Genomic DNA, 72089 nt, shown 5'->3' with positions numbered 1-72089 from the left:
GACGAAACAGCTTTACCCACTCTAAAAGATTTTAAGACCTTGATGAAAAGTCCAGCACCATCATCATCATTACCACCACCACCACTACCACCCCCAAGGGTTACCAGAGATGCTACCCCACAAAGACCTGAGGAAGAAGAGATGCGCGAAGTGTTTCAAACACCGTCAGCAGCTCCCATTTCGAGTAAGATTGCAGGATCCTTGTTGACCCCGTCCCCCACACCCCAACGAGAAGAAATGAAAGCTTGGGTTAAAAAGATGATGTCCACACCTTCTTCGACAGAAGTGAAAAAGAAAGAAGGGAAACCAGAAGTGAAAAAAGAAAAGAAAACCAAAGTCATTCCATTGCCACCTCCACCTCCACCACCACTACCTTCGACTTCTACTCCCGTAGCCCATCGGACACGTAAATCCGTTTCCAAACCACCCTTTCGTCCCACCCAAAGTAGCATCACCGAAGAGTGGGTGACTTATTAACACACAAAATAAAAAATGGAAAAAGTCTTAGCCAGCATTTACTACGATCCCTCGCATCCTGCAGGTTACGCAGGAGTTCAAAAATTGTATCGTGCTGCCAAAACGCGGCTGAAAAGTCTCCGTTTACCTCAAGTGCAACGATGGTTACAAGAACAAGCTACCTACACTTTACACAAACCCATTCGACGCAAGTTTGCCAGAAGTCGCACCCGAGTGGAAGGCATCGATCATCAATGGCAAGCCGATTTAGCCGATGTCTCTCATTTGGCCAGCTACAATCGTGGTTACAAATATTTGTTTTGTGTCATCGACGTCTTTTCCAAATTTGCCTGGGTCGTGCCCTTGACATCCAAATCCAGCAGCGAGTTAGTGCGAGCCCTGCAACGGGTGTTGAAACAAAGCGGTCGTCACCCTCTTCAATGGCAAACGGACAAAGGCACCGAATTTCTGAACCAAGCTTTCCAAAAAGAATTAAAGAAACGTGACATTCATTTTTTTACCACCGAGAATCCCGAAACCAAAGCCAGCATCGTGGAACGTTTTCAACGCACTTTGAAAGAACGCATGTGGAAATATTTTACGCATCACCACACTCTGAAGTACATCGACATCTTACCGCACCTAGTGCAAGCGTACAACCAATCTTACCATCGAAGCATCGGACGTGCCCCGCAAAACGTGACTCCCGAGAACGAAGTGCTGGTGTTTGAGCGCCTGTTCGGTACGTCCCCGACGAGGGCTGTCCCCAAGAAAAGTGGAGAGTTGACCGTAGGAGATTGGGTGCGCATTGGCAAAACCAAACGCACTTTCGACAAAGGTTACTTACCTAACTGGACGACCGAATTGTTTCGCGTCACTGGACGAGTACATGGCCGTCATCCTGCCGTCTATAAATTGGAAGACATGAACGGAGAAGTACTCAAAGGAACGTTTTATTTGCCCGAGTTACAACGTGTCACCAAAAAAGAAGACGACGTGTACGACATCGAAAGCATTCTCGAACGCAGAACCCGTAAAGTGGGCAAACGACGTGTCAAAGAAGTCAAAGTACGTTGGAAAGGATATCCACCCAGTTTCGATTCTTGGATCGACGCTTCGCAAGTCATCGACTATAAAAAGAAGAAGTGACCATCATGCCCTTTCACACAGCAGCAGACGCAGCTACGTCGACCACTCCTTCTTCCCCTAGTTCTTCTGTGCAAGATTTACAAAAACAACCCTTGTGGGTGTGGTGTGGAGAACGTGTGCCTAAAACGCAAATCGTCTTTTTCTGCCAAATCTTCGTGGTGTATTGTGTCATCGGGGCAGCCATTGCCAATTTGAGTTTGCAACAAGGAGACAAACAATTGTGGACCATTTTATTGAGCAGTTGCATCGGTTACCTGCTTCCCAATCCCTCCCTGAAATTCTCCTCGAACGGGAACGTTGTGTCCAGTGCCAGTGCCAGTGCCAGTCACCACTCCAACAACCACAACCAGAACCCCATTTTGGGCGGAGACACACCTCTGACATCCACTAATATTCCCTCGGACAGCCACAGAACTCTGGAATTATGAGTCACCAAAACCAATTTTACTTAACCTTACCCAGTGACAGTTCCATGGAGGTGTTTCCCAACAACACGTTGTGCTGTTACACGGCCAAATTACCTCAAGCCATCCCCTTAGATCACGAAGCCCATTGGGAAGTGGCTTTGGTAGAAATGATTCACCCAACCCAAGTCCTCAATGTCATTGCCCAGCAAAATTGGTTTAAGGTGGAAGTTCATGACAAACAATTGCAAGAGGAGTTGGATAAGATTGGCACATCTACCAATAAAACCTATGATGACAAAACTAAAACGACCACCTACAACTTGTTCATTCCCCCAGGCTATTATTTCAGTGGTCATCATTTGGTCAGCGCCATAACCTCTAGGTTTAATGGCGTGTTCCATAAAGCTTTGAGTAATGTCCAAAAAAGTGTCACCCTGGAATACCACAAAATAGCTCGTCGCTTTCTGATGAAATTTTCTGAGGGGTCCAAAAAATTCATCTCTTTCTTATTTTGTCCTGAATTGTTTGACATATTGGGCGGTGACACGGAGATGAGAATGGTCATGATGAAGAAAAACGAATTGCCAGTCATTTCCGACAACGATATTTTTGCGAGGTATTTTCGTTTCCCGGTAGAACTGAACCAAGGACTGAATTTGATCTTTGTGTATTCCGATGTGGTGGAATACAACGTGGTGGGACACACCTCCGTGCCGTTACTGCGTGTCATTCCTTTCAAAGTGGATTCTGCCACAAACGCTGACGAGGAAGGTGGAAACACTTACCACGTACACCGCGAATTTGTCCATCCTCACTATTTACCCGTCAGCAAGTCGTATTTGGACACGGTCAACATTACTATAAAAGGAGATTTGGGACAAAATATTCCATTCACCAAAGGAAAAGTCACGGTGAAACTCCATTTTCGAAAACGGTTCTCTCACGACTCGTAAGCAAGTCATGTATCCAGTGTACCAAGGGGTGGCTCGACAGCGAGGACACGGTTTAGGAGACATGTTAAAATCGGCCTTTCGTTCGGTGGCCCCAGTGTTGAAACCGATGGTGACACGCGGATTGCACGCCTTGAAAGATGCGGCACTGACACAAGGCAAAGAATTTCTCCAAAATGTCATCATCGACAAACAAAACCCTAAAGAAGCCTTCATGAGGGCAGGCAAAAATGTCTTGCTGCAAACGGGCAAAGACATTTTGGGTCGACGAGACACACCTATAAATGCCCTGCACGCTACCGAGTCAGGCATTCAGCAAGGACAAGGCAGAAAGAGACGACGAAGAAGAAAACACCCTTTCACCAGACTTCAAGCGAGAAAGGCCAAGAAAAGAAAAACCGTTCGAGACTTAGACGTTTTCGATTATTGAGGAAGAACAAAAAATGATGCACCGAGAGTCTTGTGCTTGTTCCAAGACGGAACTGGATATGTTTGCCATGCCCCCCACCATGATGACGATGCAAGAATCCCAGTGGGTGGAATTTCATCCCGTCTCCTCATTGACGGAATCAGCTCCCATCGAGTTCGAAATCAAAGGACAACCCGAAGATTACATCGATCTGAATAGCAGTTACCTGTATTTGAAAGTCAAAGTGATCAAAACTGACAACACCAATCCTGGAGCCAATGATAGGGTAGCGCCTGTCAACAATTTCATGCATTCCTTGTTCAGCGAAGTGGACTTGTACTTGAATAACAAACTGGTCAGTAGCAGCATGGATACTTACCCGTATCGCGCCTACCTGGAAAATCTCTTGACGTACGGAAAAGAAGCCAAGAACACTCATCTGGATGCTTGCGTGGTATGGAAACCTGACACGGCCGGTGCAAACACGTTTACCGACACAGCCCTGACAGAAGATGACAATCTTCACAATGTGGGGTTTAACACACGTAGAACTAAAATTCTGCAAGGGCGAAGTTTAGAACTGATGGATAGTTTGCATTTGGACATGTGGTTACAAGAAAAGTATTTGCTGAACGGAGTGGATATCCGTCTGAGACTGAATCGTAGCAGTGCCGCTTTCCATTTGATGGCCCATAACAATGAATACAAAACTGTTATCCAAGAAGCCAAGCTCTACGTGCGTCGCGTAGAAGTGTTACCTAAAGTGGGAAACGATATCAGTCAAACGTTAAGCAGAACAACCGCCAAGTATCCCATACGACGCGTAGAAGTAAAAACCTTCACCATTCCTGCTGGACAGCGATCCATGATCGAAGATCATCTGTTCCAAGGACAGTTACCCAAGCGTTTGATTGTTGGTATCGTCAAGAATACAGCCTTCAACGGAGTCCACAACGAAAATCCTTTTGAGTTTAAGCATTACAATGTGTCCAAGATCGAAGTCAGTCGCGATGGCAAGACCTTGTGTACCCGACCTTTCGAGCCTAACTTTGCCCAGAAGAATTACTTGAGATCGTACTTGTCCCTGTACGAAGCCACCGGCCAGTTAGGAACCAACACCAGTCACGGCATTGAGTACGACGATTATGACGGAGGCTATGCTTTGTGGGCTTTCGATTTCACTCCAGACCAAGGCAGCGACGAGGGACATTTCCACCCTATAAAATCTGGCCAGATTCGTGTGGAAATTCAGTTTGCGAGTCCACTGGAAGCAGGGAACACAGTGAACGTCATCCTGTATGCCGAATTTGATAATACGATAGAAATCAACAGTTTAAGAGAAGTCATCCTAGATTACTAGAAGCCATGGAAGACTGTTATCCCTCTTTACCTAGTGGAGAAACTTTGGAGATGGAATGTAAGGAGACCGTGGAAAAAGAAGAAGTGATCATGATGAAATCGAGATGGCCAGAACAAGAAGCCCATTTAGTCTCCTGTTTTGCCAAACACTTGGTCGACAAAATGACGGAATTGATCAAGAAAAATTGTTATGGATGTCAAAACGATCATCCCAGTCAAATTCAACACGATAAATGCCTGATGTTAAGTCAAGAAGAAAAATTGGACGAGTATCTGGACGAAGCTTGGAGTCTCATCTCGAACAAAGACGTGTTGCACCAGTGGTATAAAGACTTGCGTGAACATTCTTGTCCACCATTAACCACTCAAGAGATCCATCGTATCGAAGCTCTCCTGAATCAGAGTGAGGAAACAGAACGAATAACCGTTTATTCGTCAGACATTTTCAAGCAAAAAGTCAGGATCGAATTGACGACTTATTATTACCTGTGAAGAAGAAAACAAACACAAAGCAATGGATACCTGGGAACTTTATTACCTTTTGAACCACAGTTCGTATACGTCTTCTTGGAATCCCGTCGTCTGTGCTAAAGATGAACTCCCTCATCGCAAACCTAAAGACCATCAAGCTTACGTGATCAACACGGACGAAAGTCATCTCCCAGGAACCCACTGGGTAGCCGTCTACTTTCCTCAAGAAGGATGTGTGGAATATTTCGATTCGTACGGATTGCCCCCTTTGGAAGACGATATCATTGACTTTATGAGAAGAAATGCTCAAACCACCCGATTCAATAACGTGAAATTACAAGGCACAGATTCCTTGGTGTGTGGACAGTACTGTGTGTATTTTCTGCATCATCGCAGCCTGGGCTATTCCTTAGAACATTTAGTGACTCATTTCGATCCTCGTTCTTCTGCTAGAAATGATGTGAAAGTAGATCGATGGTTTTGTGACCATTATGCTTATCTTTTGTCTCAAGCTAGGAAACGTAGTGTCCATCAATGGCCTAATGATTTCCAACAGTGGAAATCACAATTTCATTCACAACGTTGTCAGCCTTGTTTAAAGTAGATTGTATTGGAAGAAAAAAATGTTTGTGATTTGAAAAAAAATTGTTTGATGTTATAGTGTTATATTATTGTTAAAAATGTTGTTGTTTAGTGTTAAGTGATTTTTGAATAAAAATGTTGTGTTTAGAAAAAAATGCCTTTGTCTTTTGTTTAGCTATAAGAATGTTGGATTGATGCTCTTTCATTTCTTACTATCCCTCTCATGAACGTTGCGGCTCGAAAACCGTGTGGGGGATGTTTTCCTTCACGTCCGCGCTTTAACTTTAAGAACCGGGTTGTTCCCAGTCTAGTCATCCATTGTCGACTCATCCTCCTACGAAGATGTGCTCCAAACTAGCTAAGCTCAACGAAGCCTACGTGAATTTGCATAGGGTCAGACACAGTCTGATACCGAAGCCAGAAGAAATAGAGAATGTGAGAATGTTAAAAATCACTGAAGACCTGATAGAAGAGCTCTTCAGAGAAGAAATGAACAGGGAGAAAGAAGAATGGACAGAGAAGTACAGACTTCAGAGACAGCAGCAACAGCAGCAACAGCAACAACAGCAGCAGCAGCAACCTGAAGCTGACAGAGGCTTTGTCGATTGTCGTATCGACACCAAAGAATTCTTCTTCTCGTTCCGAAGAAGCAGACCTATCGCCAGAAAGTCTATCCTCAGAGGACATCGCATTCTTAGAAACTAAAAAAGAATGCCATAGCAAAAAAACAAAAAACAGCCCTTTTCAGGGCTACCCAATACTCTAGAAAAGAAATAACGATCGATTTGCCAATGTGTGTAGGTAGAGTAGTGTGAAAATAAACACTAACTCTTTCTTAAAAAATGTGAGGGTATGAGTTTGTGTGTTTGTGTTTGTAAGTGATAAAATAGGTTGGTGTGGATAGTAGATTAAAATGATGTTTGTTTTTTTGACTGTTAGAGGTATATATTTTAGGTTAGATTGGATTGCTTTGCGTATGTGGATAGTCAATTGAAGTGATTAATAAAAATTTTACAATAGTGATGGGTAGCATAAAAAGTGAGTGAGTGTTTCTTTTAGGTCCGCGCGTTGTTGTTGTTTATAGGTCATGATCTAGGTAAGATGAATTTTATGTTTTTAGGGGGATGTTTTCCTTCACGTACGCGCTTTCAGTATAAATTGAAACTCGTTAGGCAGTCCAGCTACCCTTGTTGATTGATCAACACAGCCAGAAGAATGACTAGCAGAATAGTGAAACTGTTAGAACTCCAGATGCACCTGGAATATGCCAGGCGGATAGTAAACGAACTATCAGCAGAGGCTATAGTAGAAGAAGCAAGAGTAAAGAAGGAAGAGGAGGAGAAGAGAAGAGAGAGGGAAGAAGAGGAAAAGAAAAGAAAAGAGAGGATGTCGTTCAATATTCCCGAGACAGAGGATTGGGGTGTTGAAGCGAATCATCCTCCCTCTGCACTCCCCAAAAGAAAGGTGAAAGAAGACTGGGGAAGAAGATGCGTGTGCGGCGCAAGGCCAGGAAGGTGCAACCATTAGATAGGTGCATCAGGAGTTCAAAAAACAGCCCTTTTCAGGGCTACCCAATACTCTAGAAAAGAAATAACTATTAATTTGCCAATGTGTGTGTAGGTAGAGTAGTGTGAAAATAAACACTAACTCTTAATTAATAGTGGAAGTGTATGTGTTTGTGTGTTAGTATGAGCTCAGGTATGTTTGTGTGAATAGTAGATTATGGGTTTCTTAGCAAATGTGGAGAGTATAGTTAGGGTTATATTATATGAAATGAGAAAGTAGGGGATGTTTTCCTTCACGTCCGCGCGATGTTTGGGTCATGATCTAGGTAAGATCCATTTTATGTTTTTAGGGGGATGTTTTCCTTCACGTACGCGCTTTTCGTATAAGAACCCACAGTATTCGTCGTTCAAACCATTCTGCAAAGAATAAAAAGAAGATGGCGTCAAACCAAATGGACAAATTACAAACCTTGCAAGACGTTTTAGACAACTTAGGAATAATGGAACAGATGCTATTAAGACTGGTTGAAGACCATTATTCCTATAGTCCCCATCGTGTGAAGATGGAAATTAATAATTTAAGGAAAGCAAAGGACAAGATTAGTGGTGTCATGAAAGAGATCAAGGAGGAGAAGGAGGATGAAGAGGAAAAGATAAGAATAAGAACATGGAACGAAAAAATTGAAAAAGAAGAGGAAAATGAGAAGAGGAAGAAAGAAGAGGAGGAAGAGAAGAAATAAGAGAAGGAGAAAAAAAAGAAGAGAAAGAGTGTTGGAGATAAAATAAGAAGTTGGTGGAGGAAAAGAAGAAATTAGAAGAAGAAGAAAACCCAAAGGCCCTTTTCAGGGCCAGCCATATTTCTCGAAAAGAGATAGCCTTTCTATTGCCTACCCCTTTTTAAAAAAAATTTTTTTAAAAAAAAAAAAAATCCCATGTTAAATTCCCCTTGTCCGTAGAGTGGCCCACGATTTATTGCCATGTTAAATTCCCCTTGTCCGTAGAGTGGCCCACGATTTTTCGCCATGTTAAATTTCCATTGTCCGTAGAGTGGCCCAGGGGTGTTTTTAATGCTAATTCCCATTGTCCGTAGGGTGGCCCTATTCACTACTTACATGGCGGCCAGTACAACTGGTGGAGGAAGAACGCTGGAAAACACAGAGAGAACCACCGACCCACGAGAAGCTACTGGCAGGCTTTCCCATGTACCCACGCTAGCCTCGCAGGCAGAGGTGAGATGGCAGTGATCCGTAACGGTGAGCGGTTTAGACCACTCGGCCACTCGGGGCCCCCATATTTAGAAGTAAAACTATTGTCATCTCGAAATCGGTCAGAAAAATATGGTGCGTCATGGACATTTGGATATCCAGAAACGCCTTCAAAGCGCAAAATATGCAATGTTTTGGCCAAGAACGACTTAAGAGATTGTCGATTATATAGCAAACTGTGCACTTTGCCTAAAACAGATGTTTTCAAACACAAAATAACCACTTATTCCTCACGCGAAGTGGTCGAAAGACTACAGCAGCATGTCTCCGCTGAGCTTTGGCAGCATGTTTCCGCTGAACTTTGGCAGCATGTTTCCGATGAGCTTTGGCAGCATGTTTCCGCTGAGCTTTTAATGTTATATAATAAGGATTGTCTGTTCTGTAGATGCATAAATTGAATCTTTGAGACGGACATCCTACCAGACACAAAGAGTAGCATAAATATAAGGAAATATAAGGAACATTTTTTCTCGAATGGGCATCCCGGATAGGTTAAAAAGTGACATTGGCCCTAAAAATTAGCTCACAGGTTATGAAAACCTTTACAAAAGAATGGAATTTTGAACATAAAACTTCCAACCCCCTTCCACAGTCGAACGATTTTGGTTGAAAAGTATGTACAGACTGCGAAAATAATGCCCCAGAAGGCACAGGAAAGTGGGAAGAACCCTTATCTTCCCATACTTGAATACAAGAACACCCCTTTAAAGTGTGGATATTACCCGTCACAATTATTGATGGGTGGAAGAAAAAAAAATATTTTACCACTCACAACCAAACAACTTCTGCCCCATGCAGTAAATGTCAACGAAGTCCGCAGAAGTACGAGACAGAGAAGTAACATACAGATAAGTAACAGACAAAACGCTTATTTGGATAGGTCATCAAAACCTTTACAGCCCCTAATGGTAAACGTGTATGATAGGTTTCAGAATGGGAGAACGTGGCAACCGGTAGAAGTAACAGGAGTTCATGGTGACCGTTCATATGAAATTTTTACTCAAGAAGACCGAAGTTACCGCCGAAATATACATTTTTTTTTTAGCCAAACAAACACAAATTCACAGAAATAACCGATTTTGCTTAAAACATCATCTCAGAAAATACAAATTCCACTCCAAATTCATTAGAAAATCCCCAAGAGTCTGAGAAAAATTGCATACAACATAAAAACCCAATAAATCTCCGTACAACAAAAATGAAACTGAATATACTTCGCCCATTAATAAACATACCATTTCTCATGCACGGTCAAAGTGTTCTTATCATATATGGTCAGGCAGGAAAGTAAACCCCAGTAGGTTATTTATATATATATATATATATATATATATATATATATATATATATATATATATATATATATATATATATATATATATATATATATATATAGAGAGAGAGAGAGAGAGAGAGAGAGAGAGAGAGAGAGAGTAATAGCTTCAGTTATGTGTAACATAAACAGATTTTAAATTTAATGACAAATTTATTTCGCTTTCTTATAATCAATTATGTACTGTTAACCACGTAACATTGTCCTTTATTTTCAAAACAAAGGAGACATAACAGTGTCAGAATTACTTTATTGAAATAAGCTATGACGAATGCCTTGAGGAAAGGAATAGAAAGGTAGATGATTTTAGGATAACATTAATGTGACTGACAGTACAATTCGAACTATGAAGATGATGCACAATTTATCAACCTCTGATTTAATTGCTCCAAAGGGGCTCGTATCGTTGCTTACAATTTACCTGTCATAGATGCAATACACAATAACTACAAAGGAGGACGCTTCTCTCTTTTCTCGCGCGACCTATTTAAGAATAATCGCAGATATTTCAAGCTACATTTCGCGAAGAGCAATAAATTTGGTACAGATATTTAGGTCAGGCATTTGACTTTGTCTGCGTATCCGAAGTTTGGCTTGCTATCATACCTTTAAGGAATGCCAATCATTTTCCCACGCTACTGCTCGACATGGCCATGATCGCACCCGCTTAATATGTAAGTGAAATCCCGCTGAATGGAATAATGTCCTCTCATTGGTTAAAAGAAAATGATGTCATGCATTTATTTATAACTTATTTGCAGTTGGCCAATGAGAAGGCAGTATTCCATTCAGCGCGATGTTCTTGTGTAGCGTAGTGCATGTATGACATAAATTGTAAGCAACGATACAAGCTGCTGTGAATTGATTTTAAAATTAGATCAGTTTCAGTTTCTCAGTGAGGAGCATTCGGCTGCAATAGATCAAGTTCAAACAGATAATAAGGTCTATACAGATAAAGAGTTGGCTAATACGATTGACTGGTAATACGAGACATTGACGAATATAGTTGGCTAATACGATTGATTGGTAATACGAGACATTGACAAATATAACTTAAACATTCGAGATGAACCTGTATGTGGAATTCAAGTTTATTTTGGATTACTGATAATCAGTTTCTTGCATACAATGAAAATATAAGTAAAGAAGTATAAACAGACAAGGATGTGAAAAGATAAAGAAGTAAACCGTCATTTAGAAGAAAATAAACTCTATATTTAACAGTTAAACCAGGGAATGTGTTACAAATAAACACTATTTATTATTGTTAAATTAGCTGCAGTTTAATACTCGAGGATGCATCTTTTTGTTTTGGATTACGTTATGAAATTTTAGATGGTATAAAATGTTGCTATCATAAAATGCAAAAGAAATCATAATAACTGGGGGCGTAATTGCTAGTCGTTTAGCATTCCAATGAAGAAGTTTTCTCTTTAACCGTTTTTAATTTTTTTAAAAATTAAATCCCAGTGGAGCTGATACAGAAATAAAAGGACATGAGATTACACTTATAGAATTGAAGAGAAATTATTATGTTCTATGAAACCAGAACACACACACTTGACCATATAAATGAAAAATGTAAAAAAAATCAAAGTCATAAATTGTTTTTTTAATGTTAAATATGTATTAAGTTCAATGTGTGATTTTAACCACGGTTCATGATAGAATATAACTGTTCATGTATCTTAGTTTTATTCCTAACTGAATATACAACTTCAATCCTTCGTTTTTTTTTAAACATGCAAAATGACTTAGCTGACTTTCTTTTGCCCATTTTATGCTATATTAATTATTTGGAATAGAGATAAATCATCCTGACCAGGAATTAGCTTTTCTTGTAACACAATGATTATCTGTAAAAGAGGCATGGAAATATGTTTGTACATTTAAGTCTACCTCTTGCATTGCTCCAAATGCAGTTTCATCGTTATAATCTAATCTAATATATATATATATATATATATATATATATATATATATATATATATATATATATATATATATATATATATATATATATATATATATATATATATATATATATATATATATATATATATATATATATATATAATGTGACCTTCATTATGCAGTAGTCGCGAGGATTGCCAAGAGAATTTAGTTTCAAATGTTTCATAAACATCTTTTATATATTTGTGATACTCTGTGCTAATTCCTAATCCAGTTAGTTTTGGATACAATTTCTCTTTTGATAGCTAATTCAGTTTAGTTAAATCTTGCAATGAATCTACAAAGAATCTATATATTAACACAAATCAGCATCGTTCCTCAAAAATCTGACTTTCATTTTCCAGAATTATTTTATTGTTTATGTGAATTTTTCAACCTTTAGATGTTTGGCAAGTTGTTCTGTTCTTTTATTTTAACTGTTAATTTAATTACCATTGAAATGTTTTCGAAGTTGCTCTTCTGACTGTCCCATAAACAGATACCTATAAAAAAAATCTGATTTTTGTTTTTTGTTTTTCTTTTTACAAAACCCCTTCGGGGCTCAACCCTGTCTACTATAAAATCCTTACTAAATGTCATATCTGTTTCATTCTTATTTGGTATTTTTTATATTTCTTGATCTGGATATTTTTATTCTAAGGTTATAATAATGAGATGAGAATCGTATCCAGACAAATAAGGAATTAATAGTGGATAATATTTTGGATCTCTATAATTTAATTTACACAATATACATGCTGAATCTACCAATTTAGTGTTCATGATCTCTAATATAGCTGGCTTGCTGAATCTACCAATTTAGTGTTCATGATCTCTAATGTAGCTGGCTTGCTGAATCTACCAATTTAGTGTTCATGATCTCTAATGTATCTGGCTTGCTGAATCTACCAATTTAGTGTTCATGATCTCTAATGTATCTGGCTTGCTGAATCTACCAATTTAGTGTTCATGATCTCTAATGTAGCTGGTTTGCTGAATCTAACAATTTAGTGTTCATGATCTCTAATGTAGCTGGCTTGCTGAATCTACCAATTTAGTGTTCATGATCTCTAATGTAGCTGGCTTTGTCTGATAATATGTTCTTTTCAAAGATATGACATATTGGCAGAATTGCATTACTTTAAGAATATTTAATACTGAACATGTTTCCACCTGTGCTTATTGCTTTTAATTCTTGATAAACAGTTTTTGTAATTGATTCTAAATATTCATAAAATAAATTTAAACAATCATCTACGATGCCAGCTACTGGTTCGCGTTCATTGGGAGCTGATTTAAGATAAAAGCAAAATTCTGCTGGTTAGGGTTTGCTGTTTTATTGTCTATGGTTAAAATAAGAGCAAAAGGGACCTTAAGTTGATTTCGGAAGATTCACGTTTAGCAATTTAACCCTTTTCAGACATTGTCTTCATTGTTTTATATGTTTGGTTTCATACTTGTCTGTGTTCCTGTAATGTTAGTTCAGTATATACAAACTGAATCACTTCTTACAAAAGTGTTTTTCGTCTGTTTAATCTCTGTTGATATAATACTAATTTTAATAATCCTTTATTCAACAATAATCATAATGGAGATACTTATCTTTGTCTATTTCAAGTAGGATTAAGAGATATAATATCTCTCTTTCTATCATAGCACCTGGTCTTAAACCTTTTTCTGCTCGCTCATAATCATTAATGGATATATTAAATTCATATTCAAACGATTTTGCTTTTGCTTTTGCGTTCATTTATTGGACAGGTATTAAGCCAATTATATTTATCAAGGCCTACGTGGATTATTATGGGTTTATAATTGGTTGTTCTGCATATAACAAATACCCATGTGTTTTCATTATAATGTAAATAAAGCCATGCTTTTAAAAACTTTATTTTAATCCAGCCTAGTAAATCTGTGTAACTGTCCTGCTATTGGTCCAAATTTATCAACATGTAAAGTTAATTAATATATCTTATATATAAAAAAACTATGTGTATATATATATATATATATATATATATATATATATATATATATATATATATATATATATATATATATATATATATATATATATATATATATATATATATATTTCCTGATCAAAATGTTCTATATGTTAGGTATACGAGACAATTTGATCTCTATTTCATTTTCGCTCGTTATATTCTTAGCTATGATACCAATCTAAATAACAAGATGGCGCACTCTATAGTCATCTATTTCCTTTCTTATGAGTTGAACGGATGATTCAAACTTAAGATTTACTCAACCGAAATCTCTATTATTTTCCATGAATTTGGTAAAACTTCAAAAACAAATAAAACTTCTATTAATTTGGTTTCATCTTCAAGTCTATATTCAGATAATATTGGGTTTGTGTGTGTTGATTTTATTGGTATTTGTTTTTGATTATTTTTAAAAAAGAGTCTTGAGCTTCATTACGTCAATTTTGTTTTATAGTTTCCCTCAAATATATTTGCATTTTTCTCGTAGTTTGAAAATAATTTAAAGGAGATATAAGTTCCTTCTGTCAGATTTTAGTATTTTTGTATCAAGCATTATAAGCCATTTATTATAGTACTATTTTAGTTAATTGAAAACTTCGGTGAAAAAGAATTTTTAGGGCTTCTACAATCATAAAATTGGTGGTACTTTCTTATGACTGAAGATTGAGCCATTTTGTCCATATTTAAAAGTAATTCTTGTTCGTTGAACTATCCGATTTTTAAAAATCATTTCCTCACTATAATACCACCGAGATTTCATTATATTTGCCCTATCTTTGCATTGTACTACTTAGTATTTCGACTGTCCATTTCATCAATAGACTTAATTTGATAACACACAAAACATGCAATTGGTTCCATTTATTTAACCTAAGTTATTTACATATCAATAATATGATGACTTATATGACTATACTCTGCCTCCCAAATATTGAAAGATTTGTCGTATCCTTTCCATTTTATCAGCGCGTTTTTGCCATTCATTTTTTCTCAGAGCTGATTACATAATCTTGTTTGTCATATAGATATAACTCCTCAAAGTAAACTATTCCCTCAAGATTCCCTCTCTGTCAATATTGTCAATACCCTCCATGCTATGGAATTACCGTCGTAAATGTTGTCAGTAATGCATACTTCAACTTCATAGACTACATTATACTAGTTGGACTTTACCTACGGATTATTACCATTTAAGTTGTCGGGATTGAGCAGTTTGCTGTTATAGCTTTCTACACCCAGTTTAACATGTATATTAGTTAGAAGCCATGGTGATTAGTATATATCTTGATCTCTGCTGTAATTATTTTACTTTTCTTCCCAGTCTTTTTTTGTTGTTGAAAATGACAACTGGTCGTTGACAACCCTTTATCGGGGAATCTGAATGGCTTGCAAGCAGATCGGGTTGAGGATGGTAACAATAAGACAGGAAAGTTCCCTGATAGAGTTTACATACTGTTTAACGAAGCCACGGTAATTTCACGCCTGTTGCAATGGTCATTTAATGTATAAGATCACAAAATTAAGTCAAATACGCATGTACTAATTTCAGTTGCAATTTTTATTTTATCAAGCTAGAATACGAGTTTCTAAGCTCCTAATATCCAATTTGGTCATTTTAATGTTGGTCAAAATATCAGTTCTGTCGGATATGTATGATAATAGAGTTTTTTTTAAAAAAAGTTCCATAGGCCGTGCATGTATACATCAGGGACACAGAAATCCTTGCAACAGCCCGACATGTCCAGTAATATAATGGTTTCAAAACACCATTGTATCAACCTGTCTTTGATTTGTTTATTCATTAAGCTGCCAAATAAACACCGTAACAAAATAAAATTCATGGGTTACTAGGGCCAGTTTTCTTATCGGAAAATCAACAAACATATTGCAAACTAAGCTTAATTCATAGGTGATCAGATATAGTTTACACTCTTGTTTCTTTATCAGACAATAAACATGGGACAAAGCTTGTTTGGTTATTTTGGTTTACCATTTACATAAACACACTATAACACAAAACACAAGACAAAAGGGGTGTGAAAGTTTATCTCCTGGACTTGTTTAAAAAAATAATCTAATTGAACGATTGACACAGGTTCTGTACCAGTCCTTCATACTACATGGTTTGTGTTGTGGTGTGTCAGCACAAGATATCTTTATAACAAAATACGTGAAAACTTGACCTGAAATAATAAAGAAAGACATGAACAACAAAAGTTTTTATTATCAGCCTCCATGATATATTTGGCGACATGATCCAATAAAATCTCTGATTTTAACAGAAATGGTTGTTATGTATTTTCAAAGTAGTCTGTCAGAGCTTTGTCAATTAAAAATTAACTTTTAAAAACCTTCGAGTGGAATAAAATATTGTTCTTGAATGAAATTATGTAACATGGTTTTCTTAAACTGTTTCGCTGCATTATTTCACAAGCTGTTGAAGTTTTAAAAAAGGGTACACCTTTTTCTCAAATGTGTACGTTTTATCATACAACACTGTTAATATTTTTCCATTTATTTAGTATTAAACTATTAATTTTTAGCTTTTAACTTTTTTCAGGCACAGTCAGACATAAATTAGATCTTTTGCAATCAAAATTAAAATTATTAATTAGATCACTAAACCTTTTCATTTCCAAAGGAAATGTCTCTTTTTGAAATCATAATATTTGGTATATAACTTTTAATCCATGCAATAAAATATTTTTCACATCTCTTCAATCACGGAACAGTCATAAAATATGTGTTCAATATTCTGTGCTTGAATTGAAACTGTAAGGCAATTACGTTTTTTTTAAATATCTTTTGTGCAATTCTTTGCTAATGTTAGAGATCGTTTTACAAGTTTGATCACTTACATGGCACCTTCATGGTCTTGCCCGTTTCTCATGTTTTCTATGAGGATTTTTTCTTGTTCTACTCTTTACCAGATCTTTATATACTGTTATGTATATTTAATTGAATTGTTTATTTGTTAGTTTTAAATATGTTTCTTATTCCATTACGTGCTATTGTAATGTAATATTTTCAGGACTTGAATTTTTTCTTCAGAATTAAGTTCAGTTCTGTTTGACTGGATTAATTTTTTAAAATATTTATTTCATTTGTGTAAATACCTAATAGAAACATTGTATCTATTTGCTGACCTTGAAATCAATGACAGTTTTGGTAAACAACTTTTTTTTATTATTTTGATTCTTTCTCAGAATAAGAATCATTTATTTGAGCCAAGGTCATACCTGTATTACTTGACGCGAGTTACGTGTTTATTCGTAAACAAACTTCTATTTTTTCCAGAAAGATGAACTCTTGACCCCATCCGAGAATCTGTTTTGCGTTTTAGGTAGTCTTATAACTGATGTTTTGACAAGAATTCTGTCAGTCGTGCTTTAACACTTGAGGCGCCAAGTTGTTGCATGTTGTGTCCAGTTTGGGGTTGAATTTTTATTTTCTTCAAATTACTGAATTCAAGTGATTATTTCCCTGGAAATATAAAGGTGCCCTAAATGCTTCACTTTTTTCTGTTACTTATTTTAAGAGTATATATTCATAACAATACAGATTTTAAATTCTTATATGTTTAAATTTTGTCTGAATTTACACCCATAGGAGTGTTTCCTTTTTCATATAATTATTTATCTCTTTTCCAGTGACCAGTTATTTTTGAAATAATTGACATATTTTCAATGCAATTATTATTGTGGACCTTTTGATGTAATACATCAAAATTTAATAATGATCCTGGATTATCAAAGAGATTTTTGACACATTATCCTGTTTAATCACTATTTTGTATAGGCATAAAAGTTTTTAATATCAACAAAATTTTGAATATTCTGAGACAAATATTTTTCCACTGATGTGGGCTTCTTTTGCCATCATGTTAAGGCATAGACAACATCTTGCCAAACTTTATTACTAATACATTTATTAACATGTTAATTTTGTCCCTCCCAATTTTAGGATCATGATGCCACCAAATTTTCCCAGAACTTGCTTTGTAACCATATTCAGCCAAAGTATTTCTTCATTTGCAACAAGGTGTTAAATCCATGTGATCTTTATGTATTGATTAAAAGCGTGAATATGAACCATGCCTGGACCACTCACTGTAGATGGGGCTATTTCTCGTTTTCAACCCTTTTGGTTTTATCACTCAAATAATTTTTTAAAGTATTTTATTTGATTTATCTTCTATACATAATGGAGGATTGAGCAACACTTAGAATAAATGAACAAATTTTGGCAAAACCAATGATTTGATTAAAGTTCTTTTAATAAAAATGGAAACGATTTCTCCTAATCCAACAACCCTGCAGATTTTTTGTAACTTCTTTAAATTTCTTTGCATAATTTAAGTCTGGCATATTGTTTAGGATTAAATAGAAATTGATTCATAAAAATCGAAAGGAAAAAGTAGAGCAAATAATTTCAATGTCTGGACAAATTTTTTTCTTCTGAAAATTTGTTCCTTCCAAACCAGATAGCCTTAGATTTTTATACATTACAATGTTAAACAGAGACTGATGCAACATCCTAAAGTATTTTGAAAGTAGATCTAAACAGACTGCCCAGAGACATTCAATTGAAAAAAGGCATCATCCTCATACTGGCCAAGTTTAAATTCACTGTCATACTTGTAACATTTTTTGTTTTGTTGAGATAAATGGAAAGAAGTTATATTCCTAAAATAAATGGGAATGGGGCTAATTGGTCTCATTGATGGCATCATCTCTCTTAATGAAAGATTTGTGTTGTTGTTGTTCTAGGGTTTAACGCCATTTTTCAGTACAAGATAGGCCATATATGGCGGCCAGTATAACTGGTGGAGGAAGAACCCTGGAAAACCCAGGAAAGAACCACCGACCCACGAGAAGCTACTGACAGGCTTTCCCACGTACCCACGCTAGCCGAGTCTTGGACTCGAACATACGCAGACAGAGGTGAGATGGCAGTGATCCGGAACGGTGAGCACTTTAGACCACTCGGCCACTCGGGGCCCCTCTTAATGAAAGACAGATGACCATTGTTAATGACACTTTTTGAACTTGCTGCAAAATACTCTGAACCACTGAAAATAGAATCACCAAAGTTAGAAGATTTCAGAACATTTTCCAAAGAGTCCTATTTGACAGAGTCAAATGTTCTTTCAAAACCAATTAATAAGAGAAGGACATGTTTCAGTCATGTTCCTGTAAAATTCTAGTGTTTTTGGGAATAATGTCCATCCAAATACATTTCTGATTATCACTTGTAACAGAAGGAAGTACCTTCTTAACTCTGCTTGCTACAGAAGCTGGTAGTACTTTATAGTACACAATAAGCAATGAAACTGGTCTCAAATTACTCATAAATCTTCTATAGTTATCTTCTTTTGGAATGCATGCAACAATTTCCATGGGCTGAAATTCAGACAGTTTTGTTCTCATATCCAAAATTTAGAGAACAATAAAAGATTCACCTAAATCTTTCCAAAAGAATTGATAAAATTTGACTGGTTTCATTTTTCATGTTTTTAATGGTTTCACTGATTCATTATTTCGTTTAGATCTGTTAACCTCTCCCCACCATCCAAAATTAATTCCTTCACTATTTTTGAAGGTGTAGTTTCTTCTTTTCCAGGTTAAGAAAGTATTTTGAAATCTTTTCACCAAATTAATACCATCATGGTTTTCATATTAACATTGCTCCTTCTATGTGTCTTATCCTTATTTCCTCTAATTCAGTTTATTTATTGATTTGTGCCATAATCCCGATATCATTTCTGGTTCAGTTCTTTTTGTGTTGTTTGTTTTAGTTTGAATTTTGCCTGTGAATATTCAACTGTGTCAGTTCTAATTTTAATTTCAAGAATTTAAAAAAAAGTGCTAATCATTAAATTTGGGTTTGCTTGTAGTAAATAAATTTTATCACCCTTATTATACTATTTTTCAACATTATTTACAATAATTGTTTTCACTGTATTCCTTTTCTTTTAGAAGTTTTGCACTGAATTTCCAACAACCATGACCTCTGGGAAGTGTCATTAATAATAAGGTTAATGTTACAGTAGACTGGTCTATATTTTAGTTAAGGTTACAGTAGACTGGTCTATATTTTATCCTGAAACAACAGATGAATCTGTGAAATATGAAAACATCAGGAAATAATGTAATCTGCTTTCTTTTATAGGTATGGGCTGTCTCCAGGTAAATAATCTAGCATCTCGATCAAGTACAATCCACAGATATAAATTGACTTCATTCCTAATATCCTGGACTAATGTTTGGGCCATGGAAGTTCTTTCCTGAATAATATTATAGGTATCGAGTTCTATGTCCTGAACAACAAGCCACAAATGATAATAGATGAATTATCAAAACTAGCAATATCTTGTCATAGATTCTTAATCAACTTGGGTTTATTATGATCATATTAATTGATGATGTTTATTCTATTTCCAATAGCCAATGTATTTCGTACAATGTATATCTACCATTACCATCACAATTTATGCTTTGGATAAAAAATTCAATGTTATTTCTAAAGCAACAAGACCACTATTTTTCAACTGCAAAGAAGCAGTCATACTGGATGTTCAGAGTAGCACAACTTTCATTTAGTATGAAGCTGACTTCATAAGATTTTTTTCCTAAAAACCTCATATCAATATGACCATCCATTTAATATCAATAGTAATAAAAACATGTTCAAGATGGATGTCATAGATGTCAGCTAAGTACCAATTCAATTTAGTTACTATAAGAAGTGTTTTGGTGAAAACCCCTGTGTTGATATGATCATCCATTCATAAAAAAAGTAGCAATAACATGATTTAGAAGATGTCAGCAATAGTGGTCATACTGACTGTTAGACTGGTATAATTTACATTTAAGATCAACAAAACACTGCAAATCTTTAGTGAAAATGCTATACCAATATGATTATCCATACAGGAGGAATGCCATTGTGGCCATATTTGGGGACAGATCAGAATCATTTTCATTTAAGACCAACTAGACATTATAAGAAGTCTTTTAGTGAAAACTTCATTGTCATTATGACCATCCATTCTCAAGATATAGTGAATAAAATGATTTTCAAGATGGCTTCTGTGGTGGCCATATAAAAAGTCAGAATGGCAGGCACCATTTTCATTTAGGATCAACTAGACATCATAAGAAAGTTTTAGTGAAGACCCCATGTTGATATGCCTATCCATCCAGGAATAGCTAGAAATATATTTTCAAGATGACAACCACAGATTCCATATTCGAGGTCAGAATGGTGCCATTTTCATTTAGGATCAACTAGATATCATAAGAAGTCTCTTACTGAAAACAAATGACACGATTTTCAAGTTGGCTGCACCTATTTCATTTAAAACCAACTAGACCTCATAAGTTTTCAGTGAAAACTCAAATGTTGATATGGCCATCTGTTTGGGAAGAGTAGCAATAATAATAAACAAATGGCTGTTATGGTGGCCATATGAGATTTTCAAGTGGCACCATTTTCATTTATGACCGAGTAGACCTTGGGATGAATGTGTGCATCAAGTTTCATGGTAATCTCAGCAGTTTAGGAGAAGTAGCAATAGTGATAATGGATGACAGATAACTGGCCATCCTATAAGTTCTTTTGATTTAAGACCAATACAGTTAACAAGAATCCCTTGAATGGATTGATGCATTTCTATCGGTGAGCTTTTTTTAATTTAAGGAATACAAGATAAGACCACTGTTTTCTTTGTAACTGCTGAATGTTGAAACCATCCCTGATATTCCTGAGCTATAAGATTTTGAAATTAGCTGCTGTGGTAACCATATCATGTAGGATCAGTACCATTTTCCTTTGGGACAAACTAGACATCATTAGATGACTTTGGTGAGAACTCCATGCCAGTATGATAATTCACTGGATATGCTAAGTCTTTCGGTGAAAACCCTGTGTTGATATAGCAATCAATTCTGGAGAAGTGATAACAAGATTTTCAAGATAACCATTATGCTGGCCATGATAACTAGATTTTCACGATAACCATAATGCTGTCCATGATAACAAGAATTTCAAGATGGCCATCATGGGGTCCATGATAACAAGAATTTCAAGATGGCAATCATGGAGGCCATGATAACAAAAATTTCAAGATGGCAATCATGGAGGCCATGATAACAAGAATTTCAAGATGGCAATCATGGTGGCCAGGATAACAAGAATTTCAAGATGGCAATCATGGTTGGCACACTGACTTTCAGATCAGCATCATTTTCATTCAGGACCATAAAACATCTTCTGGTGAAAATCCCAAGTATTTGACTTTCCATTAAGTAGCAATAACAAGATCTTTCAGATTGCTGCATGGTGGCCATATCTAAAGTCAGATCAGAGTAATTTTCATTCAGGCCAAAAAATAGATATCACAATTAGTCTTTCAGTAAAACCCAATGTCCATATGGCTTTCCCTTCAGGAGAAGTAGCGATAACACGATTTTCAAGAAGGCTGCCAAGTCTTTTAGTGAAAACCCAATGTTAGTCTGATCATTCATTCATCAGGAAAACAAGATTTATGGTGGACATATTGGTTGTTCGAGCAGAACCATTTTCATGTAGGACAGGCTAGGTATTTATAATATGTCTTCTGATGAAAGCACAGAGACAATATGACTTTCTGTTCATGAGAAGTGATAACAAGAGTTTCAAGATGGTTGCCATTGTGGCTACCTTGGACATCAGATTGGCACAATTTTCTTTTAGGATCAACTAAACATGATAAGGAGTTTTCTAGTGAAAACCTCATGTTGATGTGATCATCCATTCAAGAGGAGCATTGATAAAAAGATGGTCAATGTGGACTAAGGGATAAATGCATCTTTTAAATTTCATCCAGGCAGTTTCTGATGAGTAGCAATAAGAAACATGTGCTAATGGATGGATGACAGACAAATGGATGACAGGTGATGGAAGGATGATGAATAGGTCATGTCTATAACCGAAAATCTAAAAATGAAAATATATTTTAATGTGATAATCTGCTCTAAGAAAAATTGTTTATGCTCTGGCCTATTTGTTTTTTTTTAAATTTCATTATGAAGTAAAGTCTGATATAAATAAATACCTGACATATTTCCCAGATGGTATTGGGGGTGGGTTTGAAACTCAAAAAGTGTGTTTTGAGGTCCCAAGGGTGATCGGCATGCATTGCTAAAAAAGTAATGTCAAATTGAGAATAAGCTATCTTTTCATATAAACCTAAAGAAAATGTTTGGAAATTCAAATCTGATTAATAAATTTTTTTTTTCGAAGCATTTAATACATTACAAAGAAAACAATATTTGGCGGACATAGCAAAGTCTGATATAAAATATATGTAATATCACAGTGGCCTACTTGCATGCAAAACCTTACATTCAGTCCAAACCTCCATAGCTTTTACCACAAAGAGTAAAAGCACACTGCACTGAACCATATATACATGCTTATAAGTCCAAATGCAAACAAGATAGACCCTTATCTGCCTTCACATTTTACACCAGTAGATCAGGAACTATCTTGTTCGTTCTAGTGACTACCTACAATTGCACAGACCCAGGTCTGCTGATAAATTATGCTACAGCAGATCTGGGTCTGTGCAGTTTGCATTTGGATTTTTAAGGGAGTGTATATGGTATATAAATGACATAAATAAAACCAAACTAAGCTGATGAGCGAAATTATGCACTTTCTTTCATACATAATACTAATACCATGTTCAATATATATACCTGACATATTCCCAGATGGTATTGGGGGTGGGTTTGAGACTCAAAAAGTGTGTTTTGAGGTCCCAAGGGTGATCAGCATGCATTACTAAAAAGTAATGTCAAATTGAGAATAAGCTATCTTTTCATATAAGCCTAAAGAAAATGTTTGGAAATTCAAATCTGATTAATAAAAAATTGTTTTTTTTCCGAAGCATTTAATACATTACAAAGAAAACAATATTTGGCGGGCATAGCATTATCAAATATCAACAAAATACACATATTTAAACACAAAATCACTACCACATTGACATTAAATAAAGGCATACATTAAGTTTCTGTCTTTAAAATCCACTGGATGGCAAAATGTTTGCTGCATTTGATGATCTTTGCAGATCTCAGGTGTTGAAAGTAATGCAAGTGTCATTAGTATTCATCTCCGCATTTGCTAGAGACTGGATGGTACTGTTGTCCAAACTTCCCTGTTGGCTTCTCGGAGTGAATCCTGGTCAGAACCGTATCTGATGCAGACTGACCATGAGATAGCCATGTCTCAACACAAAAATGAATATATATCACATTTGGGACTAACCATTTCATTGGGGGAAGTTGGCAAACATAATAATTTTTCAAGTTTAATGGGGCAGTAATAAAGCCTCTGTCCAATTTGCATGTTAAGGCTTTATCAATATAAATCAACTGTGCAAACTCAAGCAAACGCTTAGTATTGTCTTTCAATCTATTTTGTAGCTAAAATCATCCTGAAAAGCATGGGTCAGTTAATAGTATTTTAACAAGATTAAGATAATGAATTGAGAACAGAGAGAACTAATCTGTATGTTCAGTTCACCTTGTCAAACATGCTACATGCAGATGGTACTCCTATTTTGATGGATGTCACATAATTCAGAATGACAAATATTGATATGTTTGCAGTATGTGCAATGATTTAAATGCCCCCCCCCCCCCCCCCCCGCTACTGTGCTTGACAAAGTAAAAACACTGTCAACCTGTAGTTTTGAAATTATATTTGCTGGGCTTTGCTTGCTTTGTTGATAGCAGATTGGTTCTGGATTCATACTCTTCAAAAATGAATCACACTTGGACACTATTCCAATAAATGAAGTAATGGTGTTTTGTATTTTATATCTGGAGTAAAAATCAGACTTCAAAGAAATATTGCTGTTGATCATAAACTTTATTTAACTTAGCTTCAACATTCTCATTCAATGCAGTGATGTGTAATAACATCATTTCTTCAGCATGTCTCTTTGATGTACTTTTATTTCAGATCAACTGGGTTGTTCTATTTTGTGTACTTTACCTGTGCAAAATAGTGAAATGGACTCTCCCACAGTAGAATTTGACCTGACCTATCACCCTAGCTATTATCAGATAAGTAAACCCTGAAAGGTGGTTGTTTATCTTAGACTGCTGTAAGTTTTAATTACTCTATTATCAGCTGCATGCCCCAAAGACAGGTTTGGCTCAGTTCAGAGCAGGAATGTTCATACATACTGATTACATAATTACGGCATGATGGTCAAGAAATGTTTTTTTGTTGTTGTTTTCTTTAGTTGTTGTTGAAAAAACTTTGCAGCAAAGATTTCTAATTGTAATTTTTTTTAAATCTGACTTACTGGGCGTCTGGGGGTTCAAAATCACTTTTTTCATGTGAAGACATGTTATGGCAGGTATGAAGATTTTAATTCTGGAGTCAAAATAAAAAATATATGCATCATAATGTAACTTTAAAAAAATGTAAATACACCTTAGGGCTGTGCCAGTATTATGTGGGTAACAGAACAGTCCTGATTACTCCAACCCCACCCATATACATGTATACTGAATGAACTGTCATTGCTCCCATTTTGCTTCCCATCTTTAATTCTGGAAAAAATTATAGCAATTAATAAACAACAATGACTATACAGCAATTCTCAACAATAACATATTTCATATGGTACATATTCCTGGGTATAACAAACACCCTGGATCCACGTGCAATCCACACCCTGGATCCACATGCAATCCACACCCTGGATCCACATGCAATCCACACCATGGATCCACATGCAATCCACACCCTGGATCAACAAGGTCAATACGTATTTTATCGAAGGGAAACAAGTTGCTGTCAAAAACTGTCAATATGGGCATGGTGCCATTTTTTTACAGCAAGAGACCCCATTATTTAGCATTCTTTATAATTCTCAAGCAAGGGACATAAATTTGATTCTTTGCCATGATTCTTGATACTATCTGGTTCTTATTTCTCATGGGGACAGACTTCAGTAAATATTCTAAAATGACAATACTCTTCTGGTTGTGTTATAAATGTTAGAATGGTATAAACTAAATTTCTAACATGAAACAAGAAATGCATAAATTGTTCTAAACATTTGGTGACACACCATATGTGGGTTATTTCTGCAACGTAAATTTAGCGATCTTGTCCAAAAATAAGTACTTTTAGTTACATTTTAGTGATTACAAATAAATGAATGTTTTTACTTTAGTGTGGTCAACCAGCACTATTTCTATTCCTAGTCAAAACTATCTTTTAAGCACATGCTAAACATCTCAAATAAAGTCAACAAATCAAAATGGATTATCACCATTCAAGGAGAAAAAAATGAGTAAGAATGAATTGGGCAGTTGTAACATTTAATGGATATTCCAGTCTGTTCCACTGGAGACAATAATAACCCAGTCAATTAATCTGAGCCAGTGGTTTGGAGTAGAAACAAGAATATGACCTGCATTTACTTTTGTAATACAATGTAACATAATGGTAAAGAATCTGTTACATACATCTATTTTAGCCACTGTTTACCAGTATTGGTAAAGCACACAAAATGAGTACAAGAATACAAAATTAGTTTTTTTCTGGCATTACTGACTAATAACTTTGAGCTTTCTGAATTATATGATTTCATTTTTCCAATCTAAATGCTAGTTACAAAGGTTCAGGCAACATTGAAATTACTGTAACAGTAACTGCATTCACAAATGCCAGTTGAGGTGAATGGACATAGTCCTAAATACTGTCATAGTAGTAGACTGGTTGTGGAGCCTTGAATGCTTTATTCACAACGTTGATGATGAAGATTAATGATTTGTACTTGATTAATAATAACTGTATAAAGCAACAAAGATAGGTGCCCCTAGATAGGAACATAAATTTGCTTCTTACACTAATCTATACTCATTGCCAAATCAGTTTTATACCAAGAACAGAGACAAACAAAGCCACTTAACAGAAAATAAAGGACTGTTTCATCATATTTACAAATTTGAATGACAAAAATGTTGGCCATACTTAATTTAGCCGAAAATAAATTTTGATGGGATTTATTTTTCTGATATCAGGGATTGGTAAGTCACTCAAGTTTGTCCTTGTTTACAAGCTTTATTTATGCCAATGAAAGCCAGAGAAACAGAAATCCACTTGCAAACACAGAAATCCCCACCTCAAGGAAAAAATAAAAACTTTTCATTACTCAGTTTTGTGACAATGATTTAATGCTAGAGTGTATACTGATAATGTAAATTCTTTAACAAGAAATTCCAAGGAATAATATAACTTGCGCGTGTCCCTGCTTTATACAGGCATGTTTTCTTTTTGCATGTCTCACTGATTGATACAGATGTTTTCTTTTCACCTTAAAATGACAATGACATTACCCTAAGGTTAGAAGTTGGGTAGGTGTGCATCAATATGAAATGGTAAGAGCTTCCAAATTGTACAGTCCAAGTTAGATTGAGTTTCCTCCATCTTGAAAATTGTTTTTAACTGTACGGTTATTACTATCCATTCCCATGACAGTGTGATGCACATAAATAATGTGTTAAACAAAACCAATTTTCCAGCATCTTTCTTATGATGGGTATTTACCAAGGCTTACCTCCATTTAGAAATAAAAAAATTAAATATCTTTTTGTCCCAATATCCTTCTTCAAATCCAAACAGCACTCATTCCAATCCAGCATTAATATTTTGCCAAATCACCTTTTTTTTAATCAGCAACTCAAGCCATCTTCAGAGTTTTCAGACATCTGCATATCTCATGCCTGCCCTCCACCACCCCCACTCCCAAATGAAGTCAAATTTGGCAACTTGTATCACGGTCATAGAGTCTATTTAAAGCACTTCTACACATGTTGCCACAATCTCACTGATTTCAGCAACATAACCCCAAATAAAATTATCCTCACCCTCCAATTATTGTTAATTAAAAATCCTATTCCACAATTAATACAAGTTTCATTCTCTGTAACACGTCATCAATTGTACTAGACCCCTCTTGTGTCTTGACCTCATTATAACACATATCAGACTTCCCTTTCACCTTTAGCATTTATCTTGTCAAGCAAATTCATCTTTACTTTCTTCATGCGTTTACTCAGATGTCTCTTTACATCTATACGTGTCTTAAAAGGATGGTAATATACGAGTCTTGAAGTATCCATGATGCAATCTCAATGTGAAACAAGAAATGGTTGTAGAAGTGTCATATATGGACTGAGAAACCATCAGTTGGAAAATAATTTTTAGTATTAGTAATGAACAGGTATTGCTAACTACTGAAACTTACTTTGAGTTAGTTGAAAAAGAGTATTTTATATAAGGAGGTTGAATACCTCATCATCAATTTCCTTCTTTTATCGTTTTGATTAGATTTAAAATCATGCAATTATGTTTATAGCACAGATTCTAATTGGACACCTGGGAGCTATGAATTATGACTGATAAAAGGGTTCAAGAGGCAGCTGATTTGATATTCAAAATGATTTGCTATGTCAATGCTCGCAAAAATTATGCCCCAGTTATAGAAGAATATTAATTTACAGGGAACTAAGTTACACTGAAAGTCAACTCAAATTGGAAAATTTCACAATACCTTATAGCATTCCCAATGAGTATTCTGAAAATACTTTTAGGTTACTTTTAAATTCCTGTTTTTAGTAATAGGAGTCTGTACGAGAAGTAAGTAGTTGGTGTCTGAAGAAGTAATAAAGCAGAACCAGTCACAGAAGTAATAAAGCAGAACCAGTCACAGATTCTATTTGTTACTGTTGTTGTCTATTTCTAATAATTGTTTTCTGTAATAATAATTCTTTGATGTCTCTTTGAGATCATTGTTGGTTCATGCATGTTCATTATTGCTTGCAATTCTGTCATTCAAACTTGTTCTTTTGGATTCATTTTCAGTTAGTTTTCATTCATTTTCAGTCGTTTCAATTCATTTTCAGTTAATCTTAATTTATATTTGGTGATTGGACAAATCCTACTGCAGTCATATCTTTCAACCCTGTCACTCACCTAACCTTGATCTAATTTTTTAGTCAAGAAAATGTAAAGCACATTAAGATGGTACAAGACTTGCATGCGAGACACCCATAAATATTCAAAAAGAAACTTATTTGGTCTGCATATCTTTAATGTGTTTCCAACGATTTAAAAGTTGTTCAAATTACCCTGCAATTGCATCCATATTTATCAGTAATCCTCATGATCAAGTAATGTGAAGATGATGTCACAAGAGGAAAAGGGTCTGCATGTCTATAACCTTGCTGATGATAAAGCCATGCGTTGCTGTCGTACAAGTGGTAGCTATGTATCAATTTTCCCTAATATAGGCTTTATAAACATCTTGAGTTATTCCTAGTTTGTCTCCCATTTATAATCATCATGAATTATCCTTCATTTGTCTCTGTGATGATTATGGATAAGTACTGATGACTCTGTGTGACAGTTTACTGAATTCTCACGACAGGTTTGACCATCACATAGAATGGGAATACATTGTAGTCATTTATTTTATATCTATAATCATAAAAAATGTAAGATTTAAAAAGCACAAATATATTTATTCATTAAAAAGCTATATAAACATATTAACCATGTATCAGATACACCATGACTAGTGCAGTGAATTGAAATAAATAAACTCTATTTTGCCACCCTGCAGTATAATGCAAACATTTTCACAGAGGATTTGATTTCACATTTTGCACATTTAAATGTGATGGCAATATTTCTGCAATTCAACAAGGACTTGTGTGTCAGTGTCCATATCAAGAAATAGGTGTATTAATAATATTGGATTTGATTTTAGAGTGAGAGAATTGAATTTTTTTAATGTTATAAATTTTACTGCATAAGATAATTTTATAGCTGACAGTGACTCTTATTCAAAAATATTTTACTAACCTGCTTGACAGCTACCACAACTACAAAACTGATGTATTATTCCATATTTAATGGACAATAGCATTCCTGAAGGAACAGCCTATTATATATTCTGGCACATACTATTGGCATAGAACAGAGAATAGCTAGAGATTTGAATGACACAGAATAAACAAGACACTGAGATACAATGATAACATACAACAACAGGGATTTTTCAGGTTGAAGAATGAAAGGGACCAAGGTATTTATTTGTATAAAAAAAAAATGTAGGTCTATTTGAAATATTTTCAAGAGTCAATATCAATGTCACAAAGTCTATATCATTTTGAAACTGTAGAAAAAACAATTTCTCACTGGGCACATGAAAACAATGAATTTTATATGCAGCAGTTACCAAGGTTACATATTCAACACGGTTTAAATGATAATGACTTTAATAATCATCACAATTATTAATATCTGTAACACAAATGGTCAAATGTGAATACAACTTAATATGCACAAATTCAAAACCTAAAACGTGTTCCTTTGGCAAAACCTATATCAACATAGCTTTATCCAGCCTATTGGAGAAAACACAGCAGATGCACAATGTACCACTACAAAAACACAAAAAATACCCAATGTACCTGAAAAAGCTTGAGAGCTTACTGGGACAATGACTGTAGAATAGACAACAGTAAGACTATCATTTCAAATAACTTAAGTTAAATTTAAATTTAATCATATGCTAATTATTAATGTTAAACGGAGATAAGTAACAGATATTGTAACAAATCTTTCAGAAAGTATCACAAAGAGTAACTATGGGAAACTAAAGAGAACTTGCAAAAGTTCAACTGGTCACAACAGCAACAGATCTTTTAAATGCATCTGCCTCAATCAGCAGTGATTCTGAACACTTCAGATCCTTTCCACTGGGTGGCAACTCCTCAAACTCGAAGACCAGAATTTGGCCCACCCAGTGTCTCGTAGCGAATTTCCTGTGATCTGCACAGCAAGATACATGAGCAAATCATTCCGAGGAGCTGAAAGAGAAAAGGAGCCATGTCCGATTTGACAACTCAAGAATAAATTTATATTTCTGCTCAGTGATAAAAAAAAGTCTTGCTTTCAATAGGAATAAAGTTTAAACTTGATTTATGTTTGGCAAACACTTATGTCTCCACTGCAGACAAAACTGTTTAAGTTTGAATAAAGGCTCTAATATGCATAAAAGTCATTCTGTTATCTTGAAAATATAAACAGATCAACTTGATGATAAACTGAAACAGGCCTATCATTTCCATTTTCCCCTGGCCACATAGTTTTTGCATAATCATTCTAACAGTCTTTGCACTGAAACAATTCCAAGTCTAAAAAGTCTATAACGAAAGTTTAAAAAATAATGGAAAAAATATAAAAAAATCATTCAGATATAGTGAAAATAAAATCATGCCAACAAATTTCATTTCCATATATCAAGTGGTTTTTGCATATTTATGCAACACGGTTTGCAAGAGAAATTCTAAGTAAAACAAAAACAACAAAACAACTATCCTTATAAAAATCGATACAATCAATCAATCAATAAAAATCAATTCTTGGCAAGAAGTGTTTCTATAATAATTTTTACTCAGTCCAATACATTGTAAGTATATCCACTACCTCATATATCCAGCCCTCAGTAACTGATGATCACATCTTTTTACTTGCTTTAACAATATAAGCAGAAGAAACTTGACCGCTTGCTGAGACAAAATTGGAAGAAAGTATTCAATGTAACATAAGCACAATTTTCATTTGGGACCAACTAAACATTATAAGTCTCTGGCTGAAAACCCCTTGTCAATATAATCAATTTACTGGGGTGTGTGTTTGTAGTCAAATGGTCTAAAGCGCTCACCGTTATGGATCATTGCTATCTCACCTCTGTCTGCGTGGGTTCGAGTCTTGGGTTCAGCCAATGTGGATATGTGAGAAAGCTTGCCAGTAGCTTCTCATGGGTTGGTGTTTTTTTCCAGGAATTTCCCTCCACCATTTATACTAGCCACCATGTATAGCCTATCTTGTGCTGAAAATATTGTTAAACCCTACAACAACAACAATTCATTCAGAAGAAATATAAATAACAGGATTTACAAAGTGGATAAAAATCCCATGTCAGCAAGATCATCCATTCAGGAGGAGTAAAAATAACAAGATTTACAAGATGGCCATCACTGCAGCAGTGTAAACATTATAATCGCAACATATTCTGTTCTATTGAAAACATGAAAAGAGTCAATCGACCATCACATTGAAACCTGTGAGTACTTCTGTGATAACCTAATAACATGCTGGCTTTGTTTTGATCAACAACTTGGGGAAGTGTTTGTTGCTTTAAAAAAATCAATTAAAAGAGACCTGTGTTGTTTTATCACTTTGAATATGTCTTTTGTATCAAATCAAGCAAGGGAGGTACAAAGAAAAAATTCAAAGGCATGCTTGTTGTTGTTGTTGTGGGGTTTAACGCCATTTTTCAGCGCACGATAGGCTATACATGGCGGCCAGTATTAATGGTGGAGGAAGAACCTTGGTAAACCCCGGAAAGAACCACCGACCCACAAGAAGCTACTGGCAAGCTTTCTCACGTACCCACATTGGTTGAATCCGAGACTCGAACCAGTGCAGACAGAGGTGAGATGGCAGTCATCCGTAACGGAGAGTGCTTTAGACCACTCGGCCATTTGGGGCCCCTCAAAGGCATGCGTATCTGAGCATAAGTTCTTGTGGTCACTACCATTATCAAAATTCATTTTTATTTGACCAATTGAAAATGGTTTCACATTTTTATATGGTGGCTGGAGACCCAAAATGTGGACTATGTAAAGATCATACAGTTGAGAAATCTGCAGTATTTCGCTTGGCAGCAGAGAAACCAAGGAGTAACACACAAAAAATTAACTGTTTTTGTTCAAAATGTAAAGTTACATTTGTCAAGCATGTCACAAACAGCAGGTATTATCGTGTTCAAATTTATGTTGTTTTAAATTTGTAGATCCATTAAATTTATGTTGGTAATGATTAACCATTGTGATTTTTTTCATTCAACAGCACTTTCATTCGGATCCTATGAGATATCATAAGAAGTCTTCTGGTGAAAATCCAATGTCAATATGACCATACATTTTAATAGGATGTAGCAGCAATAAGCATATTTTCAAGATGGCCATCATGTTGACCAAAAAGGATGTGAGATGGGCATCATTTTCATTTAGGTACAAGCTAGACAGCTTTAAAAAAAAATATCTTCATGTGAAATCCCTGTGCCAATATGACTTTCTGTTTAGGAGTAGGAATTTTTTTTCAAGATGGCTGTCAAGTTGGTCTAACTGAATGTCAGATTGGAACCATTTTCATTTAGGATAAAAAAATCTAGAAGTATTCTTTTCGTGAAAATCCCATGTTGATATGACCATCTATCCAGGAGTTGTCATAACAAGATTTTCAAGATGGCTGCAATGTGGAAGACACAATGGAGATCGCACGGGTACCATTTTAATATAGGACAAACTAGACATTTTAATGTCTTGTGAGGAAAGCTACATGTCACTATGACTTTCCAGTTAGAAATAGTAGCAATCAGATTTTCAAGATGGTTGCCATGGCAGCCATTTTGGATATCAGACTGGTACCAATTTAGTTCAGGACCACCTAGACATCATAATTAGTCTTTTAGTGAAAACCCCAATGCTGACAGGGCCATCTATTCAGGAGAACTGTAAAATGACCACTGTGGCCATCATATTGGATCTCTAAGCACCATTTTCATTGAGGATAAACAGGATATTGGGATCGGTGTGTGTATCAAGTTTCAAGCTAATCTTCCAAGCAATTTAAGATTTGTAGGAATAAACTTGTGTCAATGGATGGATGATTGATGATGGACTACGCAGCTATCCCATTAGCTCTGCTGGTCTGACCTTCTTTCAATGCTACCGTATTCTTTTTCCTCATATTAGCACTTTTTCACACCGCCACTGTATTCTAAGGGAAGTGCTTTTTGATGCACTGAAGTGCATTTTGATATGCTGTAGTGCAACCTTATGGGAAAATCCCCAATTTGAAACTCAGCAAGGAGGAAAATGACCATGTCAAATCATGTGGTTGCTATTTAGTGATACTTTACTATTTAAAGTAACTGGGTCAGATTCTCCCTTATCCAAAATGAAGGAATGGACTTCATCCAGCACTTGAATTTGGATGATGGGATGATTTAGTGGTTCAGTCATAGACAACAAATTGGTAAATTTAAAGGTTGAGAAAGCTATGGTTGGTCACAGTGTCACTGACTTAACAGTGAATCAACTCTCTCAGAATTTCAAAGCATACAAGGTAAGGTAAATAAATCCCACTATCACCTCCACCCTTGGAGTATCTGGAAGATACTAATGTGTCCATGATTCTCACAGGGTTTGAGACTCAAATCAAATGGAATATCTGAACTGGTACATGGTGTCCCTGTATGGGAGCCTCTGGAATTTCTGTGAAAACCAGTGCATGAGAATATGAAAGTACACATTTTGAAAGTCTAGGCTGACTGCAAAATCTTTCCTGAACAATACTAAAAACTGTTTCTATTCTGACCATGGGTGCTCAAATGTACTGGTTGCGACAGTTTAGACCTTGCAAGCGGACCTAGGTACTCAGAACAGTCTGGTGTTAAATCCCAGTTAGTTTGTGTTTTGAAAACTTCCTACCATTTACATGAAAGAGTTTACTTCTTGCTGGAGTATGTCTGGCTTGTTAAGGTCTCTGGAGATGTCTGTAGCAAAATAAGCCCCTGACTACTGTGGAGTGTGCTGAAAATGGTCTGGAGGTCCTTAGAAGATATTTTGATGGCCACTGGGTTGTGAGACAGAGTCTCTCAAAATCCATGGTTAAGTCTTGAAGCATTTCCCTTCCAAAGTGATGTTGGAAAAGGGCAGCATGAGCATGTTATAATTTTCTGAGGAAAGGCTGTTGGAGAGAGAAGTTGAGTTGAAACCTGTCCTGGAGGTCCTTAGAAGATATTTTGATGGCCACTGGGTTGTGAGACAGAGTCTCTCAAAATCCATGGTTAAGTCTTGAAGCATTTCCCTTCCAAAGTGATGTTGGAAAAGGGCAGCATGTGCATGTTATAATTTTCTGAGGAAAGGCTGTTGGAGAGAGAAGTTGAGTTGAAACCTGTCCTTTTCTCTCTATGTTTTATCATTGGTTTCTCTCAAGCAATGGACCCACACAGAGGAAATGGTTTGGAGGAGGGTGTCTTTCCCACTTCTCTGGTCTGTCTCAGGAAATATGGGCTGGGCCATACTAACCATGGGTCCTGGATATTGTGGGAGACTGGTCAACCAAATCCAGTACCAGTTACGCTGGGTGTCCATGACAGAACCAGGGCTGGAACTGGTGTGACCAGGTGTTTGACACTTTCTTCATCTAAAATCCAGGACATTAAGACTGACCATCATACCTGATCCTATTGGTATGACATAGGTCAAGACTACACTGGAGCTGGAGTGGACATGGTCTAGGGTCAGCTGATACCTGGTACCTGCTATCAAGGGAATGATTACAACAGCCAATATTATGGTCTGCATGTGGTTATGGAATGTCCATGACTCACCCACGTGGGCCACTGTGTCGTGTCAGTACTGGCCTGGCAGTCTGTGCCATGCTGACAGGCTCTGGTTGCAGCACTATGGACAATGACACAGCTTTTACTGTGATGGAAGCCAGTGATGGAAAAGATTGTTGGACCTTTGTCAGAACTGTTGATCTTTCAATCAGTCATGAACTTGGTAACTGCTACAGCACTAGTAGTAAAGCTGATGGCATCTAAATCCATATGAAAACAAATCTTGGTTCTCTCAACAGGCCAGGTCACTACTTGGTCATAACAGTCACCCATCTATCTTCAGACTGACAAGAGAAAACATCACATGTATGGTTCAGACAATACCCCATACAGCTTATACATATTTTCTTCAGTATCTCTTACACACCTATCAATTAATGCTGCCCAATGTTGTAGGCATCTGTACCCAGAAGGAACAAAACAATGGCATATACCGATGAAATCATTCAAGCATTACGCTTTCAATACAGTCAAATCGATACAATGACCTGAGATAAATGCCTGAGAAAATCACAAAATGAGTAAAAGAAACCTAGAAGTAATTTAAACTTCCTTGATATAACTTAAAAAGGGCACAATTCAAAGATGAATTTTAGGACTATAGGCCACAGGGCAGCCAATTAAGATGGCACCAATTAGCTTATCATACTACAAAGTTAAATGCTGAAGAGCAAAACATTCATTTAAAATCAATGAAGAAACAAAATTTAGTATGAAAATGATGGTAAGAAAACTCCTGAGGATCTGGTTAAAAGGCATAAAATAGAAGATTATTTTGAAGTGTTTTGTAAGTGTGTGCTGACCAGGCATGTCTGGAATGAGTAGCTGATGACTGACAGGATGTTGTGCCAAACCCCTCAATCCAAGGGGAGATGACTCTTGTCTGATTTAAATCTCAGCAAGCAGATAACTTTACAGCAATCTTAATATGTGATATTTTTTAGTTTGGCAGAGCTGAATTGGCAAGTTAGCGTATGTACACCTAACATATTATAACCCAGTAATGTACATGAAGAAGCACAAGCCTATAAAGTTGTACATAACTATGTCAAACGTTTTGCATAAAATTTGTGCTAATAATCTGCTTGGGATGAATAGAATGACCAAATCTTGATCCTTCAACTACACGTAGGACAGACAGACAGTGAGAAGTTAATCATGATGCCCCCAATACATGCAGAGATGGAATCAAAAGACAGGACAGAATCATTATGCCACCACTATAATCATAGATGAAATGGACAGAGAGGACCAAAATCATGATGCCCCCACTATAAGTAGATGTGGGACAGTTAGATAGGACTGAATGACGATGTTCCTGCTACAAACAGGTGTGACAGAGTGGACTAAATTTCCCTCCCCACCAATGCATCCCCCTCCCTAAACAAAGCAGAGGTGGAGCAGATAGGACCAAACTACTATGCTCCCACTACAAACAGAGGTGGGACAGGCGTAATGGACCAAATTATGATGCCCCCACTACAAGTAGAGGTGGGATGGTTAGACAGGACTGAATCATGATAATCAGAGGTGGGATGAACAGAGACGAAATGATGATGCCCTGCTACAAGCAAAAGTGGGATGAACAGACATGACTAGATTATGATAACCCCCCCCACACACACAAATCTGAGATGGACAGATGGGACGAAATCATGATACCTGTGCTAGGAAGAGAGGTGGGATGGTCAGACAGGAGCGAATGTTGATAACCTTGCTACAGATGTGGGATGAACATATGGCACCAAATCATGCTAACCCCACTAAAAAGAGGTTGGATGAGCATAGAGGACCAAATCATGATGACCCTGCTACAATCAAAGGTGGGAAAGATAGTCAGGACTGAATGGCAATTTTTTCACCAAAAGCAGAGGAGCAACAGACAGACAGGACCAAATCATAATGCTCTGCTACAAGCATGGGTGGGACAGACAAGATAATCATTATGCTTCAGATACAATCAGAAATCAAACAGTCAGGCAGGAGCAAATCATGATTTCCATGCTACAAGCATATGTGGGACAGATAGACAAGGTAAGCTTATGATGCCTCTACAAGAAGCTTCCTCGGAAAACCCAAAAAGGACCAAATCATGTTGTTCCCAGTACCAACAAAGGTGAGACTGACAGACCTGACCAAATCATTAATCCCCTAATACAATCACAGGTGGCATACAAATTGAGATGTTATTCATTTACCCATGGTGTTTATATTATATTTAACCATCTGCCATGTCAGGTTCTTTTCATACTAAACAATCTGCTAAGTCAAGCTGTTGCCCACTCAGTATAAAAACCAGAGTGTTATTCCTCAACATCTGATTGGCAGATGCAGTGTTGCCATTTTTAGCATGTCCAACACATTCTAGACATGTGCAGCAAAACAGCCAGTCCTGTCTTCATTAAATATAGGCAATATGCAAAACTGAATTATCTTCCTCTCATGATTTATGTTATAAGACTGTGAAGACACTTTGCTGTATAAGTAAAAGAAATCAATAAACAGGAAACCTAACAATATCACAATCAGGGTTTCAATAGGAGATCATCTACATCTAATAACCTACCATATGTACTCATTTATAAAATGAGTCCAACTGCCAACTGCACAGACCCAAATCTTGGGGCACATAATGTGCCAGCAGACCTGGGTCTATACAGTATGTTAGGAGTAATCAGTAGAAGAAACAAAATAGGCCAAAAATTGCAGGTGCATTATGTTACAGCATATCAGGATCTATGTTGTTTGCAGTTGGACTTGACTTACAAGGAAGTATACATGGTACAACATCACGATCAAAGTTTCAGTGGAAGATCATTTACATCTATCACCTAATGTAACTGATGATCTTCTATTACCTGTACAGAATAGTCAGAAGGTCAAGGGTCCTGCTTTAGTACATGCTGTTAAATTTGAACAATAGATCATGCAGTAAATCAGTAAAAGGATACCAGCTTCAGTATGGGCTAGGGGATGGTAGTAGCATCCTGTGATGCATAGAGGCTTCGCAACATTCAGGGCCTTCCATTAGATTTAAAGATGGAGGATGAGTTGCCGAAGTAGGTGGGGGGTTTGGGGGGTTCTCCCACAATGGGAATACATTTTTTTTATATAAAGTAACTGGGTGTGTCATAATAATTTCCAGGTAAATCACCCGACTCCCTGCTGATAAAGAAAGCCCTGACTTTATGTGCATCAACTAGCTAAAAAATATTTTGAACATCAGTCTTAAATCATATTCAATATACCTTCTGACCCATTTGTATGTGCATGTTCCCATGTCTGCATATATTTGTGTGCCATTTACCTGCAGGACTGCAAAAGCAATTGCTACACCAGCTATGTAGACAAGGTTTGACAGGAACTGTTGCTGCAGCTTGTCATAACAACCCTGAAATTATATTTAAAAAAAACAAAACTCTATGAATATATTAAAAGAAATATCTTGGCCTTGATACTTGATACCATCATAATTTTAAGACAATGCTGGATTCTCCATTTTCAAAGATATTCTCATTCTTTTTAAAAAAAATGAAAGATAGCCTTTTCCAATGTTAAGCTCTCAATTTCCATTTTTACACAAATCTACAAAGTGACCTTACTGGGCTTATAATTGGCAAGATAAAAAAAACTAAAATATTACTGCTTTGCATTTCTTTGATTAGATTTAAAAAAAAGAGCATCATAAATGATTCAAAATATCTCCATCTTGTGACTTTTTCCATAATAATGACTTTGACCCTTGAGCTAGGTACTTGACTACTCTATGATAAAGTGGGGACCTGGGTAAAGTTTTCCATAATAATGACTTTGACCCTTGAGCTAGGTACTTGACTACTCTATGATAAAGTGGGGACCGGGGTAAAGTTTTCCATAATAATGACTTTGACCCTTGAGCTAGGTACTTGACTACTCTATGATAAAGTGGGGACCTGGGTAAAGTTTTCCATAATAATGACTCTGACCCTTGAGCTAGGTACTTGACTACTCTATGATAAAGTGGGGACCTGGGTATAGTTTCGTCAAATAAGTTCCTTGATGGGACTGATGCTCTACTAACCAACAAGAAGCTATACCAATCTGTTTCTTCTATCCTTGTTGTTTTTATAACTGCCAAGTATTAAAACCATCTCTGGTATTCTTAAGAAATTTCAACACAGTTAAATTTTTAATAAAAACAATATGATAATCACAAAATACATGTTAAGCATAGTACTAAACTCTTAGTTATGTTATGTTAATGTGATATAACTGAGAGGAGATCATTAAACCTAATGGTCTCAGACAATGTTTAGACATAAATATACTAACTTTCATTAAAATTATTATTTTTTAAAGAACAAATTATTGAACAGGCATCATTCAATGTATTCTTCATATATATTCAAAACCTGGCTTTGAAAATAATCCATTCATACCTGTTCATATTATCATGCTGACAAGCTAATCCCTTGACCTTAACATCAGAGTGATGACTATTAAATTATTTACGGCCATGCAACTAAACAAGGAGTGGTAAAAATTTCATTCACACATAAACAAGTCACTGTGTTCATAAGCTAAATCAAGCACAAAAATGCAAGCCATGACCTACGACCCCATGGTTGACTGGTCTGGTTTTCCAACTCCTTCAAAAAAATGTACATATGTTGGTGCTCAGATCTGCACTATTTTCATTCAGAACCAATTAAATATTGCAATAAGTGTTCTAGTGAAAACTCTCATGTCATTGCCACCATTTTTGTGAGATTTGAAATATTTTTCAAGATGGCCACATTTGATGCCATGTTGGGGATCCAATTAGCACCATTTACATTCAGAACCAGTCATGTATTGCTATGTTAAACTGTTTTTGTTTATTAAAAAACAACCATCCATTCAGAAAACATATCCATATAATTATTTTCAGGATGCCCATCCAGACAGATCAACTATATATTTCAAAACATATTTGTTTTTTAATAATGAAAAAACCCAACAATACTGACTGGGCCATCCATTTAGGAAAACTAGCTGTAAGGATATTTTTCACATTTGGGAGGGCAATTAGCATTATTTTCCTTTAGGACCAACAACACATATAAGAAGTATTTGAGTGAACTCAAGTCAATATGGCAAGACCTTAAGAGGAGTAGTGACAATAATTTTCAAAATGCCTGCCATAGCCACCAAGCTGGAGGTCTAACCAGCACTATTTTCATTTACAAACAAGATATCATAAAAAGTCTTTACATGATTCCATGCATATGTTAGAGGTAAGATAAAAAGGAGAGAATGAACAAAAAGTGATCACCAGAGTTATGATTTTGACTTTTTGTATTATTTAATTGTCACTGCATTGTTCAAGATGTTTTTAGATGAATATTTAAAGGGAACTCAGTGGAATACATCTTTAGTCCAACTCAGAAACCTCCTCCTTGAGGGTGAAATTAGCTTGGGAGAGAGGTCAGCAGCATTCAATGGGTGAATGGAGTATTAGAGTGCAGTCACCAGCCTTGAAAACCCTTACACAGTTCTAAGTCAAACATGGGAAATTTAACACATAACAGTGAAAAAGTGTGTGTGAACTGATTTTTAACATAGCTTTAGCAATTTTTCAGTCATATTGCTACAATATCTGTAGTGTGGCAGTTTATAGTGATGTCTAGCACTGGGGCATGATGCCACAGACATGTAGCATCATGTCCCACCCAGTCACATTATCCTGACACTAGTCTAACCAGTCCTAACACTAACCTCTTAATAATGAGCACCTAGCAAGGTAGCTGCTAGTATCAATTTTATAAGTCTTTGGCATGGCTTGACTGCTGTTCAAACCTGTGACTTCCCACATCTAAGGCGAACACTCTAACCACTTAGGCTGCCGGATCAGTCAATGAAAACGTCAAACTGTCATCTTCAAGTAAGCCCCATAACAAATCTGACTTTAATCCATTATGTCCTTCAAAGTTACTGAGTTAAAGCAAAATTGATAATGAGATGGATTGGGACAGAACATGATATAACTGAAGTACATGGGTAACTCCGTATACTTACTCCTTAAATATGGCAGGGGCAGATAATAATCAGAGCATGACAACCACATATTTGCTTGATGTCAATAATGTATGTCAAGTTTCATTACACTGCATCAAAAGCTGTTACACAGGATTATCATAAATGGTACAGTTCTACCAGTTCTACCAATGTGATGCATTATGTCTCCATATTGTCAGCAGGAGTTATCTCCTCTTTTATTGAGTAGTTAAGTACAAAATTTGGACTTTATTCCAAGATGTACCTGTCTAGTGCAATGTATACTCAAATACCTGTTGCAGCATGAATATCTAAAATAAGTTGACATCAATTTAAATGCTGATAAAGCTGCTTGTAAGTCAAGTGAAGCTGCAAATAACAAAGAACCTGATCTGCCATATCATAATGTGATTGCTTATTCTACTGATTACACCCAACTATCTGCACAGACCAAGATATGCCAGTGCATTATGTGACAGCAGACCTGGTTCTATGTAGTTTGCAAGTGGACTCATCTTATAAGTAAGTATATAAGGTATGTCATGCAGGCACAACAAAATTGTAATATATCTTTTACATGTATACATACATCCGTATAGATCTCTTTGCCTGTGATTGTTGCAGTACAGTTGAATTTCATACAGCAGCTTTGTGGAACAAGTCCAGCATGGGTCTTGTTCTTGGACCACTCTGTGCCATTCAACCAATCATTGGCATTCATGATTCCACAGCACTGGAGCTGAAAAAGTGGCAAAAAATATTTATTTTTTGAAAACTGCCAAGCCATCCTTAGCATTAACTTTTCAAAAACTTCATGCAAACTTAGCTACTTTCATCATTATGAAAAAACACAGTAAAACCCAATTTTAGTGACCTGGCTATAAGTGAACATCTGTTATTTATGACCATGTACATCATGTAAATTTTACTATATAAATGCAGTGGTATGAGCAATCTCCTTCTTCACTGTGATCAGTGGCCAAGATTTTTTGGGCAACATATATCTCAACAATGCTATGAATGACCGTATTTTTAAAGCATATATATATATATATATATATATATATATATATATATATATATATATATATATATATATATATATATACATATATATACACACACACACACCACTCCCTCGATAACTCACGCACATAGGGGTCCAGAGACATCGACTGCACTATAAGTGAGGCGCGAGTTATCAAGGGACCTATAAAATAAGCCCAAAACCAATAAAGTGATTGACGACATAACGGAGAAATAAGGGGGGGGGAGGGGTAGGCAGATTATACTGTTGAATGCTCACTTTATAATCGTTCTGAGTTTAGCTGTTAATAAATATCTCTTCATAACGGTGTACTTTATTATTTCCTCATAAATTACAGCATACTGAGGCGATCATCGAAAACATTCCACGTGGTTTCCGTTCGCTTAACATGTGTACCACTTCACATATTGTGTACTACGTCACTAATTTTTATGTTGAATTGGATACATTCTAGTTTTATTGTTTGATCCAAATTAGACGTTTTTTTATATACAAAAGATCGACTCTTTTCGAGAAACAGTGTCAATCGAACGATAGATAGATAGCTTTGAATGCGATAGAAGTAAAATGGAAAACAAAAAAAAAAACAAGGGTTAATCAGTACTAACATATTTAATTGGTCTACAAATTTAAAACAACGTAAATTAGAACAAGTTAATACTTGCCGTTTGTGCCACGCTTGACAAATATCAATTCACTTTTTAAAAAAATCAGTTTATTTTTGTGTGTGTTACTCCTTGGTTTCTCTGCCGCCGAGCAAAATCCCTCAGATTTCTCAACTGCATGAGCTTTACTTACATTTTGGGTCTCCAGCCACCTTATGGCAATATAAAAATATTTGATTGCTTCCTGTGCAGAGGGGTGGGGGGTGCAACATCTGTCTGCATCACTTTCAACACTTGTGTTACTCCAGTTAGAATCGTCTTCTGCTGCAAATTTGTTCGCTATATAAATAATTATAGTTTCATCTGACATGTATTCAGCTGTGGGGCAATCAATGTCAGCACAAATCCACTCCTCCATATCATCAAGAGAAACGCCCATCTTAGGACCATGAGTCTGTACAAATTTCTCCCAAACAGCCTCGGCATTAATGACATCAGTTTCACTGAAACATTCGAAGTCACTATCATCGTCGTTGTCTCTGTTACTGTTTTGCTTTACGTCAAAGGCAGCTCCAAGACCCTTAATCCAGCACCAGAGGTCTCTTGTAATCGATTTTTTTTTTATATGCAACAAACACTTCCCCAAGTTGTTGATCAAAACAAAGCCGGCATGTACATGTAATTAGGTTCTCACAGAAGTACTCACGGGTTTCGATGTGATGGTCGATTGGCTCTTTTCATGTTTTCAATGAACAGAATATGTTGTGATTATAATGTTTACACTGAAACGGAATTAAAGGATTAGAACGTGACTTTCACACAGGAAGACGTTTAATTGGTGTTTTTTTCATTCTCTGTTGCCACCTGTTAGCATTTACCAGAAGTTTTCATTGATCGCTATTTCACCAGACTGTTTATTTACAGTATACTGACAACTATTCATCATAAAAACTTACATAATATATGATATCTTTAAACAGAGGTCTCGCTAGGATTTTAAAACTGGGTCTTTCTGCCTCTGAATTCAATCACTAAATATCAGTACATTTTCTCACTTGGCCGCTAGTCAAAGCCTTTGAACTAGCCGCCTAGCTGTTGCATCATGTTCTTTTTTTTTTTTTAATGTACTCTTATAAAATGGCAACAGTACATCAAAGAGTCTTTCAGTCACTCAATTCTGTCATTGTAAATATCAGCACAGTTAACTATCAACACATTTTCCCACAAAGCAGGTGGCTGAAACAGGACCGGCAAATCTTTGAATTTTCCCGTGCACCTATTACATGCGTACGGAGGACGCCTGCCTCAGTGTTTTTCTGCGTCCCACATCAAAAATTGGCGTCCAAATATGCGTAATTAAGTGTTTTTGAGATCTCTGAAATTAATTCTTCTTTAGAACTTGCAAATTTCAAAATATTGATTATATTTTTACGGGCATTAATCACCATTTTCGATGATAAAACGAGCAATGCATCAAGGTTTAATTTATCAATTCTTATCGTAATTTTTTCATGTTCAGCATATTTTAAAGATATTTTAAATACATTTTCTCTGGAAAAAATCGGGAGCCAAGACGGACACCGCGTTATAAGCGGGATTGCGAGTTATCCGGGCGCGAGTTATCAAGGGAGCGGTGTATATATATATATATATATATAAAATAAAACTTGTGGGTTTAATGTCATTTTTCAGCACATGATAGGCTATACATAGTGACCAGTACAACTGGTGGAGGAAGAACCCAGGAAAACCCAAGTAAGAACCATCAACCCACAGGAAACTACTGGCAAGCTTTCTCACATACCCACACTGGCCGAGCCTGAAACTCGAACCCATGTGATTGAGGTAAGATGGCACTGATCAGTAAAGGTGAGCTCTTTAGACCACTAGGCCACCAAGGGCCCTGCAGAATGTTTGGAACAAAGATACAGCACAGATGAATGAAAGCAAATTTTTAAGTATATTCTATTTCTCCAAGAATACTTTACCCAATCACATTAGATTTGGAATATCAGCCTGCTCCTTCCTGAATCCAGACAACAACAAAAAAGACAGAAAGAAAGGAAAAAAAGTTTTTCTCCCTTATGGTGGTGCTCTACAGTTTCACATTTTGCATAGGGTTAGGATTTTAAAGAAAAAGAATTTCCCCGGCTTTCCTCACTGGTTATATTGGCTATTTCAAAAAGACCTTGTATATCTTAGGTATAATTCAAAGAACCTTTAATTCCCTTTATTTTGGTATATGATTGATGGGTGTAATATGGGTTATAGAGTATACAGCTTGGCCTTACTCCAGATGTGCACCTTTCAAAAAAGTGTTAGCTCCACTTAGTCATTTTCACTTCCTGAACTTCAGTGGTAAACTGTATAAAAAAGAGCTAATAACTTTTTTTACATTTTATATATTTGGTAATTCATTCATTTCACCTTCCGAAGCTGGTATTGTCTAGTCTGGCAAATTTCATTTTCCCTATTTTAATAGCTGCTATGGATAGTGTACTTTAGACTAATTCAGGCTCATTTTTTAGGACAAGGGAACATTCATTTTAGTTAGCAGTGTGTTTAAATCATGTACAATTTCCAAAGAAATATCATCCACATTACATTAATGTAGCATAGAGGTATGCCACCATTCTCTCCATTGTGCATGTTTTAAATGCAAACAACTTCACCTTACATACGTCACTCTCTCAAAAAGTACATAATAACCGGTGAGCGCCCCCTATCTATCTAGAGCATGTAAACAAAGGGCAATAACTCTTGCCCATTACCTCCCCATGCCAATGCCAGGTGCAGATAATTTTTTAGCTGAGTGACATGGCAGGGTGTCTTAGAGGGTTTTTAAGTAATGATTGGGTGAGTATTCTTAGAGAAAATTTGCTTTCTCCTTCAAATACTTTCCCAAATTACATTACATTACGAGAATAGGTAATAGGAAAGAGGGAATGCTGCACATCCAACTTCTGTCTAATAAGAAACAGCCTTGAGTAAAACTCCAGAGATTGTGGTCTTTGCATGATCTCCACTGACAGTTTTTTTTTAATGGATGACTATCTTCTGATGTAGAAAGGCATCCTGCTTCCAGTATGATGGTACGTCCATGAAGAGGGGAGAGGAGGAAAGGTAAGGAGGTTGGATAAATTAAACCGAAACCCCTCTGAAATGACATGGATTACCAAATCGTTCCAAGGGAACAGGGAGATCAGATGAGCCTGAAAATTGCAGGAGTTTGGCAGCCTAAAGGTAGGCTGTCTGAAGGCAGTGGGGAGGGTAGGTCAATGTTTACAGTTAGGTGGCACAAAGGCAGAGAAATTTGGTTTCTTACTGCCTCTATATCATTGCCTCCTACGTTGGTTAGACTGTTGTCTCATTCCAAGGCCGCATAATATCCCTTTGCACTGGTGGGGGGCAGCATGTTTCCAAACATCAGTTTGTGTTGAGTGGTGACTTCAAGGGGCAGTTCCTGAGCTGTCTGCTTCAGAACTTCTTTGATTCTTCCTTCAAAATGCAATAATGACCCTAACAGGTCATCTGTAAAGCAAAGGTATGATGAGGTTTGAATGACATGAAGCGCAGATATGTATCACATTGTATCAGGTCCAAGTTGGTCAAAGCCATCAAGGCACTGGCCATGGTATGGTGAGATGCCTGGTTAATGACTCTAGCAACCATGGCTGTTGCATCCTAAGCGTGGTTATTGCTGGAGTCAGAAATTTGCTGATAAGACCAAATGTAACTCTGAAGATGTAGCAACAACGTTTTGGACTAGCTAAGATGTGGCATGCAACACAGTTTTTGTCCAATATATAAAATAGTGGAGCTGACATACGAATGGCTGCTACATTCTTGTCAAAGGCTGGGAGATCAGAACTGAAGGCATCTGATTTTTATACCAATGAGATAAGAATGTCGCTGGAACTTGGCTTTCTGGGTCATCAATCTACCTGAAAGTTGGTCATTCATCTCCTTAATTTAGCTAATTGGGGAAGAAGCCTGAAGGATGGAGTCTCTTTTTCCTTGTTGAAAGTGATGCTTTAACTTTATAGTCTTGAGTGGCCAACACACCATAAATTTCCTAGACTACAGCTTTATAACTAAATTCAGTCTGTTCTACGGTCGGATCTGAGAATGGTTGATTTGAAGAAGCATTGTCACACTCACTGTGTGATGAGTCCCAGTCTGGGTCTGCTTGCAAATCTGGATAATTCATATCAGGTGCCATCGACGACTCAATTCTGTCCTCTTTGAAAATGTCACTAGCTCTCCCCTGTAGATAAGCAGTGAAGATACAAAGTCTGGCACTGCCATAACTGCCAGCTGGTTTGCCCAACATATGGTCAGCCTGTATGCTGGAGGTATAGACGATGGTCCAGCTATCTCTGGTACTGGCTGCTCCAAGGGCCTGGCTGGATGGACAGATTCTCACTTAAATCTCATAGTTAGGTATGTCACTGATCATACAGCTTGATGGATGGATCTGTCACTAAGATCACCATAAATCCTGATTGCTGATCCCTTTTCAAACATCTTGGAGGCGAGTGGTGGCCCCCTATGTTTTTGTTGGGTGAGGCAGATGGGAGCAGAGCAAATCCAATGCCTAGCATGTTGATCCTACCATGAAAGAAAGGCAGGAAAATAGGCTGGGGGAATGAACTCCCACTTCCCAATTCAATCCCCATCTCTAGTCAGGCGAGTACACCTGACTCCATAACCCCATATGGATTAAACAGTAACATAAGGACAGCATTAGGATGCTGACCCAATCCCTGTTCCAAGACCAATAATCAAAACCTCTGGATGACCAGTGCCCTGTGACCAGTGCTGGTCAAAGGCTTTGTGAGGAAGATCTGACAAGGCATCCCTCTTCAGATAAATCAGAGGCAGATTGCTGCTCTTCCATCTCAGGAAGGTATGATTCACTGACCTGCGTCACCAACACTGACCAAAAATGGCACTGTTCATCCCAATCTATGATGGTGAACTCACTCTCAAGCTTTTTCTATCCCTTGGCATGGGCCAAGTACTGATCCATCACTGGCACTGACAGATTCCTGAACCATGTAGGTTGTGGCATGTTCCTGATCCACATTAAGAATACCCTTCTCCAACATGGAAGAGTTCCAGACCCATCCTAGAAAATAAGCGGGTCATCTAATGACAAAGAGAAGGCAGAGTGGCCCTTATTTCTCTCTCTGCATGCACAACAATTTTTTGTGAAGTTCCACACTTAATGTGTCCACAGACAACATATCAGACATCCATCCAAGTAACCAGTGCATGACAGGCATGGGGCCTATCTGTGCAGGCAATCACCTGCACCATGCAACATATTATTCCTGAAAGAAAGAAATTCATATGCATAAAAATCTTGTAACCCAAACAGAGCAGGCAATATTTACCCTGGAGCCAGCACAATCGAGGGGATTACAATTTAATGAAGCATCACTTACTATGCAAAATCACTTTAAAATGAACCAAAAGAAGACAGAAAACACTCAAAAAATGAGGAGATAAACATAAAATTAATAAAAGTATTATGTGGTTGGCCTTAAAGATATTTAAAGACACCATCAAAGATTAATTTCGATAAGTGATCTGCACACATGTACTTTTCATCCAGTCCAAGGAAACAAACAGGAAGATATGACTAAAACATCAGACAGTGATCACGTTATTCAATGCTGGCCTAATTGGAGTTGGGAATAACTATGTTGGACTGGGATAAGAAGTCTGGAAAAGGAAAGCAATGCAATAGTAGCAGATAATAAATTACAACTATTAAAATACTGACTTTCTGAATGGATGGGTTGAAATCACAATGGTATTCACAGGATTTCATGAGGTCTTGCAGAACTATGTTTATTGGTGGTAAGAGGGAGGTAATAGGTATGAGTTTCTTCTCTTGGTCTACATTGTACATTGTATATAGACAGAAAAGATGACAAGTTTTGTGTTTTTGTGAGGGCTGGATTTGTGAGGTAGCTGGAGTTTATTTTCCAACCATTCATGTGGTCTAGGAATGTATTCAAAGGAAATTTCAAACCTGGACAACTCTAGAAATTCAGAAACAAAAATATTTTAAAATCAGATGATAGACAAGTGAACTAAAGCAAAAGTACATGTTAACCCTGAATAAAATGAATAACCAGAGTCTTTAATACAAAACAGTTGGCTTTAAATATATCACCTTTTTTTCTACAAGTCACTAATATTCGCTTTGATTTTTGAAATATTTTGAATACTTTTTTTTGACAAAAATGTAGAACAAATTATGGTATCATGTATTAGTCCTAACAGCTTTCTGAAATCAACATACAGTAACAAAGACCCAGCATTCTAGCAGCCTCTCGACAGCCTTCTGATAGCCTTTGGATGGCATTCATCATGTAGCATCTGGATTCAAAAACAAAATTGCAATGGCAATATAGGGCAGGACTTAAACCCAAGTAATTCTGATCTAGAGTCCAGCCTCTACAGCCCCAATAATGATGTTTATGGTCTAAAGGAAATATCCACCTGCTGGAGCCATAATAAGAATGTATACTATTCCTTACCTCAGTCTGCAGATAATCCACCTGCTCATCACTTCCAGGTCCACCTTGGTATTTCTGCACTGCCTCTGTCAAACCATCCTTTACTGCTGACTTCACCTATAAGCAGAAGTGATTACAAACAATAACTGATATGATGGATCCAACTGCAAAATGCACAGACCCAGATTAAAACCAGAAGTATTTTGCATAGAGGAAAGGGTGGAATATGGAAATATATACTCTGATTACCAATGGAAACTGCCCAGTCCAAAGATCTGATACTGTTATGTACAGATGCTCCAGTTTCCTCTGCTATTACTTTTATTAGTTGGAAAGATCTACAATCAACCATAACTTCCAACTCTTTTTGGGGGAATCTGAAATAATTGGGAGTAGAATGCTGGTGACTGGATGTTTGAACATTTTCTACTTAAACCTTGGAAAGAAGGATGCTCACCTCTTAGTTTAACCTGTTTACAGTTGACTAATATAAGAGGATGAGTGTCCTTGCAAGAGGATTAAGTTTTGTAGATTGCAGATTTAAAAACTCATGCGTTATAGAAAAGGACCCACCAATCTTCCATGATGCTTAATCAGTCCTTTGAAGGAGGGGCAACTGAGCATCTACTTGCATTAAAGGAAGAGAGGTGTGATATCCCTAACAATGACCCTCTCATAATTCTTGGGAAAGGGGGATGAGACACTAGTCTTCATCACCTTGCTCTTGCATCTCCATCTCAAGTACAACTGTTGTGGGGTGCGCTTAGAGGATGGTTGGCTATTTTTCTGTTGTGGTAGCATCCCCTTCTTTGGAAACTAGGCAGCACCATGCCTCAATCAAGGTGTGTTCAGTTATTGTCTGGTTTCAATGGATTAGTAACTGATGCAAGGGACCTATACTGGTGGTACTTAAAATCTTGATATCCAATAGCAGCAATGAGTCTGATGAATATTCAGCCCTAAGAAGTATACAATGCAACATTCTGTTGTGGTTGAGAATTTTGATCAACAATGCCATGGCTTTAGACAATTTGTGCCTTGATGCTTCAGCCTCCAACAACTACTGAAAAGCAACAGCAGACTGATTCTTCTTTCTGAAAACTGAAAGGGGTCACTGCAAAGAGATCAGTGTATATTGCTATGGTCACTAAGGACCTTAATTCTGACTCAAAAGTCTCTAATGCTTTAAAAGAAGCAAGCAGACAACCCCAACAAAATTCCCATGCAATGCTGTGGCATCCAAGAGGTGAAGCTTATGGGCCAGGAGGGCTGATGAACCCAAAAGATGGAAGTTGATTTAAAAGATCTCAGGACAGAAAGGAGGACAGACTACCCTTTATTTTGCCTTGCCAATTCTTGTGCTTTCCCCAACTTCTGTGCAAGTTCTCTGACTGTAAATGAGTGAGAAAGCAAGATCAGGTTTGTTCTAGCATTGCTACTGAAAGTCTTTCAAAGCTAGATATTTTTTTAGTGTTATCTGAGCATGAAGGCTTAGGGCACATATCAGGGGGATGAAGGCAGTATTCTTCATATATGGGCCTGTCGTAGAACCATGTCTCTTCCTCTTTGGTGATCACCTGAGATACTCGGTGGGATGGATTTGAAGATCCTAGGAGAGAGGGTGCATCCCCACCTCCTGATCATCAACCAATTCCTAAGAATCTACTATGATGGACAAATCAATATCATCATCCAGCTCCAAACTTCGGTTGGATACATGAATGTCAGACCTGGAACAATCCCTCTGCAGGGAAGGCTGGAATGAAATTACACAGCAAATCTGCACTTTCTCATGGAGAGTGAGTGAAGTGTCTCTTGTATGTACTTTGCCTGAAGTAGGTGAACATTTCTCATCCCTCCAGGACATCTAAGGGAAAGGGGAACTAACCCTTCTCCTTCCAAGATAATAATGCCTTAGTAACATCTGGTGGTCTTTAAACAGCACATGCAGAGGACCATGTAGAAGACATCCATGGCAGTACAGTACGATCTCTCTTTTATAAGGGGAAACTCCAAATCCCATAAGAGCTGAATGGGAATATGGGGAATGAGGGGACATCAGTCAGATTTTCATTCTGGTTGCATGGATAAATGCAGGCTAAGTTGCTGAAGTTTGTCCAACTGTATCAGGTAATGTGGCTATAGTGGGCAATCCCTGACCTCACACTTTGATTCAGCTTGTTTTCTTGATGCCTGGTACCCAGTGACCAGAATCATGATCAGTGACCAGTACTAGGTGATTTGTAATCGCTCAATGCCCACCTAAAATCAATAACTATCTAGATCTGTGGAAATAACTTTCCTCAGAACTAAATGAACTAAAACAACACGTTACCCTCTTGGGGTGGCAGGAATTGCTCATTGCCTGACCTTGGATACTTGGAGAATATTGACACTCCTCTAAAGTGATGGTGGTTGTTGGGGGGCAACACAACCAAACTCCACAATTGGGCTCAGTTCTACCCCTAACAGAAGTGTGTGTGTGTGATTAGGATTTTTAACATAGCTTTTAACAATTTTTCAGTCATATCGCTAAGATGTCTGCAGTTTGGCAGTTGATAGTGATGTGTAGCACTGGGGCATCAAGCCACAGACATGTAGCATGATGTCCCACCCAGTCACATTATCCTGACACCAGGCCAACTAGTCCTAAAACAAACCTCTTAATGCTGAGTGCCAAGTGAGGTAGCTGTTAGTACCATTTTTGTAAGTCTTTGGTATGACTCAGCCGGGGTTCAAACCCATGATCTACTGCTTCTGAGGTGGACGCTCTAACCACTAGGGCATCGGAGCGGTCCCTAACATTAGTAAGACTGTCCTTGTGCTCTAGATGTTGCTTTTACTCCTATCTATAGCTGCAGGGTTTGGGTGGGGAATGCACTCAATCCCAACAAGCTTACTGCTCTGCTCTTTTCTAAGACACACCATCTTACTGAGAATGATGTTGCTCTGCCTAATTTGGGGTAGCATAAACAATCCTCTGCAAAGTAACTGTTACCACCTCTAGGATGGTAACAGTAGTTCTCTACTGGAAGATGCTGTTTCTCCTCTTTTATTCAGTGAGACAAAGTTGATTCCAGTCATGGTATGTACACTGAGATCTTTAGGATTTAGAGGAAGAGGAAGAAGACAGCACTTCTTTCTTCCTCGTATATGTATGTCTCTATTGTCAGAACATTACAACAAATTAGACATTTGCCAATTTATGAAAATATTTGTACATGAAATATGTGTGGTGTGAGTCCCCCATGAGGCCTTACTTTAATGCCCATACTTACCCACACTTGTGACATCTGTAAAGAAATTTCTGAAATGAGAAGTCTTTTGGATGACCAAAACAAATGATGATACAAGGGTTGCAACAGTCAGTCTCATTGTTATCCATGCTACTTTATTCATTGTTATATATATATATATATATATATATATATATATATATATATATATATATATATATATATATATATATATATAATGTGTATTATTTTCATAATAAAACTTTTGTGAAGGTTATTTAATTAAAGACATTTTAATGCTAAATATCCATGAATGAGTTTGTACTGTAAAATGAATCATAAGTCATGTATCAAATTTTAAAGTACTTCATTCATAAGTTTCAAGGTTGACAGGTACTGAAATATCAGTACACATAACATTTATCCAACAAGGACATGAGTTCCTGGAATGAAAGTTATGGGTTTCCTAGAAAAGGCAACTGACCTATTTCCTGATTAGCTAGTGTAAACTATGTGACCCCTGTTTACTTACTAAATATTTCAAAACACCAGATGATTCAGTCATTGCTCCAGTATTGCATTTTCTCTCTATTGTGTACTGGCTTTGTATATAAAAGAATTATTACGTGGAATCATTCATTCATTCTTAATAGTATTATTGGTCTTTTAAGAGTTACTGAGAGGACTGATTCATTTAATTGTCATCATTCGTTGGAATTATAGTGCTCTAATATTTATTCATAGATTAACAGATGTATTTGAATTACCATGAACTCGTTCAAGGATATTTGGATTTATAGCTGGATTGGAATTACCATGAATTTAAAGACATTTCAGGATTATAATATAGTGATGCTGCTGTATTGTTGGTACATCAGTACAATACAGACATCATTCGAAATAACTTTGGAATTTATTCGGATTACTTGGAACTATTGGAACTTTTGGAACCGATAGAACTTTTAGGATTTTAGCAATTGATTCACCATACTGTAAGTCATTTTTAATTCTCTACTTTATATTTTTGGGAAATAAATTATTATTTTAACATTTATAAATCTTGTTGGTTATTCCTTTTTCTTGTTACAGAGTTTAAGACCCTTGAGTCATAACATTGTATTTTTTACCAAATGAGCTGTAAACAAAGGAACATCATATATATATATATATATATATATATATATATATATATATATATATATATATATATATATATATATATATATTAATGCAACAAGAATTAAATAATGACTGGAGGAAAGTGTAATCTCTACTAAGGCCATAGGGAGATTACTTAGATGTTAATAACACATACTGCATTAAATAAAATTAATGATGCTATTTTATGCACACCCATACAAATATAAACACTCATAGTGAAAACATGAATGGATAATTTTGATGACTCATTAGAAATTTAATTCCCAAACCCATGATGACTAGGGAGATAGGTGGCTCATCATGTATAAAGTACTGTGTCCCTAATAAAGCTGTATGAATATCAGGTCCTGATACAGTATAAAGCACTGTGTCTCCAATAAAGCTGTATGAATATTAGGTTCCGTTACAGCATAAAGCAGTGTCCCTAATAAAACTGTATGAATATTAGGTACTGATACAGCATAAAGCACCGTGTCCCTAATAAAGCTGTATGAATATCAGGTCCCGTTACATCATAAAGCAGTGTCCCTAATAAAGCTGTATGAATATTAGGTACTGATACAGCATAAAGCACTGTGTCCCTAATAAAGCTGTGTGAATATCAGGTACTGATACATCATAAAGGGCTGTGTCCCTAATAAAGCTGTATGAATATCAGGTACTGATACAGCATAATGATGACTGTATTATATTTTTTTAAGCAAGCATTATTATTCATGTTTTGACTCGAGATGTCTGAAAAAGAATGCGGAGGTGCTATTGATGTGAAGTCAGATAGGATCGATGCACATATTCTAATAATTTCTAGAACAGGAGGATGGTACATCTTGCATGGACGAGTTTTCCATTGAGTAATGAGTAAGCTAAGCAACAGTGACAGGTAACATATATCATTGACATTAAACATGTGTTTATATACGTAAGATGATAACTGACATTAAACGTGTTTATATATGTAAGACCATTACTGGTATTAAACATGTGTTTATATATGTAAGACCATTACTGGTATTAAACATGTGTTTACATATGTAAGATCATTACTGGTATTAAACATGTGTTTACATGTGTAAGATCATTACTGGTATTAAACATGTGTTTATATATGTAAGACCATTACTGGTATTAAACATGTGTTTACATATGTAAGATCATCACTGGTATTAAACATGTGTTTACATATGTAAGATCATTACTGGTATTAAACATGTGTTTATATACGTAAGACCATTACTGGTATTAAACATGTGTTTACATATGTAAAATCATTACTGATATTAAACATGGGTTTATATATTAAGATAATATCTGGTATTAAACATGTGATTATATATGATAGATCATTACTGTTATTAAACATATATTCATATATATAACATCATTATGAAGCTACTTACATCATCCCTATATAAATAACCCAGGACACCAGCAGTCACTTCAGCTATCAAGACCACAAGCAGGATGAAAAAGAACTGAAAATTGATCATGAAAAATCTAATGAAAGAGATACAAACACCTACCTATTATACATATCTTAGTCATTATGGTTGCTCTAGATTCAGGTACAATAGTCATTATTGCAGCTATGAATTCAGGTACAACAGTCATTATGGTAGCTTTCAATTCAGGTAAACAGTCATTATGGTAACTATGAATTCAGGTACAACAGTCATTATGGTAGCTTTCAAATCAGGTACAACAATTATAGCAGCTATAGATTCAGGTACAGTAGTCATTATGGTAACTATGAATTTAGATACAATAGTCATTATGGTAGCTTTCAATTCAGGTACATCAGTCATTATGGTAGCTTTCAATTCAGGTATAACAGTCATAAAGGTATCTATAAATTCAGGTACAATATTGGTCACTATGACAGCTATAAATTCAGTACAATAGTCACCATGGCAACTATAAATTCTGGTACAATAGCCATTATGGTAGCTATAAATTCAATTACAATATTCACTATGGCAGCTATAAATTCAAGTACAATAGTCATTATGGCAGCTATAAATTCAGGTAGAATAGTAACTATGGCAGCTATAAATTCTGGTCCAATAGTCAATATGGCAGCTATAAATTCAGGCACAATAGTCACTATGGCAGCAATAAATTCAAGTACAATAGCCACTATCGTAGCTATAAATTCAGGTACAATAGTCATTATGGTAGCTTTAAATTAAGTAAAATCATGACAATATGCATCTCTCATTATATGTTATCTGAGAAAATCTACCAAGTGAATGAAAATACATAATATGTACAACCTGACTGCTCGGTCAGCATAACTATTCATGTCTTACTTCATACAAAGAAACCTTAATATATCACACCTCAAGCATCATATTTACCTTGTACAGAGCAACCTCATGTAATGGTCAATTTTCTTAAACAACAACCTTTCATATTCTGACCGTGTCTAATTTTTCTTTCTCTTCATATCATCTACACATTTACCACACCCCCAACCCACCCACCATACCTAGCCTTAACAGATCAATTCCAACTGCCACTGCTTAAAAGAGGTATCACTCCAATATTTAAATTAAGTTTGCTGAAAAGATTAGATGAAACAATGTCACCTGGGCTACCAAAGTTAAAGACGTTATTCTGCTTCAGTTTTGGGTATATCTGGCTAAATTAAGATGTTGGAGAAGAAAATCAATTTTTCTCACTATTTTTTGCAGAGAATTAAGGATCTGACATTATGGCATTCTAGTGATTCTGTACCAAGCTTAATGCCTTATTTTCACCCATGCAACAGAGAAATCTAGCTGTTTTGCTAACCTTACTTTTCTTATCTCAGTCTAGTCATCTCAGACCAGTTGTTGCAGTCAAAGTGTCCACATGCTCAGAACTACTTTTAAAAAAAGAAACCCTTGTTGTCTGCTGCTGTGCCTGATGTAGCTGTTCTAAAATCAAACAACAACAACGACAAATCTATAACAAAAAGACAGTAACCAAATGTCAATCCATCTTTGAGAACACACCATACAAAACACTTTGAGACAAAGACACACACGCATACGATGTCGAGCTTTTTGTATTATGCTAGTTTGTTCCACACAGCATGGTCAATTTTATCCTATATGCAGGCCTAGCTCAGTACATTTTCAGGTCAGCATCATTAAATGTAGCTAAAGCTACCTAACTAGTTATAAATACTTCGTGTGAAACAAATTATATACTGTCAGCTACATTTAATGACGCTGACCTGAAAATTGACTGTGCTACAGATAGGATAAAATTCTCAATGCTGTGTGAAATGAACTATGACAGAAAACACTGATCCTTGCATATAAACTATAGACCTATACACTTCATAGCCTCCCAACTCTCTTAACAACAACGGAAAACTTAGTAACAGCCAGAAATGTGTTATGTCAAACATGCTTTATTCTAATTTTGTTAAGCATCTCCATTGTGCCCCAGTTGAATCAAAAATATACCTTCAATATTTAATGACAAATAATGCACTTACCAGCCAGAAGGAATCATTTATCCATCAACACATTAATCCATAAGCAAATTTCACTGCAGCACTTGCCATATTTCCAAGACAGAAAAATAAATTTTGAAAAAAATCTGTAAACTTGAAAGTTTAGCACATGGTCTTCCGCTAGGGTCCATATTTGGAGGGTCTTTAATACACGTGGGTAATTTTACAATTAATATTAAGGAAACACAAGTATGTCACAAACAGTTTCACCTCCTCCAAAGAAAAGGAGAGCTACATACAATAGTGACACAGATCACTAACTACCCATGAATAATCTAATGCAACATGTTACTCTTTGTTACAGCCTGCACTAAGTATAACTACAGTAGAGCTGAGTACCAAGTACCGTTCCATTATTTACAATATAACTTTTCAAAATTGGAACTGATGAAAATGAAACAATTTCTTGTAATAAATATTGATTATTTATTGTCAATTTCATATAACATCCATATATTAAATGTGATAATACCTCATTACTATGCGACGTTTTATGCTGTTATTTTTCTTTGCTCACATATTAATGAGCTGCATGTAAACATTTGCACGTGAGCTATATTACACTAGTGAAGAGTTCTTTTTACTTTAAATGAAAATATTGGGTGAGAAAAATAATCTACGTTGGGTTTAGACAGAGACAAGGAAATCCCAGTTGTGGGGTTACATTATATGTCTCCCACTCAGCAAGCCTCGTGGGGAGACAAATAATGTAACCCCTTGACTGGGATTTCCTTCTCTCAGTCCAAACCCCAACATAGATTCTATATATCTTGAACAGATTTAAAGTTATGAAGCAGAAACAAAAAGTGTGCTAGACAGATGGATGGAAACACAGAGACTATATTTCCCAATTTTCTGTGGCACAAGAATGCTACTACACACTCTGGATCATAATGCAAACTTAATCTCATGTCAACCTTCATTGAACTGAGCCATATAAAAAAAATCATACCACAGCCAGGAGACACTTATGTTCCTTGTAAGCTGCCGCACATCCAATACAGCCCAAGATGAAGAGGAAAACTCCAACTGTAATGACAATACTTGCAGGAATCAAGGTCAAATTGTCCTTTGTCAGGTGACTGTAGTTGTTATAAGTATGGTAAACCCATGCTCCAATGAAGATTAAGCCAGCTGCAGCACCCTGAAATAATTATGTAACACACAAATATATACAACACCAATCACATTATAAACAAGTGATTTAAGTTACCAAGATTTCAGCAATCTGCTTTTATAAAAAAATAAGTTAATTATCAAATTTACTATAAGACACAATCTATGCTCGCTTATAAGTTCAATCCAATTGGAAAATGCAGAAAACCTGGTCTGCCATCACATACCATGTCAGCAGTTCTGGGTCCATGCAGTTTGCAAGGAGCAATCAGTAAAATAATCAACGTAGACCCTGATCTGTCATCACATTATGTGATGGCATATCAGGGTCTATGTTGTTTGCAGATGGAATTGACTTATAAGTGGGTATATATAGTAGGTTGACACTTGCATTGCAAATGTCAAAGTTCTGTCACACTCAAAACTTGAAGCACAGTAAGGTCAAGTTTAATAAAAAGGTTCTGATGTAATGAATAGTAAATTCTATAGGACTCAACATCTTTATCATGAATGTGTAGTATTTGATTTTGAAACAAGAACTTTTTCCAAACTGCCACAAAAAATGCAAATTTTTGTTGCAGTTTACACAAGGTGATATAGCGCTGAGTAAGACAACAGTGACTGGGTAGAAAGATGAAGGAAAGAGTGGGGCATTTTGATTAAAGCCTCATTAACTTATTCGGATACCTGAACATAAATTTCTAGAAACTTGTATATCTAGCATTTTATAAAGGTTATATTAGTTTGGATACCTCGTATGAGAGGGGTGAGAACAAATTTTGTATTTACAGGGAAACTGCATTTAATAAGCAAACCTTATTCTCTCAGGAAGCTAGCAAATGTTTTGATTGCCATTTATGCACCAGCTTCTACATGTCCTTTAAAAACATAACATTCTGTTATCTTATTTTGGATTTCATATTCAGTGCTTATGGGTTAAATGAATTTGTACTAAGCAGCTCATAAGCAAACAAAAAAGACCAGTTTGCCTGCCAGAAAGTAACAACCCAAAAACTTTTCTAGAATATTGTTCCAATTGATTCTTCTCCTTAGAATATATAACTGAAATTGACAATCCTATTAATGAAACAAAATAGCGATTTAAATAGCAACTCTTTTGAACTGATGAAATTACAACATTCTTTACAAGGACTGCTGAATCAATGATGGAGTTCATAATTACAGCTTTATACAAATGAAGGAAGATAACATTTTAAACTATGTCTCTTTGTTTTTAACTGTATCAAACAGTCTAAATATGACTTTATGTACTTTCAGCTTTGATCATCCAAAATGATATTCCTGAAACTTCGACTACTCATTCCGATGTCAACAACATCAGAACACGCTATACAAGGCTGTTATTTGGATAGTAAGACTGCGCTAAAACAAAACCAAAATGTGCTATGTCTTACATTGTACGACTATTGTTCTCCATAAGAATTTTATTAAAGAGTATACCTTTATATAAAATCAAACAGAAAGTCATACTACCCAGAATACTTCATTTTTACATGCAAGTTTTCTTCAGTATTTACTAATTTAAAAAAAAATCATTTGTCATCCTTACTGATGCCGCCCAGTAATCTGAAATGGCGACAAGTAGGGTTGTGTTATTCTATATGGATTTTCAAAGGTTGATAAAAACTGGAATTGATATCGGAAAATGCTGCACAGATTGCCCCTTCAACTGACTGTAACTAAAGAGAATCGAGAAAAAGTGTTGTCTCAAAACGATCGTACTGCTGACGTAAATGTCTGCAATAATTGCAGCTTTTTACAAATTTGAGACAAGATCACAAATCCGTCATGCAGATGGCTTAGTTTCGGGACTGGTTTATTGGAAAGTGTCAGAAGCAAAGTAATTTGGCATTAGACTTAGCCAATTTTGTTCCGTTTTTCTACAATGCGGGTAGGCACTTTGCACTCAACACATTTAACTGCTCTATTCAATGTGAAAAGGTCAGATCAAGCACCTACAAATGAAAATACATACCCAAAATATTACACCAATCACTGTAAGAACGACTTTTGACGTGACTAACGGGCAGTTTGCCATGTTTTTTCACGCTATAAATATATAGATACGCTTGTTATTTATAAATTTCATTCACTGTCATGTGAATCTAATGAATATTCAGACTGTAATTTACAAACATCAGAAACAGAAATTTGTTTTGAATTAAGATTTACGTAGAGCACCAGTCTGGGATGTACAATGTTTGTATCTTTTGGTTAAAGAGCTGGTGTATCACAAAAAGTCTTGTTCAGTTTTTAACGAAACGAAAAAATACAGATGATTCCTTCGATGCAATACATAATCAGTAAATTGTGGAGCTTTTGGGGAAATACAACCTCTGGTACCTTCAAATCTTACTTTTTGTGCAAATTTAATGTTTAAATAATTCACAGAAAGACGGAATAGAAAATCTAATGTATGTATGTATGTAGGTAGGTAGGTAGGTAGGTTTGTACCTATGCATGTGAGGGCCCCGGGTGGCTGAGTGGTTTATTGAGCGCTCGCCTTTAGAGATCAACTACCATTGCACCTGTCTACGTGGGTTTGAGTCTCAGACTCGGCCAATGTGGGTATGTGAGAAAGCTTCAAGTAACTTCCTACGGATTGGTTGTTCTGACCGGGGTTTTCCCCGGTTCTTCCTCCACCAATTATGGTGTCCGCCATGTTTAGCCTATCTTGCGCTAAGAAATGGCGTTAAACCCAAAACAACAGCATGTATGTACGTGTGCTACAGCATCATTGTTCGATAGGTAATTAGTCTGTGGATAAATAGTTTGAATACAATTTTCATAGAAAGCTGATTTATGGACAAAATGCAGAAGAAAAGTATATTAAAAATACAGCATTCTCATGTTAGTAATGGACTCTCATATAAACAAGTTCTTTAACATTTAATACACGTTTATCCTTTCTTCAAATAGACTATCGATTTGTGCAAATGCGGCCTTCAAACAAAAGCGGTGAAGCCCCACATTGAAATGTATTTCTTGTGGGATGACTTTGGATACTAAACATTAAGCCCTTAGATTTTAGTCGTTTATCTCCCTGCGGCACGTACGATTCCTTCAATTTGTATGTTTGCATAGTTTTTAATTTATTTATTTAACCGCTACTAAATACCACTAAAACAAGCCACATGAAGAAAAGATGCATCGAATACCCTCGTATCTTCAGCTGTCCGTCTCTCTTTGCCTGATTTCTAATTTACGCCCAGTTTCCTATTTTATATGGGGCGGTCTCTAGCCTAAAGCCAAATATTAAAGTCATATTGGTGCCAGTGTTTCTGACTTGTAAATTTTCCTCTTGTGCAGTTATTGATTTTCGTGTCTTATGCGTACTTGCATGTTGTTGTTTTTTTGTTTTGTTTTTTTTTTTTTGTATTTTTTTTCCCCGAAAGATTTAACCAATGATTTTGGCTTATAGTAGCCTTTGAATTTTGTGATCTCAAATTGGGTGTTGCGACGTCGCTATTTTGTTCAGCAGAATGCCAGTCGGGATGTTTTCAGGGCCGTACAGTTTTCGCCTCAGTAATAAAGGCTTTTCGGGGTCAGAATGAAAGCTTAGGGTAGAAAGCTTACCTATGTTTTAATGCTACTCTAGCAATGTCAAATTTCGCCAAGTTACCTAAGCTCGAGCTGTCCTTATTTGCGGTATGCATGAGTCCCATACAGTCGTATCGTTTTGAGTTGGAAAATGTAAGTAGATCTGAATTTCGGTACTAAGGGTATTTATTGTAATAAAATAAGTAGCCCAGTCTGAGTCATTAATTGCCATTTTCCATCGTTTTAGTGAAGCAGAAGAGAGGATGAACAGACCATTTGCTGGAAAACAAAGCTTTCTACGAAAATGAAAAATACAAACGTAATAACGTCAAAAGAAGCATCTAACCGACGGAGATTTTCTCTAATTGGGTTAGCTCATTTTGTTATGATGATAATCCTGATACGACTGACTTTGAAAATAAAATCGCAAAAGATCTTGGCAGACAAATAATTGGTTAATTTACCCAAGGAGGATCATATGATCATAAACGACATTGTGCAAGATTAATTATAGATGATGCTGAACTAGATTTTATAATTGCTGATACAACGAAGAAAAATACGTTTATAAGTCGAAGTAATGTTAATTTATCGGATTCAACTAGATTAGGTACAATTGTGCACCCGATCCCTACATTGTTAAAGCCTTCCGGGTGAATTGTGAGTTACACTGATGGTGAGTCACCGCAGTTTACTCATTTAAGATTTTGGATGCTCGCGTACGTTTCGATAAATTTATTATCTATGATAAATAGATTTTATGATGCTGCAGTTAGTGACCGCAATTTACTCATTTAAGATCTTCAATGCTCGCGTACGTTGCGATACATTTATTATCGATAATAAACCGATTTTATGATGATGCTGTAGTTAAAGTCCCCACATATTCATTTTATATCAATAAAAAAATACAGGATTGCTAGAACAACTAAATATTGGCACTGATGCATCATGGGGCGAATGGAGAATAAAACAAGAAAAGATACTTAGTTTTTCTGAATCTGCCGACGTTGAAATTAAGGATATTTCTTACAAAAACAATCAAATATCAGGATTGTCATCTGCACCATCGGTATATGATCCTGTGACCAGACATAAGACTGTTTATATTAACGGACCAGGAAGATCAGGAAAGACAACACGGGCAGTTTAATCATTTCGTCAAAGTTCGAAGAACTCTGTTGATATGATTGTTTTAACGCCGACACATAGACTCGCCAGAGAAATGAACGAACGAGGAGTAAAATCCCATACTTATCACAGCTTCTTTCGATGGAAGGGAGATACATGGACTCCTGAACGAATGGGCGAAAAATATATTCCAGAGATTATTATCTAGGATGAAATATGCACAGTACAGTTGGATATGTTAAAAATATTTCTTGATCGGTTGTTGACAAAAAATACTGATGTGATAATGTGTGGCGATCATGGTCAATCGCCATCTTTTGTTGGATTGTCTCGGCGTGAATGCCTAAAAACATTTGTAGACTATTATGAGGAAATAACTGATGATCATAGAGCGCTTGATCCAGAATTAAGAGAACTTACGAAATTAATCAGACTACAACCAAAACAAATTCGGTGTGAAATAATGTGTGAGATAATTTCAGAAACTCCTATGAATGATTTTATATAAGTGTAGAGACCAGATGATTTGATAGTTGGAAATAGAAAGATAGTTCGTGATACATTTCAACAACAATTATTTCTGTTACATAAAGTAAATTTTCAAATCTATCGTTATCATTGTGTTATCACCCAGCAGATACGCGACGGCAAAATATCGAAGTTGAAATTCCAGGCGCACTGACTTTGTCAGGGGGAAACAAAATCTTGTATTAAATGATATTGTTTTAGTTCCTGTCATTGTTGTTGAGCATGTATTATCAATGGGAAAAAAACTCATTGGACTCTAGGATATGCTATAACGATTCATTCATCTGAACGATTAACTCTTTCTGATACTACTATTTGGAATGCTGATGATCGTGTTGAGTGGTCAGACTTAGTTTATCTTGCACTGTCTCGTGTTAGAAGAATATCTCAGCTGCATAGAATTGTCATAGACTTCACAGAAAATATTATCCAAACTGCTAGCAATGGCGATGATGTAAATAAAAAATTAGTTATAAACAATGTAATAAAAAATAAATGCGACTTTGATCTCGACGCTGAACTTTTCACGACATTGAAACAACGACAGAATAATCAGTAACACAGTAATGTTGTGGCAGTATTCAAATACTAATCCAAGACATTTTACCGTAGATAGAATTAATAGTAGTCTTGGTCACACACGCGAAAATGTGATGCTGACCTGTCTTGAATGTAATCGACGTCGTTTTGGTTCACAGAAGTAAATGTGGTGGTAATTGTGTGTCTTCACGAAGTACTTTTAAAAGTGCACGTACAAATCCACGTTGAGGAGCAGTTCAATCTAGTCTGTAGATTACAGCTATACCACTGGATCTTACCCCGCTGAAAATTGTATGTGACGTCACACTCCAAATAGGATCAATTGCTCTTTTTTTTTTAACCACCTTTAAGTTCACCGGGTTTATATAAGTACCTCACATTCACATTACCTAGTACTGTTTTTTTTTTTTTTTTTTAAAAGTCATGTTATTATATTCGTATATGTTATTTTTCAATCGCATTGGTTTGTTTCATAGAAATCGCACTAGTAATTTCATTATTTAACGCAGCTATCAAACTTGGCAAGTTTTTCTGAGAGATTTTTAAAAAAAAATGAAATTTAACGAGTGAATGAACTTCACATCTGCAATATGCCGTTGTTGTAAATCCTTATTTTTATAAACTACATCATGAACGTAACATGCTTGAACAGTCGCATGTATTGGATACTCTCCAGTCTTGGTTGATCTAGCTCATCAAGTTGGGTTCCAGGACCACAATAATTATTTCCAGGAAGATGTTTTTCTCCTGGATACTTAGCCCATGGAGATCCTGGTAATTTTCCCAGTGAAGCAGCTATATCACCAACAGACACTTTGTGTCCAGAGATAAATTGTATTTCCTTGTACCACATTTTACACACTTACCTGTAAGTGCATGCTTTTTATATTTTTTCTTTTGTTATTATTGGTGTTAATCCACTTGTAAAAGGATGTTTTCTGCATCGAACACAATATATTTCTACAACGTGGATGTCATTGATTTCTCAGCGACACGAAAACAAGAGCCAGTAAAACATCATCCAGCGACACTAAATTCTATCAGAGCAATTATCATAGGTCCATCTGGGACTGGTAAGACGCAACTGTTATTCAATCTGATAATGAGATCGCTCAAGTGGGATAAATTCTATTTAGTGGCACCATCTGTAGATGATCAGAGATGCTACGGTGTTCTTAAAGATTTTAGTGAAAATGCAAAATTGTTGGACGAGGATGGCAATGTTACTCAGCGATATACACAAATACCTAAAGTGATCATAGATAACTGCAATAGTTTAGTTATGTTTAATGGAGTTGATACACATACTCTGAGAAACATTCATCAGGCTTGGTGTAGTGGGGACATGGATATGATTAAATTTAAAAACTTCTTTTAAATTTACACGATCCTCGGTCGCGATATCTTATAGGTCTTGATAAAATCTTTGTATAAAAAGACTGCAGCAGAGAGGGTGCGACCACAAATGAGTGTCCAGTGGATAAACAATACACACATACAAATTTGAAAACAAACGACAAAAGATAAAGTAACAAAATGATATAACCCAATTAGAGAAAATCTCGGTCGGTTAGAGGCTTCGGTTTGACGTTATTACGCTTGTATTTTTCATTTTCGTAGAAAGATTTATCTTTCGTAAATGGACTTTTCAGAAAATGTTCTGTTACCCTCACTGCTGCTAATGATCTTACTCCGGCTCTATTCTTATTCGTGGCAAAATGCCATAGTTTAAATTCATCGCACTCATTTCCAATCAGTTTAGGCAACTGAAAGATCTCAAATTTAGCCCTAACAAGGGTTGTTTACATCTCAGGCTCCATTTTTCACTCCTAATGTCCGATTCTATGTATTGTCTCTCGCTCTCTTCTCGTTACATTTTGCCTCTGGAAGTCGGTTCAGGTCGTGGAGCTCTGTACACTGTTCGGCCACATCTAGCAAGCTTGGTATAGAGTAGTTGCTGTACGCATTCTTGTAATAAGAAAATATAACACACACACACACACACACACACGCTCCCCCCTCCCCCCGATTAAAATCAGATATCCACTGTCCTACGTGAAGATCTGACAGCGACCGCTTAGGGATTATGTTCTGGTGACATTTATATTAGCCAGTAGAAATGCAGCTTTCTGAAATTCGGAAGCGATTCAAATCTTATGGCACACATTTATGCTCTTAAGTCATACTGGTCATATATTATCAGTAATTTTGATGATGTACTTGGTTCATATCTTCATAATATATCTGATGAAGAATTCATTCAGCTTTTAATAAGAGGGGAATTCCCATACATCTGTGGACTGAATGACCCCGTAGTGTACAGACATTTTGTCATGACAGCTGCTATATTTTATGCAAGAAGCCTACATGAATCTGTAACTAAACGTACAGTTTTTTTGTATAACTTGTTACTTTTTATGGCTAACTAACGAAACAACGAAAAAAATGGATGAATTAACTCAAAATTATCAAGTTGGGTTACCTCACGGATAACTTGACTGCAAAGCTTTGATTACGTCGCTATAACTGCTCGTACATTTGGATGTAAAATCTCTCCTTATTCTCAAATTGTATTGTGCGCCTCATGTATTATATTAAATTAGAGAATATAGGAACGATCCATTTTATTACTAGTAATAGCTGTCAGGATTCCACGTACAATATATATATATATATATATATATATATATATATATATATATATATATATATATATATATATATATATATATATATATATAATTTATATGTATAATTGTTTGAGTATATGTACGAGTTTGCTATATATTTTACCGCATTCGTGAGGTTGATGGACTTCTTTCTGCCCTTCGACCACTCCGGTGGCTTAAGTGGTTAGAGCGTCCACCTCGTATGCTGGAGATCGGGGGTTCGAACCCCGACTGAGTCATACCAAAGACTTACGAAATGGTACTAGCAGTTGCCTCGCTAAGCGCTCAGCAATAAGAGGTTAGTGTTATGACTGGTCGTCCTGGTATCAAGATAATGTAACTGGGTGGGACATGATGCTACATGACTGCAGCATGATGCCTCATTGCTAGACATCACTATAAACTATCACACTGCAGACGTAGCGATATGACATAAATTGTAAAAGTTACATAAAAAATCTAACACATACACGCACACGTGATCCTTTAATCGCGTGTTTGACACGTGTCTCGTATGCCGACATGGTGGCCAAGTGGAATGTTGTGAAAGATATTAGTTTCAAATCCCATGTTTTGGAAAAACTTCGGATTACAGAACAAAAAGAAATGTCAGGATTTTTAATTATTAGGGCATGTGCTTGTGGTAAGGAGGAGTATTCCTTTTATAAAATTGCACTTTTTCCAGGAAAGTAGTTGTTTTCTGTTTGAATCTTAATTCCACTAATATATTCTCACTTATTGCATCAGTGTCTTTTTATGTTTCCTTCCCTTCTCTGATAAATATCTTGCCCTCGTGATGTCAACCCGTTCAAAGTTTCCCTGCCTATTATTATCAGTGCTACAGTTAGTAATTTGTAGGCTTCGGTGTGAACACGTCAACAAACTCTCCAATGTCCTTTAAAGGGCGTGAGCTTCATCAGCTCACTTTAGTTACAGTTTTCAGATTACAACTTATACAATAATTAACATGGCAAAATTCGTATACAGTACTATAATGTACTGAGCATTTAATTTTCGGGTTGGGCGGCTGAATTTTTTTATAGATGAGATATTTTCTTTTCTTTTACATCAATATAATGTTTAAAAAATAATATATATATATATATATATATATATATATATATATATATATATATATATATATATATATATATATATAGTGATAAATAAATCTGAGCAATATATTCTTTCAGCTTTTGATATACGGAATTTTACTATTTTTTCTCTCTTTAAAATAGTGTCAGGTGCATGTTTCAGAACATGTAATTGTGTGTGTGTGTGTGATATGAATTTTTAACGTAGCTTTAACAATTTTTCAGTCATATCGCAGTGTGGCAGCTTATAGTGATATCTAGCACTGGGATATCTTGCCACACATATGCAGCATGATGTCCCACCCAGTCACCACATTATCCTGAAACCAGTCCGACCAGTCCTGACACTAACCTCTTAATGCTGAGCGAATTTTAGTACCATCTTTCTAAGTCTTTGGTATGACTCGGCCGAGGACCGAATACACGACCTCCCGCATCTGACCTGGACGCTCTAACCACTAGGCCACCGGAGCGGTCCATTCAGTTGTTGAGCCTTAATATAATTAAGGTAGACCGTGTTACGTGTCGTGGTATGTTTAGAAATACGGCAGTACAGAACTTAGTGTACTCAGCTCAAGTAATCAGCGATTGTACTAGTCAGCGGGAAATCGCAGTTGCAATCTGTCAAGTTACAGGGGGTGTACTTGACGATTCATTAACTGACCATTTACAAGAGTAGGGATAACCGAGCCGCCTTATTGGAATAGCATTTTCTGTCGAGGAGATGTTTCTATCGGAAAATAGTACCTCATAAAAAAGTGAAATCTTAGCTTTTATGGTGAAATTTAACAAGATCTTGGAAGAAAAGTCGGTAAAAGTATTAATTTTTTTTATAGAATTTGTTTGTGTTAGTTTGAATGTTAGTATGCGTCGTACAATTGTGAATACTACATAGTTATCTATAAAAAGAGTCACATGGGTCATGTACGTATTCAATACCCGACTATTTCAGTAATGGGTGTCATTTTGTAGAATTTGATTCTACATATCTTAAGTGACAAGTATTCATTTCATTTGGATTCGTAAACATCCACATTCCTTTGGAAGGTCATTATTTAGACGCCCCGATAGGTGCATACGTCAAAATTAATGTTAAAATACGTAGACATTTTTGGACAAAATGAACGTTTAGGTGTGATCCAGTATAATCCGGATTGAATGTCGCGCGCTGTGATGTCACAATGAAAGCTACGCATATTGATAATTAAATTCTTACTACTCTCGATTGTGATGATTCCAGTTATCTTCGCTACCCAAGGCCTCGATAACCCTATCCATGTAAATAGCGAGCAGCAGGGAGGGCGAATCGGACAAGTTTTTTTCGTGAAAAAACCGTTCTATCAATAATTTTACAAAAATAACTCTTATTTTGGAAAACAAACCCTTATTTTAGTAAATATGACAATAAAGGTGTCTATTTACTAAAATAAAAGGTTTTATCATGTAAATCTAATCTTGAGAACGTTATTGCTGCACCGATTTCATGTTAAAACCGTCGTGGATTTGCGCCCTCCCTGCTGCTCCCGGGGGGATATTTTTTAACTAAATAGTTTATCGGTGGAATTAAAAATTTAGGTTAACAATAATGGCCAATATCGGAGAATCACATTCTGCTAAACTAGCTCGAGAGCGACTAGAAGCAATAAAAAAATTTCTTCCTGTACGAGATTCTGTCAGAGAAAAATTACAAGCACGGCAGCAAGCACAAGTTGAATTTGCAACAGCTGCAGAACAATTATTTAAACCAATTACTGAGCCAACAAAAAAGATCGCTGAAGCCACAGCGGCAACACAGCAAGTTATCGCGGAATTACCAAAACAGATCAGCGAAGCAATAAAGTCTGCTGATGAAACACGTGCTGAAATCGGAGATGTTAAAAATATTGTCGAGGATCTATCTAAACCAGAATTAAAAACTAAATATTTTTCTCAGCAGGGTTATGTAGAAGTTATAACCGATCCTGTTAAGGTCGCTGCAGCGGGATATCAAATGCGTCATCAGCTTCTAAAGCCAGAATTTTACAACACTCCAGAACATGAGTGGAACGCTAAAGTATTTCGTGAGCATAAAGGTATTTCACAGATCAGCAAAAAACATAAGCGTGAATATGATGAGTTTGTTGAGCGAGTTAATGAAATAAAAAAGGGTATTCCAACAGCTGCTGAAACACCAACGAAGCAGCGATCTCGACACCGAAGGCAACCATCGCCTGACCCGGGTGTAACCGGTAGTGGTCTTGGTGGTCATATTACTTGTCCTGATAATATCATCAATGATGTATCACGGCTAGAAGTTCTCATCGGAGGAAAACGTGCCGGAAATAACTCTCCGGAAATAATTAATGAAGCGGCTGATATCTGTCAGCGACTATTTCGCGGCGGCATCATGGACCCTTACATCTATCGAGAACTTATTGATGAGCTCATCGACGATTAGAGAAATAATAATTAAATAAATGATAGTACACAATTCTCAACGCAGACCAGTCATGGTCAGAGTGATAAATTCACGACTACCCGTATACAGAATGACTTATGGAAACGGTTTCGGCGATGTTGTTACGAGTTTCTTTGCTGGAGTGGCACCTAAAGCAATACCGATCGTAAAACAATTAGGTATGAAAGCCTTTGATGTTGTTAAAGATAAAGCTATTGGCGCTGTTGGTAGCGCTGCCGGTAAAGCAGTCACGTGGGTCAAGGACAAACTAGCACGACTGGTACGCAGAAAAAAACCTCCACCGGTAAAATTACCAGCCACCGCAGATATGCCAGCGGATGTCAGTAAAGTAATAAACGAAGCCGCAAATCAAAAGCTAGCTGCGTTAGTCAACGAAATTCCTGAACAAATAAACACGAGTTTGGTCGCGGGAAGTGGTCTTCGTTTTAGACAATAACTTTTACAATAAAATGTTCAAATGGGAATCCGATACAGCATTCGACATAGACGAGCCAGTCTCTAAAAATAAATCAGTGCGTGATTATCAGTATTATTCTTATGACGCACGAGAACCAAACAGACGAAGACGAATTGAACTTCAGGTTCAGGATACAAGTAGATATTTCCTGCCTTCTGAAGCATTTATTGAGGTAGAAGGGAAAATTATAAAACACGATGGCACAGAATACGGACCAAACTTTAAAGTCGGTTTTGTCAACAATGGAATTATGGCGCTGTTTAGTAGCGCTATTTATATGATTGATGGAAAAAATATCGAAGCGATTCAGAATGATGTCGATGTTGCCACAACAATAATTGGTTTAGCGAGATATTCTGATGATTATACAAGATCAACTGGTCCATCAATGATGTTTGCCAAGGATAATACTGATCATCCTAATCCAGATCAATTTCGTTATGTACAAGTGCCGCGTGATACTGCAGTTGATCCACAGCCAGCTGGAGCTATAGCAAGACCAGGTGCTGCATTTTTGATGCCACACAGCCACAACCTTGATTATAACCTAGGTTTTGCGACGCGTAAATTAATGCTAAAAGGTAATAGCAGAAATTTTTCATGTGCGATTCCGCTGTCTCATATCTTTGGATTTTGCCGAGATGTCAGAAAGGTAATTTTCGGAGCAAAACATACAGTCGTGCTTGTTAGAAAAGGCGACGACAGTGATGCGCTATGGCGAGAAGCTGGTACTGGTGATGTTGATGCTGGTAATGTAGAAATAACAAAACTATCACTGTGTATGCCGGTATTGTCCCCTGCAATTGCCCAAGAACAGCGACTGCTTTCTTTCATGGATCAAGGTGGCAAAACGCTGCTATCGTGGCTTACAACAACCACAGATAGTTATCAAAGTAACGTCAATGGTACATTCACATGGCAGATAGCATCACAGCAGGGGGTTTCAGCGCCGAGACATATTTTCATTGCTCTTCAGGATGTTACACGATTAAAATCACAAACACGTTCGCATATGTTATTTGATAAAC

The 72089-nt window shown here is 36.5% G+C and overlaps 1 protein-coding gene and 1 long non-coding RNA gene across 2 annotated transcripts; one reads left to right on the top strand and one right to left on the bottom strand.

The window, feature by feature from the left end:
• Positions 1-29423: 29423 nt before the first annotated feature.
• On the bottom strand, positions 29424-60789 carry LOC149801361 (tetraspanin-3-like). Its single transcript, XM_089955424.1, has 7 exons — positions 60620-60789; positions 58460-58651; positions 55403-55477; positions 49630-49725; positions 42012-42161; positions 38715-38798; positions 29424-30797 (listed from the first exon to the last, which is right to left on the bottom strand). Exons 1-7 carry the CDS (start codon positions 60680-60682, stop codon positions 30702-30704), a joined length of 756 nt encoding a protein of 251 aa, XP_089811550.1. The 5' UTR covers positions 60683-60789; the 3' UTR covers positions 29424-30701.
• A 341-nt stretch (positions 60790-61130) lies between these two features.
• LOC149801360 (uncharacterized) lies at positions 61131-63920 on the top strand. Its single transcript, XR_016420460.1, has 2 exons — positions 61131-61212; positions 62432-63920. It is a non-coding gene; the product is annotated as an uncharacterized LOC149801360 (long non-coding RNA).
• Positions 63921-72089: the final 8169 nt, after the last annotated feature.

The sequence above is a fragment of the Sinohyriopsis cumingii genome, chromosome 4 (assembly GCF_028554795.1).
Source record: "Sinohyriopsis cumingii isolate HCF-2022 chromosome 4, ASM2855479v2, whole genome shotgun sequence".
Taxonomy (NCBI): domain Eukaryota; kingdom Metazoa; phylum Mollusca; class Bivalvia; order Unionida; family Unionidae; genus Sinohyriopsis; species Sinohyriopsis cumingii.
This window is presented reverse-complemented; position numbering and strand designations above follow the sequence as displayed.

Bases quoted from the DNA above. Each gene is read 5' to 3' on its own strand.
- LOC149801361 (XM_089955424.1), bottom strand. From the start codon at position 60,682: ATGGCAAACTGCCCGTTAGTCACGTCAAAAGTCGTTCTTACAGTGATT. The intron at 49,726-55,402 runs GTAAGTAGCTTC...TTCTGCTTATAG, and splicing joins GTTATTTATATAGGGATGAT to GTGAAGTCAGCAGTAAAGGA. The intron at 30,798-38,714 runs GTAAATGGCACA...TTTCTCTTTCAG, and splicing joins TTGCTTTTGCAGTCCTGCAG to CTCCTCGGAATGATTTGCTC.